At 40.6% G+C, this 72089-nt stretch overlaps 2 protein-coding genes and 2 long non-coding RNA genes across 4 annotated transcripts; 2 read left to right on the forward strand and 2 right to left on the reverse strand.

Moving 5' to 3' along the window:
• The first annotated feature begins 9454 nt into the window (after positions 1-9454).
• On the forward strand, positions 9455-13277 carry LOC141361603 (zinc finger CCHC domain-containing protein 18-like). The gene is made up of 2 exons (XM_073863138.1): positions 9455-9760; positions 10114-13277. The coding sequence occupies exon 2, from the start codon at positions 11092-11094 to the stop codon at positions 12778-12780; it is 1689 nt and encodes a 562-aa protein (XP_073719239.1). The 5' UTR covers positions 9455-9760; positions 10114-11091; the 3' UTR covers positions 12781-13277.
• Positions 13278-23543: 10266 nt separating this feature from the next.
• Positions 23544-26676, forward strand: LOC129419746 (uncharacterized). Its single transcript, XR_012367714.1, has 5 exons — positions 23544-24113; positions 24705-24763; positions 24865-24952; positions 25049-25128; positions 25306-26676. It is a non-coding gene; the product is annotated as an uncharacterized lncRNA (long non-coding RNA).
• A 29498-nt stretch (positions 26677-56174) lies between these two features.
• LOC129437364 (uncharacterized) lies at positions 56175-58041 on the reverse strand. The gene is made up of 2 exons (XR_008642248.2): positions 57637-58041; positions 56175-56356 (listed from the first exon to the last, which is right to left on the reverse strand). It is a non-coding gene; the product is annotated as an uncharacterized lncRNA (long non-coding RNA).
• Positions 58042-66261: 8220 nt separating this feature from the next.
• Positions 66262-67936, reverse strand: LOC141361581 (uncharacterized). The gene is made up of 2 exons (XM_073863100.1): positions 67084-67936; positions 66262-66514 (listed from the first exon to the last, which is right to left on the reverse strand). Exons 1-2 carry the CDS (start codon positions 67700-67702, stop codon positions 66303-66305), a joined length of 831 nt encoding a protein of 276 aa, XP_073719201.1. The 5' UTR covers positions 67703-67936; the 3' UTR covers positions 66262-66302.
• Between the last annotated feature and the right edge of the window lie 4153 nt (positions 67937-72089).

Consider the following 72089-nt stretch of genomic DNA (forward strand, 5'->3'; position numbering starts at 1 on the left):
TTTGTGAACTATGTAGTATTGAATTGAAGGTTACACGTTACAAAAGTTCAGGATTATTTGTCTGGGGCTAAAACGATGGCTTGTTGACGCAGCTGAGCCACAGTCCCGCCCCAACAATATCCCAAGCATCCATTTAGGTTGTAGCGGTATTTGAAAGAGGAGAAAGACGTCAGCCGACAGCGGACACACCCACAGCATTTGAGAGCAGAGAATCCTGCCTGTTTTTTCAAGATTTTATATTTTTTTTAATTTACTTTTTTTACTTTTTATTTACTTATTTACTAATGGTGTCTTTTTGTCATTCAAATTTGACTGGGTGGTTAATATTACATTTTCCTGTGATGTCCCAAACTGAGAACACATTTAATATCAGACTTTACACCCCAATATTAATAAACTATTAAAACTTGAAGGGTCATTTAAAACAGACCAAACGTGGCCCAAATGCCACCCTGCATCTGAATTTGCCTTTATCCATATCACATAGTAGGTGAAGATTAGTATGCATAATGTATTGTATGTCTGAAACCTAAGTATGCAAAAAACAGACATACTTAGACACTTTTATCCCATGAGGCCACGGGAGCTGAGGAGCTGCCAAAAAACCTACAGGTCACGTGACAATAAAAACATGACAGATGTACCAATACACTGTCACCAAAAAATACTAAAAAAATTGTCTGAATTGGGTGTCACTGGGACAATACCCTTTAAAAAGGTCCAGTATGTACCATTTTAGGTACAGATATGTATACATTTGGTTCCAGTATGTACCTTTGAGGAACAAATATGAACTTTTTAGATGTACTTTTTCAAATGGTACACCCAGTGACAGCTAGGGACCATTTGATGACCATTTTTTAACAATATACTTACTGCTTTCATGGTTGATAAGTATGTACTTCATGCAGGGCTAGTATTTTGAGACCCCAGGCTCACCAAGGACCCCAAATCTGTTTCTAAAAAAACTTCCCACTGGGTTGACAGTAGGGTGACCAGATGTCCCGAAAAAATATGGGACAGACCCGAAATCTGAGCTGCTGTCCCGAATCCTGCTCTAATTGTCCCAAAAATTATATTGAAGCAAAATCTTGAGTAGTTATGGTCTGACAAAACATGAGCGAGGAGTCATCCTGCAGCCAGCCCCGTCCGGCTGCTCATTGGCTGCAGCATCTTGATTGTTTTTATATATATAATGTATATTTATGTAAATATGCTGACGCCGAGCCTCCACAACATCGGTAGGGCTATAGCTCAAGTGTGAATTTAAAGTTGTATTTTTTCTATTAATTTATGTAATTCATCTATACACAAAGACAATAGGACATTTTATCCCCTTTTTGTTTTATAGAGTAGAGTGCAGCAGCCGCCCATGAGGACAGTTGAAAGTGCAGGCAGTGACAGTCAGTCGCGTGAAGATGCCAGATTGGTCGAGGGAGAGGCACTGTGTTAAAAAAAATACTTCTATACATATTATATACATATGCATATGCACTTATATTAATATGATTGATTCAGTTTGAAATTCATTATCTTTTATTATTAAATAAAATAAATTAATTAAACTTTTATTGGATGATGACCTAACGTCTGCCCCCCGTTCTGAATTTCAGCCAATCTCATCTGGTCACCCTAGTTGGCAGTTGTACACGTTCAATATCTCTTCATAATTTTTAACAATTGAAAATGAAATATAAACACTTTTCCTATAGCCCTTCAGATTCTCCAGACGGTATAACATTCAAAGGTGTTAATTTTCTCAAAAGTGCTCTCTGAAATGTCACCATGCCTCTTCTCTGCGAGAGTCTTTGTCTCTTAATTTCTCACTCTTGTTGCTGGAAAGCTTTTCACCGTTATAAGACACCCTTCAACTCCACTCACAAACCAGCACTGATTGCCATCAAGCAAAAACGTTTATCCTGCGGCGGGATAAAAGTTTAGGCTAACTTTTCTGCTGTCTGTGTGACTACCACCACATAAAGCGTTTATTAGGCCTACCTCAGGGGGTCTGGCTTTACTGACAATTTTATTGTCCTGACAACTGATATATCAAAACAAGTTCAGTGTGGATTGATGGGCTTTAGTGAGAGCTCAGCCTTTTAACCTCCATACAATAAAGGAAGGCGTCTCGATTCAAAGCACCACCACGGAGTCGGCGTGAAGTGATTTGTTCAGTCGTCCGTCACTGTCACTCCTCTCTGTCGCAGCGGCATCGCTGTAAATATTTTGATCACAACAGGCTCTGCCCTTGGGCTCCATTATTCTTCCTTTCTCTTTTTATTTTTTGTGCTTCTCTATTCACTTCATAATTTAGTAACTTTATTATGCATAATTTAATTCAGAATAGTTTGAAAGACACCTTTTGGAAAATATGTTTTTGTGATGTGATCCTAGCTTTCCTAGCTGTCACTGGGGTGGTAACCTTTCAAAAAGTAACCTAAAGAGTTTCAGTTAGTAACACATAGGTTCATACAGGTACCAAAGAGTGCATATTAGTACCTTTAAAGTTACATACTGTTACCAAATGAAGAGTTCAGATGCAAGAAAAGTGTGTGAGAATGTAAACATTGTGAAACTGGGGCGAAAGTACGATTTTTCAGAAAAACGTATTTTTTTAAAGATAATGTTATAGACAGAGATATATTTTTGCTGTTGTCACTAACTCACAAGTGTGATCACAATACAAGGTCAAATTTAGTAAAAATGTAAAACGACTTCAGTATAATTTCACTTTTATAATTTCAACATAAGTATGAAATTGTTACTTTCCACCCCACTTGCAGGGACGAAAGTAACACAAAAAAAAAACAAGATAGATTTTTGTGTTACACGTTTTTATTAAATATACATGAGTATGACCACATGAAACCAGAAACACAATGTGCTATATGAAAAAAATGACAGCTTTAGGAATTTACTTTTCATGGTTGAAAACACCTTTCTGGATCTATACGCGGAAAACGGTAAGTAAAGAATGCGATATTTGTCAGGTCTGTCAAGCGTTCGTGTGGTTAAGATGCTGTCATAGTTTGGGATGTAAATGTTATCAGGGCTCGGAGAAAATCGATTTGTTATTTTCGTCCCACGTTACTTTTGCCCCGGTTCTCCCCTACTGTGACTGCCACAAACGGGCTGTATTCAGGAAGTACTCACAGGACTTAAGGTTGTTCGTTTTGCATGTCACAACATTTAGCGGATTCTGACAACAAATCGATGTAGCGTTTAGCGGATTCTGAATGGTGCAAAGCCGGGGTTAAGCGGTCGCTGTCCGATGAAAACCACTTTTTTTTGTCCATTTTGCCGATTTTAAGATTTTTCAACGGATTGAATGTCCAGGTTCTTTTCCGTATACAGTATGCTTCACATACCTAAATGGCCAATGAAAAGTTGTGAAATCATGTCATCTGATTTTCACGTATATCCATTTGGTGTCAAAGCTGTCAATCACGCCGCGTATCTCCTGCCTTGTGGAAGCATCTCGCCGGTCTCCTAAAGTTTCATCGAAGCTCAGCACTGGATATAGCCAAATAAACATAGCCTGTGAGACAATGACTTTCCTTCATCGAGATAAACGTTCTCCCTGACGCCAGACGTACGTCTAGGAGTGAAAAAATTATGGTAGGACTGTGCAGGCCCGGATTGGCCATAGGGAGAACCGGGAGGATTCCCGGTGGGCCCGTCTGTTTTTTTTGGCCACGAGGGCCGGTGTTGTCATGCCACGATGACGCGTATTTGCGGGTGAGATGTCCCCGCAGCTTTATGCACAAGTTGGTTGTGTCCCGAGTCCCGACCACTTATTGGAAGAATTCTTGCATTAGGGTTCATTGACATAAAGCGCATGGGAAACGCAGGACGTGCCGCTGTCTTCTGGTTTTCAAAGTGCTTACTTGAACACGAGTTTTGTTTCAGACGCGTCTATATTGAGTGCGCTTGCCGGCCGCGCGTCTATATTTAAAATAAACTGGAGGGCGTCTTTTGAGTGCGCTTGCCGGCCGCGCGTCTATTATATTTTAAATAAACTTGTGCGCGTCTTTTGAGTGCGCTTGCCGGCCGCGCGTCTATATTTTCAATAAACTTGAGCGCGTCTTTTGCATGCGCTTGCCGGCCGCGCGTCTATTATATTTTAAATAAACTTGAGCGCGTCTTAATACAAACGGGCTTGCCTCTAAAAGGAAAAGAATTTACAAAACGTATTTTTTTATCCAAGCCATAGATGAAGTCAATAGTTTATTGCAAGAGAAACAAAAATCTATTTGATGCAAAACTCATTAGTTTATTTTTATAAAAAGTAGTTTCAAAAGTGTATCCATGATGTTTTCTTTTTTTTAACACAATGTAGGCCTACGTTATTTAGCAATAGACATGATCTAAGTACTAAAAAAAAACAGATTTTTTCCATTTGTTTCCAATGCATACTTAATAAAGCTTGTGTATTGTATATCAGGGGTTTCCAAACGTTATCAACAGGTAATCTCAAGACTCACCATTTTTTAGAAATAGAAATATAGAGGAAAACACAAACACATTTGTTTCTTTTAGTTTTTGAATAAGTTTACTTTAGTAATATATGGTCTTATGGTAGGGCTGCATGATTATGGCAAAAAGTATAATTGTTTACTGCATTTGCACGGAATATGAAATTATATATTTGAAAAATACAGTGAATTGCAAGGCTGCAGAGAACAGTGCACTACTGCAGACTTATACTACTGAGGGTTTAAAGATATTATTTTAATAGTCAGTCGTGAACTAAAGTGGGCCGGTCTAAGGCATGAAACTCCAGGGCTGAAAATGAGTCCCACTCCGGCCCTGGGACTGTGCAAACAAAGTATCTGTCTAGCATAGGTGTTATTTACACCGGGGCTCTGGGGACATCCCACCACTTTTTGAAAGCATTTGAATAAAATGTTCTGAAAAATCAAGCGATGCTTAAGACTGGTTTTGTGGTCCAGGGTCACATATGTTGCGTTATATGCTTATGGTGTGTTTTCTTGTACATATGTAATGAAATTCATTGTAATCATTGACTAAACGTGCTGCTGTTTTCTACGGTATGGTGCTTTGGCATTGTTCGGTTGAGCTGGTGTTGCAGGGACTGTTACATGTGTGCAGTCGACATTGTTGAGGGTTTTATGCTGAGTATTTTCTTGTTGTTGACGGTATGCCAATTTTTAATCCGTTATTCAATATTTTTCCCGTCCTGCAGTAATGTTTTTTATCTGATCTTTTGTCCCCACCAATTTTTAACACAAACTGACGCCCCAGCTGTCTAGCATTACCATGTCAGTGCATTGATTCAGTGTGCCTTCATAGTTTGCAAGAGACATTTAATAAATGTATAATTAATATTAAATAAACTAAGCGTATTTAAAGGCAGGATAGGCAGGAATTATCTAAAAAACTTTTTTACAAATTTGTTTAAACTGTCTTTATATACCAATACACAAGTAAAATGCAAGCACTCTGAAAAAGAGAGTATAAAACTCGAGTGTTTGTAGTTTTAAACACAGCTCATTATTTCCATTCGGGACGAAACAAACGATTGGCTTGTGCGACTATCACTCTCTCTCGCGACCATGGCTACCACCCCTGTTGCTATGGGATCTGCCCACACATGCGCACACCTGATTGATTTGAACGTGCACGAGGCACTCTAGAAGGAGCAAAAGTACGGCAGAGAAAGAGCATTCAGAACTCACAGTACCTGCATATGCAGTCAGCGAAGGCAAACGAAGCAAAAAAGGAATAAACGAAGCAATCAAACGAGAGTAAATATCGCGTGGCTTTTCCTCGAGTCAATGATGCGGTAGCGGTATTGTCTCCGGAGTGTAGTCCTCATCAGAGTCAACAACGTTTTAATCACGGAAACTCTTCCATGCAAAACACTGGCTTAATAGTGAGTACTAAAAGCCATCCTATTTGTTTATATTCATAGTGATAAAGTTAGTTGTATTATTACATGTGATTGTGACATGATGTTACTATATGCACCACGCTCCTTTCTCTCAGCTCGTCTGAGGTAAATGCTGCTCCCAGCGCGTTCATGTGTTTTGGGGGCGTGGCTTTAGAAGAAACCCTGAAGGGAGGGGGTGGAGTGAATGGAAAAATGAGCTGTGTTTAAAACAGTGGTGAGGGGTCTACAGACACTCGATTTTTGTACTCTCTTTTTCAGAGTTCTTACAATTTACTTATGTATTGGTATATAAAGACAATTTAAACAAATTTGTAAAACGTTTTTTTAGATAATCCTGCCTATCCTGCCTTTAAATAAGATGTAGGCTATTTAATAAACTGAAAGTATTCATCTGTCAATATAAAAACGTGACTTTGGCCATTCTAATTAATGATCGAAAGAACGCGTATCGACCACCGTTACTGTAAAATATGCACGTATGTCCATTTAAACTCAATTTTGGTCAAATGTGGATCATATCATTACACTGGCAAGAATATGGTTACATGTAAAGATGGCGTACCAAGTATGACAACGCTACATTTAACTCCTTTTGATATACGGTGTGTTTTTTTCACTTCCTGAAAAGTAACCGTTTTGAGTTTCATCGGGCAGCGACGATACAGTAAATGCTAAGAACATTCGGTCAATGTCATTATATCATTTTTGACATTTGAGTGACTTTTGCATCTTAGAATCTTAGATATCTGTACTAAAATGATACATATTAGAACCTCTTTATAAGATACCGCCCAAGTGACAGCTTGTGACCATTTTTGACAATTTTTCTGACAGTATATGATAAAAATCCTTGAAATGTATGGATGGATAAAAATATATAAGTCCTATTACCATAATTTTGAAAAAGTCAACAACTGATGCTGGATATTTGTAGTACTATTAGCATTAAAGCATACACATAATAATGTCTAACTGAATATTAAAGTCAACCCTGTTACCCTTCTGAAAACATAGTTATAATCAAACATATAGTAGTGTTTTCCCAGACAGGGATTAGCTTAAGCCAGGGCTAGACCTTAGTTTAATTAGGAAATATAACTAGTTTGAACAAACATGTCTTACTAAAAACTTACTGGTGTGTGCATTTTGAGGCAAAACAAAGAGTACTGATGTATTTTAAGATATACAAATTGTTTTTAGTTTGGGCAGCTCTTACATTTAGTTTAGTCCAGGACTAGTCTAATCCCTGTCCGGGAAACCGCCCCAAATTGTTGCTGTTGGACAGAACCCACGTCTCACTATTGGTCACCCTATCTGTTTTTGGGTTTTTCAAATATTTAACCAATGAAAAGTATTAAAAGCACTTGTGACAAAATGTGTAACTACAATGGATCCTCCAACTGTCAGTAAAACCTCAGAACTCCTACACATCTACGGTGAATGAAGTAAATCACACATTTAGACCATCTCTGTTTTTTGTAATACAAGGATGAATACAGATTATATATATGCTACATGGGTTGAAAAACTCAGCATTTTTTTACAGTGTGACAACTTTTGTACCTTATATTCTATCATGTCAGAAGATTGACAGAAGATCACCACAGCTGTACTGTACATCATAAAAGAGCAAATCAGGTAGAGTGCCACATCAAATTTAACTATACATCATTTAGTATCTATCTAGTCTCAAGAATACACTGCTTGTGGATTCAATATCCTTGAATTTAACTTATTTTACATACACTGACAAGCTGTTGTTCTTCATTTGTATATTCAGCAGGCATTTCTCTTTAAACACGACAGCTGTCTCAGATTCTTGAATGACTTGTAGATCTTGCCAAAACAAACTTGTCTCTGGTTTCTGCACCTGCTCATCTTTCCCTTTATATCTTTCTCTAAAACTAATAAATTCCAACCGTGGACTTTACAGGCTATGGTTCAGTCATTCGAGACAGAGCAGCGCTGTTTTACAGCACACATTCTCCTTCAGTCCGGCGCGTTTGAGACAAACCAGACAAGCTTTACACCTCCCTAAAGGTCAGTGCTATTGGAGAGTGGATCAATGACTGTGAACCTCCAGCGTAGGCCGCGGTCGCGTCTTGTAGTGATTAGAATGCAGAGCTCTTTGGCGACCCGGACGGTCGAGTCCTGGCTGGAACAGGAATAACTACATGTATTGACTAATAAGTCGATGTGTCTATTCAGGCAGTAGGGTCCGCCGGCTGCCGGTAATTACGGGAGAGGGAACGCCAACTCCGGCAATATGGAGAAAAGCAATTCTTGGCTCTTTTAAAAGCACACTGTGAGGCTTGAGGGGCATCTGGCGAGGTTGATGAGATTGTTCGCCAATGTGTGAGATGAAGTTCAATTAGTGAACATTAAAGTGCACCCATTTCATTGCTAAAAAAGTTATTTTGTGTATTTGGTATAACACAATGTGTTTGCTTGGTTAATGGTTAAAAAAACACATTATTTTCCACATACATTTTTGTAACCCCAGATATCTTGCCTTCCTCAAATGCATTGATTTTGTACAAAACTCATCGATCTAAAAAGCGCTGTGTCCTTGATTGGTCAGCTAATCTGTACGTTGTGATTGGACTGAATACCTCTGACGTCAGCCGGAAATGTGACGCTCCTTACCATGTTTGAAAGATTCGGTCACAATGCAATGCTAACAGGAGTTTACTTACAGGCTGTGAGTCCAAGCGGGAGGAATTATAATTAAGTCGGTTTTTACTACATCACCAATCCCAGGAAGTAAACTGTTGCTTACAGTCTGTGTGTTTGTTGTACTCCAAAAAAAAAAGAAATTTACATTGAAGATAATAACTTGCGTCATCGTTTACTTTAGGGTATGTACCTTCTGCATATCATTAACATGTACTAATACACACCAATGGAAATCAGAAAAACTGTGCTTTTTAAAATAAGACTAATTGAAAGCTAACTCAAGTAAAAGTTAAAGCAACCCATGGGAATAATGCGAAGGTTTTTATCATAATGTCAGTCCCTCCAGAAAAACGCGATTGTGCGATCGCACCATTTATTGCATAATCAGCCAAAGTCAGCATATTTATGTGGGGCCGCATTTTTCCAAATACGACGCACTTTCGCCGCATTAATTACAGATTTCCGCGCACAAAATATGCGGGGCTTGCATGATTTTATAATCCACGCATTTTCGTAGCAAAAAGTCACATATAGACCGTTTCATCGGACGCACGTGATACACGTCTGGATCCGAACTTTACTTCCGGTTTCGTTTTTTTTTAAGGTCTGACTAGTTGCTAAACTGATCTCTTGAACAAATGCCTCTTCGAAAATAACAAATGTATTGGTTTCCTATGTAATCTATGTGTTGTTTTTTGCTTGTTATATAAATTAACTACGTTTAAAGAACTTTGTTGTTATTTATTCTTAGCGGAGTTTACCGGAAGTTACGTGCAGCCGCTTGTTTATGTTGGTACTGCTGAAACCAAAGTTAAAAAATTTTGCATTTGTAACCCTGTATAATTTAATTAATTAATTATTAAAAGAAAATAGTTTGAGTTTATTAAAATAATAAACTAACCAGATGTGTATAAAAGTGAAAGGAAAAAATTATAAAATCGAAGATCAGTGTATGTCAGTGTGATGATTGACATGTCAGTAACCGTCCAATTATGTGAGTGTTCTGTTGAAGTCCCACCCCACCACGCTAGTTGCTGGATGGGGAACGCCATTTTAGTTCTCTCTGTGTGACTGATGAAACGAGCAGCAGTGTAACTTTGAGTTAAAGTTAAAATCGTCAGAGAGGATTAGACCATAAAGGTTTTATGGAATATTTTCTTTGGATTTTTGGTGAGTACACATTTTGATATGTGTAAACTGTCATAAATGTGTTTAAATGTGTACTTATGTTTAAAACTGAGAGAGAATGAAACCGTGTTTCTTTATCTAAATGAAATGCTGATGAGATCTGATGTTTAATATGTTAAAATATGTATATGTGAGTTCTAAATGTTTATATTGTGTTGCTAATGATATTGAAGGAATTGTTTTGTTTGTTTATGTAGCACAATGCTATTTAAACTGTTGAGTTTTATAAAAATGTAGCAGTAAATGCTGAACAGAATAATATGTGATTGCTGTTGAACTAAAAACAGTTAATTTAATGTGTGTTGTGAACTAAATACTGCCTGTTGCATATGCAGGTCAGGTTTTTTGTGCTACGCTGGAACTGTGTTCGATTCAGCGTGACGATTAATGATGGCGAGCCTCCAGTGAACTGAACGTTGATTGTGAGAGTTGATTTCAAACCAACACCTGTGGATTTGGTAGGAAAGTTCTAATTTCCTGCTAGTTTCTTCAACGGAAGTGAGCTTTATTTGAGTAATTGCAAGTTATTCCCTTCCAACGGATTTTGTTTTGTTTTGGAGTTTTTCCGTGATTCAACGAACTTTCGATTCACCGAAGTGAATCTTTTGAACCGATTCGTTTGATCCGAATATTTTGAACCGATTCTTTTGATCCGAATCTTTTGAACCGAATCCTTGATCCGAATCTTTTGAACGGATTTTTCCATCTGAACTGTTTGAACATACACTTTTCAGAACTGAACTTTTCAGAAACAATCTTTTTGTAACTGATTCAATTAACTGTTCTTTTGAATTGTTATTTTTCTTGTTAATTGTGATTTTGAGTGAACTGTTCAAGTTACAACTGTGAACTTGTGAATGTTACTTGAATGTGAATGTTACTTGACGGAGTGTCCTAGGAAATTCATATAGCCTAGAGGGTGCACCCACAACAAAATAACTCTTTATTTACTTTACTTCAATTGAACTAAAAATCTTTAAATACTGTGTTTTGTATCTGAACCACATTGACTAAACATTTTATTTAATTTCTCTTTCAACAATTACCAATTTCTCTAATCATTCATTTAAATACAAATACTTACTTTTATTTGACCAGTGTTGTCTTCATTACATCTCCATAGTCGAACCTATTGGCCTATGATAATATTAGTAACAAGTGCAATACTATTTGACACATGTGCTACATAAAAAGTGGCGAGCCAGCCGGGAGATGTAATTATTGATACTTTACAGTTCAAAAAGAAAAAGTAGTCAACAAAAGAGACATTTAAATCAGTTTAATTGTGTAGCAAGTAAATCAACATCAAGAACATGGAAATAGTACAGAAGGAAAACATCAAAGTTTTAAATGCTCTTCTAATCAATGGACCAATTACTACCCTTGAAAGTGAAGAAGTCCTTGATCTTTTAAAATGTCATGGTTCCATCGCAAGGGTGCTTCCCATTAATGATCCTGAGTCCAAGTATCATGATCACACCATTGTAGAGTACAAACTTGGATCAGCTATCGAATCAATAAACCCCTTGCTACCCCTTAGCCACACAGTCAAAGAAAACCCAAGTTTAACTTACCAGATAAGAGCCCTGAGTAGTGTCTACTCTTTTGAGGAGAGTTCTGATGCTACATCCTCTTACTTATTCACCTTGAAAACCATTGCTAAGCAAAGTGGAAAATCCTTTAGTGCTTTGTTACGAGAAGAACTCTCTCAGATCTCAAGCTCCTTAGTAGCAGATGAGGTGGATGAGGAGGATGAGCCCGTGCTTGATGAGCTCAATTCTGTCCGAGAAGAGAATGTTCCCAAAATCAATGTCCAGAGACCTAGTTCCATACTGAATGTGCCAACACTTGATCAAAATGACTTACCAAGTTCTGAAAAACGGCTGTCAGGTGCTATGAGTCATGTTCAACTCAACCCTGCTGAGGTGCAGAAAGTTATTGTGGAGCATATAGTTAAGAGTGAAGTTGCTGCTGCAATCCCATCCACTGCTGTAGTTAAGCTCCGCCCTTTCTCAGGGAGAATTCCCCAACCCAATAATGAGTCTGATTATGACACTTGGCGTTGTAATGTTGAATTACTTTTCGATGATCCTTCTGTGTCTGACTTACAAAGAGTGAGGAGAATTATGGAGAGTCTTTTGCCCCCTGCCACTGATATTGTTAAGTCTTTGGGGTCTCGTGCATCTCCAAGAGCTTACCTCAACATGCTTGATTCAGCTTATGGTGCAATCGACGATGGTGATGAATTGTTCTCAAAATTCATGAACACTTTCCAGAATGAAGGCGAGAAAGCATCCAGTTACCTCCAAAGACTTCAAGTTGCTCTTAGCAAGGCAGTCAGGGGAGGTGGAATTAAATCATCTGAAGCCAACCACCATCTTCTACGGCAGTTTTGCAGAGGCTGCTGGGATGACATTCTTATTTCTGAACTTCGCCTCGAAACTAGTAGAGATGACCCTATTGAGTTCCAAGACTTATTACGTTCTCTTAGAACCAGAGAAGACAAAAGTGCACAGAAATTGCTGCGCATGAGAAGCCATATTGGTGTTTCTAAGCCAAAACCGCAGCCATCGCCTAGATCTGCTCATGCTTACAGTCAAGATACTGTCATGTCAAGCAATTCCCCTCATGAGTCAAAGTTGTTGTCTGAGACTGCTGAATTGAAAAAGCAGATTGCTGAGCTAAGGGAACAGTTAACTTCACTGACTCTCCCAAAGCCTAGAAAGACTGTCAAACCCAAGCATAAGACATCACTATCTCCTACCACTTCAGAAATTGCTGCTAAACAACCGCTCAAGTTAGCTGGTCATCCTGTCACGAAATTCAGACCACGTCCTGGCTACTGTTTCAGATGCGGTGAAGATGGCCACATTTCTGTGACTTGTGAAAATACTCCAAACCCCAAGCTAGTTGAAGAGAAAAGAAACAAACTAAGGTTGAAGCAACAAGAGTGGGACAGAGAGAACGGTCATGTTGGTGAAAATTCTTCTTTAAACGCTTAACAGTTCCAGTTGTGGGACAAACTGGAGCTGGTGAACAAAAAGGTGGTCCCTTAAGAAAATTCTCAGGCACACACCACAAATCCCATATTCAACGTCTTGTTGGATCCAAGTGTACCGCACAAGTCAAGATTTCAGGTACCAAATGTCATTGCTTGCTTGACACAGGGTCGCAGGTGACCACAGTTCCTTGGTCCTTTTACCAAGCTTGCTTGACTAATCATCCAATTAAGTCTTTGAATCTTCTGCTTGAAGTCAGTGGTGCCAATGGTCAACCAGTTCCATATAAAGGATATGTAGAAATTCCAATCACTTTCCCAGAGGACATGGTCGGATCTGAGGTTGAAATTTCCACACTTGCTCTAGTTGTTCCTGATTTCAACCCTGAAAAACAGTCTCAAGTCCTGATCGGTACAAACACTCTTGATTCTCTGTATGCTGAATGTTCTGACTTGAATCTTCTTGAACACCATTGTCCACGATATGGATACAGTGCTGTGCTTAAAACTCTAAAGTTACGGCATAAACAGTATGCCAATGGATGTCTTGGACTTGTGAGACTACAAAGCAAGCAACCCGTAGTCATTCCAGAACAGCAGACAGTTGCTCTCTGTGGAAGAACAAATGTGTATTGCTTACCTGCTAAAGAATGTGTTCTTCTGGAGCCCCCAACAACTTTCTCACTTCCTGGGGGTGTCCTTCTCCCTAGTGGTGTAATTCAAGTACCATCGTTTCCATCCCAAAAGTTGACCATCCAGCTACGGAATGAGTTGAATCGGGATGTAGTACTGCAGCCAAATGCCGTGGTGGCCGAAGTGTATGCCATTGAGAGTATCATCCCTCAAGAATGTGTGGTGGGATCCGTACCCACGTGTCAGAATCGTTCTAATGCAGCGATTACCTTTAACTTTGGGGATTCCCCATTGTCCCAAGAGTGGAGGGATAAGATCAGTAAGAAGCTCAGTGAGATGTCAGATGTTTTTGCACAACATGACCTTGATTTTGGTCGAACATCTAAAGTCAAGCATCACATCAAGCTTTCTGACGAAACCCCCTTTAAGCAAAGGGCACGTCCTATTCACCCTCATGATCTGGCTGCAGTCAGACGGCACTTGCAAGGCTTAAAAGAGTCAGGAGTTATCAGAGAATCTGAGTCTCCTTTCGCATCCCCAATCGTAGTCGTACGTAAGAAGAATGGTGATGTAAGACTATGTGTGGATTACAGGAAACTGAATTTACAAACTGTGAAAGATTCCTATGCTTTGCCGAATCTCGAAGAGTCTTTTTCAGCCTTAACAGGTTCCCGGTGGTTCTCTGTCCTGGACTTGAAGTCTGGCTATTACCAGATAGAAATGGAGGAGTCTGACAAGTACAAAACCGCTTTCTCTTGTCCCTTAGGATTTTGGGAATTTAATCGCATGCCTCAAGGAATAACCAATGCACCAAGTACATTCCAACGATTAATGGAAAAGTGTATGGAGAATCTACATCTTTCCGAGGTCTTGGTGTTTCTTGATGATTTGATTGTGTTTTCCCAAACTCTTGAGGAGCATGAGGAGCGTCTCCTAAAAGTGTTAACAAGACTGAGAGAATATGGGTTGAAATTGTCCCCAGAAAAATGCAAATTTTTCCAAACTTCAGTCCGGTACCTAGGCCACATAATATCAGAGACAGGAGTCCAGACAGATCCTGAAAAGATCAGTGCTCTAAAAACCTGGCCAAAACCAAAGAACTTAAAAGAGTTGAGATCATTCCTGGGATTCTCGGGATACTATCGACGGTTCATCTGTGATTACTCCAAGATAGTAAAACCCTTAAATGACTTAACTGCTGGTTATGCCCCACTGAATCGTAAGACCATAAACAGTGAGTTAAAAGAAAATTATCTTAACCCGAAAGAGTCATTTGGGAGCCGATGGACAGCTGCTTGTGATGAAGCATTCAACAAAATTATCTCCAAACTTACCAGTGCACCAGTACTTGGCTTTGCCGACCCGACCTTACCTTACATCCTCCACACAGACGCGAGTACCACGGGTCTTGGCGCCGCATTGTATCAGGAGCAAGGTGGAGAGAAAAAGGTCATAGCTTTCGCCAGTAGAGGTCTTTCAAGAAGTGAGTCTCGATACCCCGCCCATAAGTTGGAGTTTCTTGCTCTAAAGTGGGCAGTGACAGAAAAATTCTCTGACTACTTGTACGGCAACCACTTCACTGTCATAACTGACAGTAATCCTCTTACTTATATTCTAACTACTGCGAAGCTTGATGCCATAAGTTATCGTTGGTTGTCAACGTTAGCCTCATTCTCTTTTGATCTGACCTATAGATCGGGAAAACAAAACCAAGATGCTGATGGGCTATCAAGACGTCCCCATGGCGAATTGATCAATGACGGTGTATCACAAAAGGAACAGGAACGAATCAAGCAATTCACTGAAAAACATCTAGGTGGTCGAGTCGTGGATTGTGCAGTTGTTCAAGCTGTGCTCGATAAGCACATTGTTCAACAAGAGAATGGAGACTATGTTGCTCTAGTGGAGTCCTTGGCAATGGAGCAGGATGCCATCCCTGGTTGTTTTGCTCAAGACCTGACCGAAGATGAGACTGGAGTACCCAATTTCATTGGTATAGACCTGCAACAAGAACAAAGAGCAGATGTTGTCTTAAGCCAAGTCATCAATCACTTAGAGGAAGGTCAAATGCCATGCAGGGCAGTGAGGTATGAGTGTCCAGACATACCCTTGTTGCTGAGGGAGTGGAACCGCTTAGAATTGAAAGATGGAGTTCTGTACAGGCGACGGCAGTGTGACGATCACACAACTTACCAGTTGGTGCTACCTGTGAAGTTCCGTGCTATGGTGCTAGAGAGTCTGCACGATCAGATGAGTCACATGGGAGTAGACCGTACCCTCGACCTTGTCCGTTCCCGTTTTTATTGGCCAAAGATGAGTGCTGATGTCGAGAGCAAGGTTAAGACCTGTGAACGGTGTGTTAAACGGAAAGCTGTGCCAGAAAAATCTGCACCCTTGGTCAACATCCAGGTTACACGGCCCCTTGAGTTGCTCTGTATAGACTTTCTGTCCATCGAACCAGACCGAAGTAATGTCCAGAATGTACTTGTCATGACGGATCATTACACTAAGTATGCAGTTGCCATACCCACTAACAACCAGAAGGCAAGGACTGTAGCAAAGTGCCTTTGGGACGGATTCATTGTCCATTATGGTTTCCCGGAGAGGATCCTAAGCGATCAAGGCGCTGACTTTGAATCTAAACTCATCAAAGAGCTTTGCGAGATGGCAAAAATTCACAAAGTGCGCACAACTCCTTATCATCCTCGCGGTAATCCCGTAGAGCGCTTCAATAGGACGCTTCTAAACATGCTGGGAACCTTGAAGGAGCAGGATAAGTCACATTGGCACGACTTTGTGAAACCGTTAGTGCATGCCTATAATTGCACAAAAAATGAGGTAACTGGATTTACGCCATACGAACTCATGTTTGGAAGACGACCCAGACTGCCAGTGGATTTAGCCTTTGGGCTACCTGTAGAAAAACCTGTCCACGAGTCACATTCCAAATATGTCCAAAGTCTCAAAGCCCGACTTGAGGAGAGTTACCGAATTGCCACTCAAAATGCTTCAAAGTCTGCAATGAGGAATAAGGAAAGATTCGACAGACGAGTGAAGGAATCAACCCTTGAAGTAGGAGATAAGGTCTTGGTGAGGAACGTACGAATCAGGGGAAAGCATAAACTAGCGGACAAGTGGGAGCCTACTATCCATATAATAGCGGAACGAGTAGGAGACCTGCCAGTTTATAAAGTTCACCCACAGGATAAAGATGCTCCTGTAAGAGTGTTGCACAGGGATCTACTATTACCTTGTGGTTTCCTAAGTACTTCTGAGGAAAGTGTTCCTGATCTGGAAAACATCTCAAAGCCTAAGACACGAAGCCAAAGAAAGAAAGAACTGTTGGATGAGGAACAATTGAATGAAGGACAATCTGATTCAGAGGATGAAATCTGCATATTCAGTAGAATCCCTGCTGGAGAAACCAAGATTACCTATGCCTATGACATTGCAAAGTCAAAAATAAAAAATAAAAGAGAGAAGTACTTACCTCAGGAACCAGACTTACCTCAGGAACCAGACCTACCTCATGAAACTGAATTACCTCAGACTGTGAGCAATCCAGCTATCATTCTTCCATTGAATGAAAGTCTAGGAGAGGTGATGGAAATGAATGAACCTACAGATCCTGAAGTAGAGGAGACTATACCCTCAGGAAATGAAGTTGAAGGACTTATCAACTACTTACCACCATACGATCCAGATAGTGATGAGAATATGGATTTGTCAGAGGAAGCCCAGGATCTGGAAGAAAGAACAGAACAAGTTAATGCAAATGCAAGATCCAGTACAGATCATAGCCTAAGACGTTCAAACAGGGTCCCAAAACCTGCAAGAAAATTCCATTACCCACAGTTGGGTAACCCCCTAACCTCAGTAGTCCAAAACTTGTTCCAGTCTTTGAGTGAGGCAGTGGTTAATTCAATGAGTCTTGCAGAATTACCAAAAGTTGATGACTTAATGCTGCCTAAGAGTTAATGAAAGGTCAAGTAAAGAAAAAAAAAACGCAAAGAGACTTGCTTACCTTTAAGAGGGGAGGATGTAACCCTGTATAATTTAATTAATTAATTATTAAAAGAAAATAGTTTGAGTTTATTAAAATAATAAACTAACCAGATGTGTATAAAAGTGAGAGGAAAAAATTATAAAATCAAAGATCAGTGTATGTCAGTGTGATGATTGACATGTCAGTAACCGTCCAATTATGTGAGTGTTCTGTTGAAGTCCCGCCCCACCACGCTAGTTGCTGGATGGGGAACGCCATTTTAGTTCTCTCTGTGTGACTGATGAAACGAGCAGCAGTGTAACTTTGAGTTAAAGTTAAAATCGTCAGAGAGGATTAGACCATAAAGGTTTTATGGAATATTTTCTTTGGATTTTTGGTGAGTACACATTTTGATATGTGTAAACTGTCATAAATGTGTTTAAATGTGTACTTATGTTTAAAACTGAGAGAGAATGAAACCGTGTTTCTTTATCTAAATGAAATGCTGATGAGATCTGATGTTTAATATGTTAAAATATGTATATGTGAGTTCTAAATGTTTATATTGTGTTGCTAATGATATTGAAGGAATTGTTTTGTTTGTTTATGTAGCACAATGCTATTTAAACTGTTGAGTTTTATAAAAATGTAGCAGTAAATGCTGAACAGAATAATATGTGATTGCTGTTGAACTAAAAACAGTTAATTTAATGTGTGTTGTGAACTAAATACTGCCTGTTGCATATGCAGGTCAGGTTTTTTGTGCTACGCTGGAACTGTGTTCGATTCAGCGTGACGATTAATGATGGCGAGCCTCCAGTGAACTGAACGTTGATTGTGAGAGTTGATTTCAAACCAACACCTGTGGATTTGGTAGGAAAGTTCTAATTTCCTGCTAGTTTCTTCAACGGAAGTGAGCTTTATTTGAGTAATTGCAAGTTATTCCCTTCCAACGGATTTTGTTTTGTTTTGGAGTTTTTCCGTGATTCAACGAACTTTCGATTCACCGAAGTGAATCTTTTGAACCGATTCGTTTGATCCGAATCTTTTGAACCGATTCTTTTGATCCGAATCTTTTGAACCGATTCCTTGATCCGAATCTTTTGAACGGATTTTTCCATCTGAACTGTTTGAACATACACTTTTCAGAACTGAACTTTTCAGAAACAATCTTTTTGTAACTGATTCAATTAACTGTTCTTTTGAATTGTTATTTTTCTTGTTAATTGTGATTTTGAGTGAACTGTTCAAGTTACAACTGTGAACTTGTGAATGTTACTTGAATGTGAATGTTACTTGACGGAGTGTCCTAGGAAATTCATATAGCCTAGAGGGTGCACCCACAACAAAATAACTCTTTATTTACTTTACTTCAATTGAACTAAAAATCTTTAAATACTGTGTTTTGTATCTGAACCACATTGACTAAACATTTTATTTAATTTCTCTTTCAACAATTACCAATTTCTCTAATCATTCATTTAAATACAAATACTTACTTTTATTTAACCAGTGTTGTCTTCATTACATCTCCATAGTCGAACCAAGTGGCCTATGATAATATTAGTAACAAGTGCAATACTATTTGACACATGTGCTACACATTTACTTCACACAAGCGCAGCCGTGTCCTCTGTTGCCATGGGAACGTTATGAAGTGACGTGATTATGTGACGTGAACATCATTGCAGCTTTTGCAGGTTTCCACAGTTTTTGCAAGTTCCGCAATTTTTGCAAATTCCTGCAATTGCATCGCATAAATTGCATAAATATCCCGCATATTCCATCACATTTTTTAAGAAAACGTGCCGCAAAATCGAGGATTTTTGCCCGGAACAATCACAAAAAAACTCTGCATTTTTCTAGAAGGACTGTTATGTTAACTATATAAAATACAGTATGGTTAATGTAAGTATAGTATATACTGTGCTATGCTAAATTTTATCTTACTTTATCATTACATATTACTTATTTATTTTGCAGTATGTAATCACAATATCAATGAACAATCATTTGGGATTTTTTCCCCCCTAAATGTGGTCATGTCACACGAAACATTGATTATTCTCCTCTAGAAATATTTCAAGTTAAGTACTCCAAAATCTTCTTAAGACTAATTATTTTCTTTTCTTTGTTATTATGCATTTTTGGTTGTTGCACTCTTTTGCTGACATGTGACTTTATTGTTGTACTACAGTTTGTTGCCATGGTGATGAGTGTGTCAGTCTGATCTTACAATAGCACTGAGTGGATAGGCGGGTGGAGTGGGGTTCAGTTAGCATGGTAGCCTTGCAGTAATTACTCTTAATTATATGACCGGCAATGTTGCTGCCTCCAGACAAAGATAATCAGTCCCTTTCTCTTTCAGCTCCATACACAAATCATACATAATACTGATATTATCTAATCTCCTGTACAGTGAAGATTATCTCTATGTAAAACTCTCTGCTTCTTTAGCTCAAAGCTCTCGCATGATAAAGCTTTTGACCTCTTTGAAAGTCTTCAGTGAATGATAGGATAATGAGAAAATACAGCGTAGGACGGTGAGAGAGGCTGTGTGATTCGCTTTGGCCTGCCTGTATTACTGCTGAACCCATGGAGTCCCATTTACACCGTGATCACTATAACTAATTCAATAAAAATTTTACTTTAATGAAGACTTAAAGGTGATCAATTTCTGAACTCTAAAACACTTAATGTACACGGGGGTGTTCAAGTGGGTGGCCAAAATGTAATTGGCTGCCCTAGGTGCCACTCCAAAATGCTATGATTGGGTATCTGCCATATCAGGGTCTTCAGGGAAACCAAAAAGCAATATGCAGGTTTATACTGGAGATGTGTCATTAATGGCGCTTTTCCATTGCATAGTACCCCACAGGTCGGGTCAGCTTACTTTTGGGGGCTTTTCCCACTGGATACAGTATGTAGTACCTGATACTTTTTTTAGTACCTTGTTGGTTGGGGTTCCAAGCGACCTGAGCTGATACTAAACTGTGACGTGAAAACACTAAAGATCATTGATTGGTCTGAGAGAATTGTGACGAGCGTTATGCTAAACGCAAGATTAGCTTTACCTTCGTGCTTGCGCTGTCTCGAGCAAACCTGTTGTCATCTGTGCTTTGATGCAAGCAAACTCCCCTTTAGGTTGAGAATCAGCAACACTATAGCAGTGTTTTCCAGACTTGCCAACATCCGCATTCACTGTATTTTTGCAATTAAATGAGGCTCAGCGGAGCGCATCGACTGAAGTCACGGGTGTTTATAAAAAAATTGTCATGTGAGATGGAGTAAGTGATAAATGCGATGTGCAAACATTTATTTGTGGTGGTCAATTTTGTGGCGGACTGAGAAATAAATGAATGTATGGGAAGGTATAGCATTTCAACGATGCTCTCATTTGTGTGATGTCACAGCAGTAGGCAGCGCAAATATAAGACACGCCTATAATCCCTCCTACTCTGAAGTGTTACTAAACTCAATGGAAAAGCTAACCAATGGAAAAGCTAACCAAGCCAAAGGGAAGTGAGCTGACCAGACCTGACCCTTGGGGTACTATGCAATGGAAAAGCGCCATAAGTGTATCCAGGGATCCATACAGTGGTTCTCAAACTTTTTCAGCGTGCGACCCCCTTTGTGTGTGGTGCATTCCTTTGCGCCCCCCCAAAAAAAATTATGACAAAAAACAGTTCTAAAACTTCACATTTTAATTAAACAAAACATTAAATTATACGAAGAAGTGCTACCTTGTTTTTGTTATTTTAGGTTTAATTTCACAGAATTCATGATAAATAAATGTTTTTTATAAAAAGTCATAAAACTGGGGCCCCCCTGGCACCATCTTGCGGCCCCCCTGGGGGCCTCGGACCCCAGTTTGAGAACCACTGCCATACAGTACCTCTCACATTCACAACGCAGAAGCACATTCCTTACAAAAATTCACCATGGTTTTATTACAAATATGAAAAAAAAATAGAAATGAACCAAATGTTTTGCTACCATAAGGAGCTATTTCGGGCTAGGCCCGTACAGAAAATACCGAGGGCTGAACGGCCGGGCTGGGAACGTGTAGTGGCCGACTGCCGCCGAGTACAGATGGCCAAGATCCAAGGCAGTCGTGAAGAATTCGGGCGAGTAGCATGCCGGTTTGCACTATCCGTGCCAGCAAGGAGCGAAGCCATAGTGTGGGCCAGAGTCCCCCAGTGGCGTCAGGGAGCTGGGTGTTGGTCGAACCCCATGGAGATTGCACCCAGGTAGGCGTAGCCCGAGGATTGGCGGTGGTCCAACGAGGCCGAGTACCGGTAAAGGCACTGCATGAAAAGAGCTGTATACGGACAAATACGGGATGGGAAATCCCTGCTAAACTTTAGGTTTGCCAGATTTTTGAGGCAGAGTGCCTGGAAAGGTAATACACCAAAGTAAACTTGTGAAACATCCAGAAACTTTACGTTTGTGGATGTATATAGGAACTGGTGGAAGTTTCCAGGAATCCTTACAGCTGGTTGTGAGGAGAGGTGGGTGTGAGGTGTGAAGGGCTTTTTATATGTTAATGACCCACAGGTAGAGGTGTCTTCTTTGTTCTCAGAGCTGAGTGTGGTGGGGTGGGGGGGGTTAACCATGTCTCTTTAAGACAGCACATACAGTATTGTGGTACATAAAAACTGTTTTCTAAATACGTTTATTATTAATATAATTTAATTAGTCTATTTAAGAAACTTAGCATCATTCAAAATAACTAAAATTCAATGGACACAATTACAATTTTAATGTGTGAAAATTATGTCTCTGACTCAAGAGAAATGCAACAAATGTTATTTCAGAATATTTATTTCCAACACTTTGAAAACATGTCTCCAACTGCCCTATGTCAGAATATTGTGCACGTTTCTCTCAATGCTGCATACATCGTTTAAAAGAAGCCGTTCAAACGACATCATGTAACACATTTTAGCTAGCTAGAATGTTGATAAATTAGTCAGTGAAATGTAAAGCTGCTTGATTTTGCTGATGTCTCATGATTTGAAGTTCACTGTTTCTATTGTTATTATAATTCTACCCTAACATTTCATTAAATCTTTTAAAATAGAAACAAAAATATTAATAGACAGGTCCATAATCTAAAAGACAGTCTTTCACATGTGAATGCAAAACATGTTGGGTGATACTGACTGACAAACTCGGGTAAACATATCTGCAGATACCTGTCAGCTACTGTACTTCTAATCCAGAGGTGCCCAAAGTTGGCCCACAATAGATCTTTAATTTGGCCCATCATGCCACATGAGATAAGGAAAAAGAACAAAAGTCATTGACGCAGATGTTCATATTTTTAATTAAACATTTTCTAAAATGTATCATTTTTTTGTTGTATTTTTACATTACAAAAATGTAAATTAATATTAAATGCAAGGGATTAAAGTGAATTTTTTTATGTTTCATGCATACTTGAAGGTGTATAAAATGCATCACAAAACTTAATGAACTCGGGTACTACAGGCTAAAAATGAAGAGGTTTTGGCAGTGGCACACAGAGAAAAGGATATTTTAAATTGATTGGCAAAATGATTTTTTTTACAAAAAGCCTTGGAAAATAAAACTGCATTAGTTATGCATAAACAGAGTAATGTTTGCTTATTTATTTTTAAAATATTAGAAAATTATAAATTAGGGGTTATCAGAGCAACTTTAATTTTAATATAACACAACAACATTTACTTTTGGGCCACGGCCCTCAGTCAGGTTTGGCCCTTGTAAGGAAAATGTTCGGGCACCAATCAATGTGTAGTCTATCTGAGGAGGTAACTGTTTAGCATATGATAATGCATGCTTGACCAAAGTCAGTCCACATATTATAATGTTTGTCTTCAATCAATCAATCAATTTAAATAAAAGAGATGGGGACTTTATAATATAATAAGGGTCCATATATCACAGTGATAAAAGACATACATGTATTTTTACTTTAACATGAACTAATGCTGAGTTAAGGCATATACTATCATAAACTAAGAGTCATCATTAAGATGACATGTTTTTCATTGTTAGTTAATGCATTCATTTACAATGAATTAATTTGAGTTCATGTTGTAATTAAGTAAGTTCAGTAAGTTACATGTCTTAACTCAGCATTAGTTTTGTATTTACTTATATTTAAGTAAGAATTCATTTAGGTATATTTTCAATGTTTCCAATGATGAGCAGTTAATCCACTAAACCCAAAGATAATTCCTGAGGCATGTTTAAAGAGTTTTGTATTTCATCAAAGATTTTATATTTAAGAAAATCTGAAATCATTCAAAATAACTGTTAACATGTTTGTCAACTAAACATGTTTTGTCAACGTTATAAACTTTATAGAAATATTTTTTATTAATGACCAAGTATAAAGAACCATGCATAGTGTGAAAACGCGGATTATATAAAAGTATATAATAAAGTGCGAGCAGAGGATCAATCAAACTTGGGCTGGAATGATTGTAGTGCATCCAATGCACCTTGGAATTCGTAGTTTACATCTACAGCAGCATATGCTACAGCAGTGACAACGCCAAAGAAAAGGACTACATTTCCCAGAATGCACCTGCACCCACTCATCTGCCCCCACTCTTCAGGTGCGACTGCTTGACCTATGGGCTTGACGGGAAAATTCAAAATCGCGAACCGTTACAGCCTGGACTTCTAGTTCGGTGTCTTTCTTTGTTTGCTTGCACATCAACAGTAAGGTAAGTTTGATTTAATTAGTTTGTCTGCATCGCGCTGATCGGATGCCTATTTGTTCATATTATGTTATTTACTATGATTCGTTTTTGTCTTTATACTAGAACTGTTTGAATTTAAAGCACAAACAGTAAAACATTAAGGGTATACATGGTACACAGCGGTAAACATGAGGTTAAAAATACGCGAAGTAACATTCAAACCGGGCTGTTAAAAGAATCAATTCGATGTTTAAGTTTTTAAAACAAAACTTTAAAGAAGCCAAGATTAGAAGTTCTTTGCTTAAAACAAACAAAGCAACAGTAACTTGTGTGTTGGAAATGTTAGCAGCTAGCAAGTGTCTCTCTGCTATTTTAAATGATACACAGACGATCTTTTGTTGTTTAAAAGCTCATTGCTTTAGTGCTGGTAGATGCGGCTTATTTTTCAAGACGGTTTTAATAGCTTTATATTGATTTGTAACAAAGCCAGCTTCACTTTGAGAGAACCTAGATGCTAATTGTAAAGAAGCTTGGATTCATAATATATTTTAACGTAATATGTTTGCTGTTCTTCATCTTTTTAAATATGAAGTCTATCCATGTTTGTGTTTACAGAGGTCATGTACACTGTGGTCAACTTGTGGACGCTGAAGAGGTTTCTGGGTAAAGATGATGTAAGTTTTTATTCATTCAATTTTAAAAACCAAACAGGTTAAATAGTAAGCAGATGTGTTATGATGTATGTGATTTTGATTTTTAATTCTGTGTTTGACAGAGAAAAATGAAGTAACAGTGGAAGCTAAAACATCAAACTGATCCAGACACTGAAGAAATTGATGTCACTGCAATCTGGCCAAATTGATGTAAGTTTAATAATGAAATTATTAAATCAAAGAGGTTAAATAGTAAATAGATGTGTTATGATGTATGTGATTCTATTTTTATTCTGTGTTTGATAGACAACTATATTGAAGTAGCCTACTGTAATGAAGCTGCAGAACGTCACAGAGACTCTGAGGACATCAACACAGAATATCAAGTATGAAGATGGACATTATGAAGTTCTTTGATCATATATTGTTGTATCTTTGTATAGTTTAATGTAAACTTTCTAAAATGTACAACTTTATCATTTTGATTTGTCGTGTGTGTGTGTATCTGTATATGTGTATTAGTATTATGCCAAATACTTATATGTACTTTTATATTTCCAAAGGGCTCCCAAGAGATGTCTGTCCAGATGAGGGTGCATCAACGTTACCTTTGCTGACAAGTATATGCTTTACAATGTAAAACCTAACAGTTAACTTAACTCAAACCATTTAAGGAAATTGGTTGCCTTAAATCATTAAGTTTTGAAAGAACATGCATTTGAGTACTGTGAACTTAAGTCTTGTGCAATTATGCACTTATATTTAGGTAGTGTGAACTTAAGTATAAGTGCTTAACTGCATGTGACTCAATTTGTTTAAGTTCACAGTACTCAAATCTATGTGTTTTGAAACTTGAATGGTTTAATGCAACCGGTTTTCTTAAATGTGAGAAATTACAGTGTTACAGTGAGAAATGTTTGAATAATTCCAAGACAGAGCTCTGTGATTGATTCTACACTGCAAAAATCACTTTCTAACACTTTTCATCTTGTTTTCAGTAGAAAAACTAAAAATTCTTAAATCAAGATGTATTTTCTTGATGAGCAAAATTACCTTGGAAAATATGTCTAGTTTTTAGACAAAAATATACAATTTAAGATAATTTGTGCCTAAACAAGAAAAAATATCTAACAATGGGGTGAGAAAATTGTGTTTTAATTAAGTTTTTAAGAAAAAAAGAAAACTTAAGATTTTTTTCTCACACTATTGGCAGATATTTTTGCTTGTTTTAAGCACAAATTCACTTAATACACAGACACACACACATTTTTTATTTGGTCTAAAACTAGACTTATTTTCTTGGGTCATTTTGTTCCTCAGGAAAAGGCATTTTAATTTAAATAATATTTCTACAGAAAACAAGACAAAAATACTATGTAAGAAAGTCATTTTTTGCAGTGTAGGACTAATTTCTTTAGATTATTTAGATATTTACTACATTACAGTGGCAGCTGGTGACTTCTTTTTTTTTGTGAGCACTCGATGCGAAGTTTGTCACAACATGTATATAGCCTGTCATTTGTGTGGTTCCCAGTTTCAAAATATGTGTTCTGCGTGTCGAGTGCGTGTATGTGCATCACGTGTTTTGACTAAACACGTGATGCACGTGGTTTACATGACACAACAAACACATATTTTAAAAACACAAGCAACACACATGACACTCTGAACACTTATTTTGAATTTGCAACCCTCGGATGAGCAGTCACGAGCCGCCACTGCTACATTACATTGTACTGCTTTGAATGTAGTTTTCATTGTTGCTTTTATTTTGTTTTATTTTACTCTAATATTGCTTTATCTGTCTGTATATTTATGAGTTTAAATGGTATTGTTTATGTATGCAACTTTTAATATTTGTGTATTATATTATTTTGTGATTGTGACAATTGTGGATTGTTCAGTTTTTTATTAAATAAACATTTCAAACTCAATTCAAGTTTTTTTTTTTTAAGGGTTTTGGGGATGTATAGTAGTATATAGTGGGGGGGGAGTGTAGTCTATCTGCATAGCAGGCAAATAACCAATCAAGTCACTAAGCTATGAGGGCTTGGGTTGGGCTTAAAACAAAGTGTAACCAATCAAATTATCTCAACTGGAAAGTTTCAAAGTTGTGTCCCAATAGTTGTCAGAGTTTTGGGAGGGGTTTTTAAAAGCAACCAATCAGTGTTGAGATTAAACACCAATGGGGACACTAGAATTGTGCAAAGGTGTGAAATTCCAGTACCTCTGTAGGTGTGAAAGTGGCCCCTGCCAAAATCTTCAATGGGATTACTTGCCATGGCAACAAATGGCTGCATATTCCACGGTGATATCCCCTCAGCAAGATACATCCGAATTGGTATCATTACGGGAGTTTCCTAACTTGGTGGAATTAGTAGTTTACCCTCAGTGGAACTAGTAGATACTTCCGAAAATCAGTAGTGTTTACAGGAGTTTCCTAGTACGGATACACCTCTTTTCATGCAGTGAGGTCTGCAACGAGAACCCCTATCCAGTGCTTTTGCACAAACACCAACGGCTGGTGACGGTGACCACGGTTGAGGGCCATCAGGTACGGGATGGAGAAGATGTGAGTTTCCGCCAGGTATGCCCCGCAGTGGTCGAAGTGGCTTTAACACAGGCCGAGGGAGCATCTAGGACGAAGGAGAAGAGGATGCCGAGCCACTTGACGGGCGACTCCTTACAAGGGGAGGATCTAGAACGAGGACAGGCGGAAAAGCTGCAGGAACTCTTTAGGAGATGGCAACATGTATTTTCCACCCACGACGAGGATTATGGGTGCACTACGGTGGTAAGACACAGTATCCCCACGGGAGAAGCCGGACCAAGTCGGGAGCGGTATCGTCCGATACCCCCCACCGTATACACAGAAGTGAGATCTCTGCTACAAGGTATGTTGGAGCAGGGGATCGTACGGGAGAGTAGCAGCCCATGGGCGGCCCCTATAGTGCTGGTCCAAAAGAAGACAGGGGCATGGAGGTTCTGCGTAGACTATCGGAAGCTGAACCAATTGACTAAAAAGGACGCGTTCCCTCTGCCTCGGATCGAAGACTCACTGGCAAGCTTGACCAAGTCCGCTTGGTACTCCACGCTAGATCTGGCTAGCGGGTATTGGCAAGTCCAGGTTGAAGAACGGGACCGGGAGAAGACGGCCTTCACCACGCCCTTTGGTCTATTTGAGTGGCACCGGATGCCCTTCGGGCTTTGCAACGCTCCCGCAACCTTCCAGAGGCTGATGCAACGGTGTCTCGGAGGTCAGTTAATGGAGTCTGTACTAGTATACCTTGACGATGTAATTGTGTATTCCCCAGACTTTGAAACCCACCTCCAGCACCTGGAGAAGGTGTTCCAAGAAATGGAGAGGTATGGCTTGAAACTACAGCCCGAGAAGTGCCACCTACTGCGCCGTGAAGTGAAGTTCCTGGGCCATGTGGTGAGTGCATCTGGAGTGGCCGTAGACCCCGATAAGGTGGCGGCAGTGCGAGACTGGGAGGCCCCCAAGACCGTAAGGCAAGTGAGATCATTTCTGGGCTTTGTGGGATACTATCGGCGATTCATAAAGGGGTTCTCGAAGATCGCCAAACCCCTGAACCAACTGCTGGTCGGAACAGGACGACCACGGGGGCGGGGATCCCCAACAGTAGAGTGGAACGCAGATTGTGAGGCGGCCTTCAGGGCACTAAAGCAAGAGCTGTTACAAGCCCCGATTTTAGCATATGCTGATTTTTCACAACCTTTTCTGCTGTACACAGATGCAAGTAACCTGGGCCTGGGGGCCGTACTCGCCCAGAAGCAGGAGGGAGTGGAGCGAGTGATCGCCTATGCTAGCCGGAGCCTTCACCCCGCCGAAAGGAACGATGCAAACTACAGTTCCTTCAAACTCGAGCTGCTGGCCTTAAAGTGGGCATTGAGTGAAAAGTTTAAGGACTATCTCTGGGGAGCCAAGGTAACGGTGGTTACGGACAACAATCCCTTGGTACACCTACAGATGGCCCGGCTAGGAGCAGTAGAGCAACGGTGGGTGGCACAGTTAGCTAACTATGATTACCAGCTGCAGTATCGCCCTGGGCGGGAACACACCAACGCCGATGTGTTATCCCGGCTGCCGGTGAGGGGAGGCCCGAGGGGCCTGACACAACGAGGGGAAGGATTGGAAGAGGAGAAATTGACGGTCGGGGTAGTGGAAGCCCCGGGAAGTCAGCAGGAGGCAGTACCTGTAAGTTGGGGATGGGACCCCCACCGGTGGAGGACCCGGCAGCAGGAGGACAGTGAGCTGCGGAGTCTGGGTGAGTGGCTAGGACGAGGCCGACGACCAACTCCCGCGGAGCAACAAGGGCAAACAGAGGTGAGCCGGAAGATGTTGGGGCAGTGGGAAAGATTAAAACTCTGCGAAGGTGTGTTATGCAGGACCATTCGAGATCCAGGGAAGGGAGAGGAGACCAGTCAGATCGTGGTACCCCCAAGCCAGGTACGGGCGCTGATGATGGCATATCACGATCAGATGGGGCACCAAGGACAGGAGCGGACGCTGTCCCTACTACGTAGACACTTTTACTGGCCTGGAATGGAGACGTCTGTGAGTTCATTTATTCAAGCTTGTCCCAGATGTATTCTGTTTAAGTCTCGACAGGAGGCCCGAGCACCGATGGTCCCCATTCATGCTAAAGCCCCCCTCCATATCCAACTTCAAATCACGGATCATCCGGGAACTATGTCAGCTGTATGGCTGCACGAAGACCCACACGACTTCCTACCACCCCCAAGGGAACGGGGGGTGTGAGCGGTTCAATCAAACCTTGCTGGGCTTGTTGGGGACCCTGGACCGGACACATCAAGACAACTGGGTGAGTGCCCTGCCGAACCTATTGCAAGCTTACAATAATAGTGTACATAGCACTACGGGGTACGCTCCCACTTACCTGATGTTTGGTAGACACATCCGCCTGCCCACAGATCTGTTGTTCGGGACGGCTGGAGGTGAAGGGGAAGAGAACGTGACCGAATGGGTAGGGCGACACCACCACCGCCTCTGCTCGGCCTACAAAAGGATCCAGGAAGCAGGAGTTAAGAACAAGAGGCTGTATGACAGGACGGCGCGGGAAGCCCCCTTGCTTCCGGGAGAGAGGGTCCTAGTGCGAGACAACCGAAGGCCAGGAAAGGGTAAGCTGAGCGACCGGTGGGAGGCCAGGCCCTACGTAGTCCAGAGCCAACAGAGGCCGGGGCAGCCGGTATATACCATCCGGCCGGAAGGGAAGTCCGGGCCTGATCGTGTAGTCCATCGGAACATGATCCGCCCCTGTCCAAACTACCCCCCACTACCCATGGAAGCGACCCCGAAGGAGCCGGTACCCGTTACTCCTTGGATCGAAGGGTGGGTTGTAGTCCCAGGAGGTCCGGTAGATGTACCGGCTCGGGAGGTCCCAGAGGAACCTGAGCACTTACCTGCTGTAGTAGAACCGGCGGACGAACCGATCCAGGAGGCTCCAAGGGAGCCGGAAGACTTACCCGTTGAGGTAAACCCAGTGTCCCCTCCACGACGGCCCCAGCGGGAGAACCGGAGACGACCACCAAACCGGTACGGAGAATGGGTTACAGGAAGCGGTTCTAGGGACTAGAACCATTCCGGCGGGGGAGGATGTCACCAAGTGGCGATCTGTGAGGGCGGAACCAAAAGTGGGCAAGATCGGTTCCGCCCGGCAATGGTTCCGCCCGGACGACTGATGCAAAACACCGGAATTCCCGGGGTTTCCCCAAACACTAAATCAAGCCCGATATCATTCAGGTGAGAGCGATCAACACAGCGATCGCTGATAGGCCGATAAGGAGAGAAGGTTGAGTATATAAAGACCTTTGAAGACGTCAGATGTTGTTGTTGGTGGCACTTTGTGAATACGTTGCTTGCGCTTGTTGCTACGGTGGAGATCGGCTGGGTTGACTCACATTGATCCCTTAGGGAAGACGAGAGGTTGGAGACGTTGGAGTAAGGAAGTTATCGTGTGATTTGGATGTGGAGAAGAGCACATGACGCTATTGGATGTATGATTGGGGAATCGTTTTGACAACAAAGCGTGAGTAACAGTCAAAACCAATGCTCTGCGCTATCTAGAAGAAGAGTTACCGGTGTCTTTGTGAGGGTGTTGAAGGTTACCGGCCCTGCGGAGACTGAACGCGTAGGTGAGCCGATGAGGTAACCAGGAGACATAAAGGGGAGTTGTTGAACATATTCACCTGTGGATTCTTTTCTCTCTTTCTGGCGTGTACAACGCCCAACCTGCCTCTCGAGCAGCCGAGACCTAGGCGGCCAAGTCTTAACTTCACGTGGAGTGCGTGTGCAGAGTGCTGTGGTGAGTTGTGGCTTTTATCGTGTGTTTCACTAAGCTTGCTGTGTGTGTGCTGTATTTACAGTAACCGAAGCCGCCCGGGCCCCGTGCAGATTGTGCGAAGAAATAGCACGTTGAGGCCTGAGCCAGAGGAGAGAAACCAACCACTACCTGTGCAGTGTGTAACTTACCTGTGTTTGTAGCAACGCCTCCAAGAGGACCAAACAGTGTCAGTAGTGAGAACCCGTTACCTCTGTCTCCACGTCTGCCTTAGAGTGAACCAAAGGCCCAAGTGTTGTGAGTAACCTACCTGTGCAGTGTGTAACTTACCTGTGTTTGCAGCAGCGCCTTGAAGAGGACCAAACAGTGTCAGTAGTGAGAACCCGTTACCTCTGTCTCCACGTCTGCCTTAGAGTGAACCAAAGGCCCAAGTGTTGGGAGTAACCTACCTGTGCATTGTGTAACTTACCTGTGTTTGTAGCAACGCCTCGAAGAGGACCAAACAGTGTCAGTAGTGAGAAGCCTTTACCTCTGTCTCCACGAATGCTCTGGAGTGAACCAAAGGCCCAAGTGTTGGGAGTAACCTACCTGTGCATTGTGTAACTTACCTGTGTTTGTAGCAACGCCTCGAAGAGGACCAAACAGTGTCAGTAGTGAGAAGCCTTTACCTCTGTCTCCACGAGTGTTTTGGAGTGAACCAAAGACCCAAATGTTGTGAGTAACCTACCTGTGCATTGTGTAACTTACCTGTGTTTGTAGCAACGCCTCGAAGAGGACCAAACAGTGTCAGTAGTGAGAACCCTTTACCTCTGTCTCCACGAGTGTTTTGGAGTGAACCAAAGACCCAAATGTTGTGAGTAACCTACCTGTGCAGTGTGTAACTTACCTGTGTTTGCAGCAACGCCTCGAAGAGGACCAAACAGTGTCAGTAGTGAGAACCCTGTACCTCTGTCTCCACGTCTGCCTTGGAGTGAACCAAAGGCCCAAGTGTTGTGAGCAACCTACCTGTGTAGTGTGTAACTTACCTGTGTTTGCAGCCACGCCTCGAAGAGGACCCAACAGTGTCAGTAGTGAGAACCTTTTACCTCTGTCTCCACGAGTGCTTTGGAGTGAACCAAAGACCCAAGTGTTGTGAGTAACCCACCTGTGCAGTGTGTAACTTACCTGTGTTCGCAGCAGCGCCCCGAAGAGGACCAAACAGTGTTAGGAGTGAAAACTCCTAACCTCTGCCCCCACGTATGCACTGGAGTGAACCAAAAGCTCAGAGTGTTGTGAGTAACTTACCTGTGTTTGCAGCCACGCCTCGTGGTGGATCCTCCGCGTTCAGTGAAGTCGAGACGGAGTGACCTGAGGGCGAGAGAGAGACAGAAACAACGGTCAGATAAGTTGTGACTCGGTGCTGGACCAACATTAATTGTGTTCTCCCTGTTTTGCCTCCAGGAGGAAGCGGAGGGCGCCACGAGTGCAAGAACAACACAGAAGGAGACTCCTGGCCCCCGTCCCCTGGTCCAACTCGCCCTGGAGGCGAAAAGAAGATTGTTTTTAAGCTGCCTTTCCCCTTTTTCCCTTTCCTTTTAAATATTTAATAAAGATACCTTTTAATTGTAGTATACTCGTCTGTCTGGTCATTGGGGTGGTCTTGGGAACCTCCTCGAGGTGGAAAGTAGAGAGGGGCGTGGCCTGTTAGCTATCTCGGGTCCGCCCCGGCCGTGACACAATATTCTTGGTTGATTTGTTCATGTCATTTTGTTTCATAATGTGCTATTATAAAAAGTACTGTACTATATAGATAACACACTAAGCAAATGTTCTGCTAATATATAATGTAATGGAAATGTAATACGGTAGATTAGACAAACCGTAGATCATTTCACAATAACCACTGAAAAGGTCAAAGTGAATTTACTATGGTTTTACAGTATAAGACAAAAAATGCTTCATTGAATGCCTCATCTGTTTCATTATAATCACTGCTGTACTTGACCTGGCAATGTGCCTTTGATTCTGCAGATCATGAGCTGAGTTTATTACGGTCGACCCTTTCTGAAGTAGAGAACGTTTTGACCCGCTCTCTCTTAAAAAGATAATTAATATTCACAAGACCAGATGAAGATCAAACCTTTCCTCTCGATCCCTGCAAAAAGCAAGCCAACATAAATTAAAACACTGAATCTCAAACTTTTCGGCGTGCACCCCCACACCTTGTAAGGGTGAATCCCTTTGTGGCCCCTCTGAAGAAAATTCATGACATAAAACAATCTCAAACTTAGAATTTGAATTAAACAAAATATATTTAATTACACATTACAATGAAGTGCTGTTGGTTAGTAGCTATATTTATCTTTAAGCTAAACTAATGTATTTTACCCGCCTATGAACACTTATAAATATTAATTTGTGCTTTAGGAGAGGGTACCGCCCCAGTGACTTCATTTCTGAGAGTATACAACAGTGTAAATCCTTGGCATAGTATAAAGGAGCTGGAATAGACTTGATGTATGACGTTTATCCTGTCTTGTGTGTATAGGGTTTATCAGACTTGTTGCTTGCAATGCCTTATCTGCAACCAATAGGGGCAATACTAATAATAATCTTATAAAGAGATACAATAATAGAAAGCTCATATTCAAATTTCTGCTTTTTTATATATACACATGGTGAAGACAGTCTCCTCTTCCCAGTTCCAGCCCTGGCTAGTTCATTTGGCCTTTCTGTTGGGATGTTACATGATCTGTGTCAGCGTGGGATTCCGGGTACTCCGGTTTTCTCCCACAGGCCAAAAACGTGCAATTTAAGTGAATTTGTGATACCATATGGCCCCTCCCCCAACCTGTGTATGGAGATGTCACAATTAATATAGATGCTAAAATGGCGTGAAAAATACAGACAGTAAGAAAATCCTACAAAACAGGAAACACGGCTTGATCTTAGATCTGAGATACCAGCCCAGTCTCACGAAATTATGTACCTATAGTCACGTTGTTTTTTAAATTCTTTTTCGTGATACTGTCACAAATTTCCGTGTTTTTTCGTGATCGTGTCACAAATTTCTGTTTATGTGTCATTAGCCTCTTTCACGCAGTAATTCTGGTAAATTACCATGAATTTACCAGAATGAATTTACCAGTAAATACAAAAGTGTGCTGTTCACACACGCAGTGGCGTTCCGTTATTTTACCAGTAAGACATCATTCACACATCAGTATCAAAATACAGGTAAATTTGTTGAGAAAGCGGAAGTACCTGTAGCACGCGACGAGCTCAGTGTTGTATTTGTAAACAATCCACGTCGTTCATATCCACGGTCCGTATTTTGCTGTTTTCACGTCTGTGGTAAACAGTCGCGAAGTTGCTCATGAGTCATGACCAAACAACATTGAATGAGACGACGTCAAACCGAAAATGCGTTTTTAACAACACTACTGTTTGCACATTAGGCTTCACAGAGGGCGTGCTAAGGACGTCTGCAATTCGGCGGTAAGCTGTTTTAAACAACTTTGGTGAAGAAATGTGGAGGTAAACTTCAGGTGTGCTCAACTTTCAAGCAGCATGTGTGTGGAAACGTTCGTAAACAGTGCGGGGGTAAATGCGTCATCTGTATTAAAAAGCTATGATTGGCCTGAAGCTGTCAGCACGGTCTGACGTCGTCCGTTCTAAATGCCGGTAATCCTATAATTTTCTATCACACATAGCGCTTACCGGTAAATTACTGGTAATCTTACAACCTGTCTTACTGGTAAATTGGGAGCACTGATTTACCGGAAAGGTTCTGTTCACCCATGATCTGTTAACTGCAATTTACCAGTAAATTACCAGTAAAGACTGTATGTGTGAAAGGGACTATTGTCACATATTGGTTACTCAACTGCTTTTCTTATTTTCCTACCATTGTCGCTTTGGTGCAGGGTTAGATTTACATAAAATGACATCCTTGCCCAAACCCAACTCTATGCCAGGCGACAATGGTTTAAAATGTAGAAAATATTTAAAAAAAATCAGAAAAATAGTATAAACCAATACTTAAAGTGACATCCGAACGCAAACATCAAATCTAACCCTAAACCGAGCAACAATGGTTTGAAAATAGGAAAAAGCAACCAATAAGTGACAATGACACATAAACAGAAATTTGTGATACGATCACGAAAAAGAATAAAAAAATTACGTCACTATAGGTATATAATTTTGTGAGACTGGGTAGCAGATACACCATGTACCCTGACTTTAACTCATTTCCATTTGAATAACAGTATAACAGTGTATTACAGACTGCAAATTACTAAAAAAAGAAAAAATCTGTTTATTGCTTCAGTGAAACAGCTTTCTTCAAGGATTGATAACCTGCATTAAAATTCATTATTGGGGCGTGACAATACAAAGTGGAAAAATAGAAGCAAAACTATTCTAGTATATGATAGAAAAGCTTTGCAAATGATATATAGGCCTGTTTTTATGAGACAGCTCTCTGGTATATTTGATTCTGGTCATGACATGATATAATATGTCTATATAATGTCTATTAAACTGTATAATGAATTCCTGGGCACCTAATATCCAATGTTGTATAAGTTTTATGTCTCTCATCACTTATGTTTCTTAATATAATAAAATAATTGCAACTATAATTTTGCCTATTTATTTATTTAACTGTTTAAATAATGATTGTCAAGTATAGTTTCTCAAACTCAAAATATTTCGAAAACTCAAACCACATTTTTTTCCACATACCGTACATTTTTGTAGCTCTAGATTTCCCTTTCTTTCTGAAACGCATGGATTTAATAAGCTCTGTGTCTCTGATTGGCCAGCTAATCTGTACATTGTGATTGGCCTGAATACCTCTGACTTCAGCTGGAAATGGGACGCTCCTTACCATGTTTGAAAGATTCGCTCGATCTTGACCACATTACCAATCCCAGGAAGTAAACTGTTGCCTATCTGTGTGTTTGTTGTAGTCCAAGAAATAAGATATAGGGAGTTTGTACCTTTTGCATATTGTTAACATGTACTAATACACACTTACACATCAAAGGAAATGTAAAGATGTGAATCGGACGATAGGTGCTCTTTAAAGGCACATCAGTTGCAACTTGCAGGTCATGAGACTCAAACCGACAACTATTTGAGTTACAAGCCCAACTCTCCAACTATAATGCCAAAATAAAGCATTATTTGACATGTAGAAATATAATCATATTCAATATATTTCTATTTTAGCAGTCAGATGATTATTATTAACATGATGTTTATGACTTTATAAATATTGATATAAAGACATGCTATCTCATTTTCTTTTGTTAATCACTCCATCATCTGTGTATTAAAGCCTGTACATGCAGTACGTTTATTTGTTTGAATTTATTTAGGTTATTGAGTTTTGTAAAATGTGTTTGCATGCAGTCTCACATTGTCCTCCATAATTAAATTTTAGCTCATCTCGTCATCTTATACCACCTTTACCCAGTCAATATCAGTGTTTGCTTTATCTAACACATTAAAGTGTAATTATCCTCACTGAAAATTCATTATTGCATCTCTCAGCTGCAACAAGCTGAGATTCTTGGTAATGTCAGCGTAACAACTTCATGTGTGTGAGAGTTTTATATGCATCAGGTTTCTTTTTCATTCTCTATCAGCATTAACTCGCGCAAAGCTTACTCAATCAGATGTGATAAAGATATTCATGAAACAGTTTGTGCGCCTGTCACAGTGTGGAAGAGACCTCATAAGAGCTGTGAAATGAGTTTGAAAATCGATAATATATAACAAGAATCCTTATTTAAAGACCCCATGCAATCTAAATTAAACTCAGTAAAGGCATTTATTTATTTTTTTGCTATGTTTAGTTGATAAATCACTGCATTTTGGGCTTGAGGTTGTGGGGTTGATACCCAGGAAACATACAGGTAGCATATACAGTTTTATAAACTGAGATTGTAAAAAACAACAGAAAGATCCCACACAGTATAAAAATTGTAGTAATCACCAACAACGTTTCGGTGCCATGACCTTCATCAGGTAGGATGTGTCCGTCTGAAAGATAATAGACATATGCATCTCGGATGGCTTGAGGGTGAGTGAATCATGGGTAATTTTCCCCATGACTATCCCTTCAAGACAAGTCTCGAGACCAAAACTGGTCTTTACTACTACAAAACGACAAGCAACTGCCTACAGTAGCAAATCATGTTTTGCAGTGACAAAAAAGCCTGTTGCATATTGAAATAGAAGTGATAAGCCCATTGATATTTTTGCTTAAACATATACAGTATTAATAAGAAATTGGCCAACAAAACCAAAACAGTACTCATGCCAACTGGAAGAGAGAATTGCAGTGTTTGAATCTTGGTTAAATCATCTTAAGATATTTAAAGCTGTAGAAAAGACTTTATCAGCAGGTAAACATGTCCATGTAAATTCGTGTTTGAAGTTATTTCTGTCAAATTAGAACGGCAGATGCGTTACATTAAACAATCAAACAAAATCCCAGTGCTCCACTGTTTATCTTTATAATGCATTGAATTTCCCTTCATGCCTGGATCACGTCAGTCCCTTTGAGATAACTGCAAATTAAAAAGGTTTGGTTTCATTATCTTTATTGAACTATGTTCCCAATGCAGCTCGACGTTTCCCACAGCCATACAGAAACCAAAGGAGGGGCATCCAGAGATTGCACAAGACCATATTTTAACACTAAAATAGTTAAAGCAGCTTTAAACCGTTTAATGTGCAGATACAACTATAAAGCATTAGGAAATGGTATCTCTGTGACCCTTTCAAAACATCATTGTATAAATTCATGGAGCCCAATTGATCCACCAATGACTTGGGGCAGGGCATGACTGAACCATACCTGTCAACCCTCCCGATTTTTCCAGGATACTCCTTTATTTAGCATTCTATCCAACCATCACCCCGCTACACGGAATGTGAACCAGAGCCCACCGCAGACGGAGAGACTGAGCCTGCGGCAACTTTGGTGCCAGTGGCCACCATGACTGAGCCTGTGATAGCTATCCTTCATCCCCCCTGGTCCTACCCAGCTCTCCTTTGTCTCTGCTAGTTCGCCCAGCTCTCATTCGTCCCCAATTGGTCCCGCCCACCTCTCCTTCATTAACCAGAGCAACTCCTATCCCCACACGGGTCTCACCCAATCTCCCACTCCTCCTTCTCTGTCATCATCAACCAGTTTTTCAGCCCTGGGTCTGCTGGCACAGATAGAAACCTCAGCTTACCCTCAGCACACCTGTTTTATTGAGTCGGATGAGCTTCGGCATCTCCATCTGCCAGCTACCTCGGGGATGGTGTATCCAAAGTCTCAAGCTCTCACCTCCAGGACCCGGACTCCCCCTCGCCCCTTCGACCCATCCGCTTCACCTTGGCTCCTTCCGTGTCTTCACTGTGGCCCAACATCCCACTTGTCCCTCTGGCTCTGCCTTGGTCAGTCGTCGTCCCGATTCCACCTCAGGACAACACTCCTCCAGCTACACCTTGTCGCTCAGTCCCACCGACTCTGTTGTGCTCCCCCCTTCATCTCTTCCTTTGTCCTTAAGCCCTGGGTATACTAGGGATGTCCGCGTATGCGCCCCATTATCGTCATCAGGAGGGTCCGCGGCCGTCTGCACGTATAGTCCATGCACAACAGCGCATGCGCGTGAAAATATTAAGACAGGACACTCCACAACAAACAATTATACAAAGGAAATAGACAGCATCCTAAATGTTTTAATGTACTGCAAATGTCACCAAATCAGTGCTGCCCTGACGGCTTGGTAGAGTAATAATTTGAATAATAGAATCATTTGTATTGCGTACATGTCGAACGCAGCCATTCGCCATGGCCGCGATGAGTATACTTTGAAAGCTGCGCGCGAGCCAGACGCAGAAGAAAGTATACTGCGGACTTAAGTCACTCTGACTCCACCGCGGTCCTCGGGATCCCCACCTCTGCCTCAGTCCCCCTTGGCCTTCAGAACCTCGGCTTCCCTCTGGCTCCCTGTTTGCTTGGCTCCCCCTTGGTCTCCACCTCCAGCATCTCCATCACCCTCAGTTGTCCCCAGGGTGGCATTGGCCAAGACTCCGCCATGGCTTCTCCCTCTGTCGACTTCATCCTGGGGTTTCATCCTTGCTGGTCTCTGTATCATCTTCTGGCCCCTTCTGCTCTGGGCTCCTTCCTGGCTCCTCCCATCATTCTCACCATATACTGTCTTTTCTGAAGTTTGTCCCCCTCCCGCCACTTCAGTGTAGTTTTCACTTTGGGGGAGTACTTTCATAGTCATGCCTTAGTTTGTTGTAGTTTTCTCATGTTTCATTTCTTAGTCAATTATGTTTCATCGTCATCACCAGTTCCCTCATTAGTTTAATTATCGTTATCACATGTGTCTCGTTTTGTAATAATCATTCTTGTGTATTTATACCCTGCTTTAGTTCTAGTTCTTGTCAGTTATCTTTAATGCTATATGTTTTTGCTTGCCCGTCATCGTGTTTATATGTTTATTAAGTATATATAAGTTCTATGTTAACTGTTACATGTCATCCTCATCGTCTCTCTCGCTACACGTGACAGTTACAGTACATTATTACATTTATAGTGGATCACATTTATGAATTTGGCAGGTGATTTCATCCATTGACTATCCAATAACTTACATGTAGACGGCAGTATGTCTGTTTCCTGGGGATTGAACTCATGACCTTTATCATTTGATCATTAACAGACTGAATTGCACATCAACATTGTGGTAGGCTTTGTATGGACTGTTTTCTTAATTAAATTGTAAGTTAGATTTTACATACATGTATGTAATATTCAGGTGTTTGATCTTTATTTGTGACTCATGAAACTGTTATTTTGGGCATGTGTTGTTTGGAGGTGAACACAGATCAATCCATCTCACCCTCATTTTAAGACCAATATTAACAGGCCATTCTTGTTAGAAAACATTAAATCTTGGGGACACACGTTTTGCAGTATGCATCGATACACAAATCCAGATCTGTTTGCGGTCATCTGTTATACAAAGCCTCTCCAGTTCAAATCATATTCGTCTTCTCCCCATGCCTTCTGCAGTGTGTTATGCTTGTCATCAGCAATTAGACAGCCTGACTGACAGCCTGTTGTTTATTTGCGCCCTCACTGTCCATAATTTAGACAAGGGAGAAAGCATAATGACCTGCATGATGTGTTCAGATAACTCATCTGAAGGCCCTGTACACATAATGGAAGTTCATCATAACTGCTCAGATTAAGACTTGAAGAATTGTGATTTATGCTGGCTCCCATTTTGTTCATGTGTTAGTGTTTGAATTGGCAACACTCTAAAAATGTCTGTGTTATTTTTGACTTATAATGGGTAAATATTGGACAGAACACATGCTGGGTAAAATTGACCTAATGTTGGGTTGTTGTTATGCAACTATGGGGTATAATAACCCAGCAGTTGGGTTAAAACAACCCAGCATTGGGTCAATTTTTACTCAGCGGTGTGTTCTGTTCAATATTTACCCATTATGGGTCAAAAACAACGCCCACATGATGTTGTATAGGAAGAATTTACTGAATTTAAAGATATTAAACATTAAACAAAAAATATTTCCATACTTAAAGGAACCGTATGTAGGATGGTGGCCAGAAATGGTACTCCAATTACTTTCAAATTACTGTAGAGCGGTGTATCCCATTCCCCTCCCCCCTGACTCGAGGTTGCCAGATACTATAGCCTGCAGGATCCAATAGGAACGTACTGGTTGCTACTAGAAGCTTCCAATGGCAAGTGATGAGTCCTACACATTACGTTTTTTTTCTTTTAAACCTTTTAAGCCAACCTGGCCACGCTGGTGGGACCGACGAGTCTTTGTTTACAAACTATTAAGTTTACAATGTATCATATTGATGAAGAAGGGTATTAAACTTGTCATGCCATATATCATTACAAAGATGTCATTTCGAAGTGCTGTTTCATAAAATAAATGCTCTAGCAAAATGACTAATAAATTTAATGCAACGAGGTCATATTTGAAATGTTCATTCATAAGATGACATCATACCTTTATTATGAAACAGCACGTCCATAGTCCAACTCCAGGCTTGCGCTGCTCCATGCCAAACGTTCACAATATAACATCCACTTGCAGTTTTTGTCCACAAACATTATTACATATGAGAAATATTGATATTCCATCGTATTTTGTATATAATACTCAATCCATATTGTTTTTTAATAATTGTGCACACAGAGAGATTCTACTATGGAGAAGGCATAACGTTAAGCGATCAGGGCAGATTCAAATTCTTCTCCGTTTTCAGCCGTCTCCATCTTTAAAGGCATCTCCTGTACAAATCCTTGTTTTATTTCAGACTGTCGTCACAACGTATTTTGGATTCATAACATTAGACATTTTTTTATCCGACACGTTCGAAGTTGCAGCTGTGGTAACTAGAGCAGAGTTGGCAACCTGTATGCCGAAACACTACTGACTTCGTGATTGGTAGATAGATGGAGGGAGGGTGGTGCATCAGACCAAAACACTACATGACAACATAAACATCAGTTGAGGGCTGCAAATCCACTTTTTATATGAAAATATCCTGGCCGGACCACTGTTGTCAGTGATATAAGTATTTGAAATGAACATGATTTCTTAATGTCTAGTGACATATCAGGGACATCTTATGATTAATTGATATAAATTTCATACTGTTCCTTTAAAACTTGTAGAATAAGCAACACAATCTCATGGCAGGATTTTATGAAGTGGCTAATTCATATTAATTTGCACACCCAAGTGTTTACATTTTTGTCTGATTTGCTTTTACCCCTGTGACGTTGGGGTTAGGGCTGGGGTTAAATTATTGTTTTTAGGATAATTTTATGCTTTTGTATACGATTCACTTCATATGAATTTATCAACTCTTGTTTACTTTTTAAGGTGAAAAAACTTTTAAAAAATTACTTTAATTAGTGACTAAACTTAATTGTTCTCTTAATGTGAAAAAAGTTGAAAAAAAAAATCTATTTTTTAGGCATAACCAATTGAAATATTTTTTTTTAAGTTCATCAAACTTTCACTTTTTACACTTTTATTATATATTTAAGGAACAGTATGTAAGAAATGTATATCAATTAATCATAAACTGGCTCTGATATGTCACTAGACATTAAGAATTTTTTTCTGAGTTGCAGCCCTCAACTGATGTTTATGTTGTCGTGTTGTGTATTGGCCACCAGTTTTGTGATTGCAGTACCAGTTTTGGCCACAATCCTACATACTGTTCCTTTAATATGTAATATTTTTTAAATATAAAAGATACAAGAAATACTTATATTAATCAAATTATTTTTGTAGGTGGCTTTTCAAACATTGATTATTAATCTGATGTTTCAGAAAATGATGCCATGTGTATGGCAACATGATTTTGAGTAATTCTGAAAACTAAATGCATTATTCAAAACTACAGCTAGATGGATTTCTTTGAACTTCATTTCATAAATTTAAACTACAAATCTGTACCTTTTGGCCAGAAATGTTAATTTCAGTAATAAATTGTAATTCTTAAAGGACCAGCTTTTCCTGTTTTTGAAGCAATTGTGTTTATAGTGTGCAATATAACATGTGTTCATGTTTTGTGTGTAAAAAAACGCAGTATTTTTCACACAATTGACTTTCACAATTGATCTGTATAGCGCTGCTTCACTGTCCTAAAACGGTCTGATGTGTTCCTTGTTCTATGAAGTCCCTCTTTCAGAAATACGTACCGAGTTCTGATTGTGTAGTTTGTTTAATGTGTTGTGATTCGACAGCAGCTTAGCTTAGCAGACCCGTTTGAGGTGGTGACTGACATATTCCTGTGGGTGGAGTTTAGTCAAAAACTCTTATATTGATCTCATTCAATCAGGAAGTAGAGGGCTGTAGTCCAAACCGGCCGTTCGCTGTAGGATTTGAAAGGGGAATTCTGTAAAAGAAAATTCATCGCTTGGAATTGAACTTTGAGCTTTATTATTTTGCATGTATTTATGCTCTAACAGCAACATTACACACTAACTAAAGTTTGAAAAATTGGATTAGGAAAAACAGGACCTTTAATCCATTCATAATGCAATCCTAATGAAAGACAACTCTGCTGTCCTTATCATTCACAGTGTGTAGTACTTGGATAATGTGTAAAGGGACTATCTAACATCTCTTTTCCCTGTCGCCCCATTATTAGTCTCTATTCACACCAAAATGATTAATGTGAACATTTGCATTCACTGTAGGCTTGAGCCCAGCCTAAGAGAAGCTCTTAATTTATTAGCTTCCATTATGACCACCTTGCTGGGCATGTAGCGACTCCACAGCTGAATGACCTCTTCACCCAGGATATAAATCTGCTTAGCTGAAACTGATAATTTACTATTAAAATAATCAGCGTAGTTGGCAGCTGCATACCAAGCGTAAAATTGTTAATAAGATTCCTTGTCAATCAGATATAAATCCTACTTTCACTTTTCTTTATTGGAAAATTGCACATAAGAAATGAGTTGCCAAACTTAAGAATGTTTTCTATACGATTTGGTTAAAATGCTGAGATATAAACGGGTTGCACGGGTCCTTGAAAGTTTGTGAATCTGGGGGAAAAATGCAAGGCCCTGGGAAGTTTGTGAAAATATACATACATAGATACAGGTCATTGAAAGTGCTTGAATCTATTATATGCAAGAAGTTTTCTGGGGAAAAAAATCCATATTTTTCCCTGTGTAGTGTAGGATTATATCATAAAAATTCTAGCATTTTAAGCACACGTGCTAACTGTTCACTTTAAATGCTCATATCTTCTGTCTGCAAATGTTGATTCATACCAAAATACTTTTTTGCATAGTTGTGTTTGACACATGAAAACGTCTCTGGTTACGTATGTAACTCCCTGAGAAGGGAACGAGACGCTGCGTCTCCCTTGCCATACTTCCTGCATCCCTGTAACGCCGTCTTTGGCACTATGTCAGATAGTGATATACATCCTGGCTCCCGTCTCACCCTGTCTTTGTCATTAAGCCTCACCATTGGTTGAATTTGATATACACATTCAGAGGCACTTACCCCTGGAGGCGTCCCCAAAGTGTCAGCGCAGTGACGCAGCGCGAGTTCCCTCAAAAGGGAACTGTAACAATGTATCTTAAAAGGTAACACGATGCTCTCACTTGAAATGCGTCCCCACATTTAGTCTTTGAATTAGATGGTATTTGACCTGGAAAGTCCTTGAAAGGTCCTTGAATTTTAAGTTAGGGTGTGGGAACCCTGTATAAAGCCTCGTGCCTTTTTAAAACCTCACAAGAAAGTGACTGACGCTTGTCTCTCTTAGACAAACAACTTCCTCTTCTTAGATAAATTGATAAACAAGCTACAGTTGTTTAATTCATCCTACCGTATATAAAATATTTTAATGGCATATTTTAAAAGGCACGACGTGGTCTAGTTCCATGCGACTGAATTTAGATTGGCACCTGAAGAAGCTTTGGCCTTGGAGGACTGAGAAGTGACACATTGACAGCATGGGATGGGGATCAATATCTTTATCCATGATAACATATGGAGGGAAACTTTTACGTGTGGTGATTAGTGCTGCTTCAGTTAGTGGCTGAAGCACAGAGGGATTGAAGTCTCACTTGCAAGGCAATCCGTTATGGTTTGGTACCTTGGATTACATAAATGTCTGATAAACTAGTGGTTTAGAGCTGTCAATACATTTCCTGTTGACATCACACCAATAGAACTTAATTAGTTTTTATTAAGTTTCGGTGAACCATGTTAACCATGTATTTTGTAGTGAGTTGTGCAACCCAATTATCCCTTTGGCAGTAAGGCTTTATGGAGTTAGCCAAAAAATAAATGACTTAATGGTCAATGAAAATCTTTTAAAGAGCCCCTATTTCATCGCTAGAAAACAATGTTATTTTGCCTATTTGGTATAATACAATGTGCTTGCATGGTTTATGGTTAAAGGAATATAAAATTTTCTTTTTAGAAAAATCCAGATAATTTACTCACCATCATGTCATCCAAAATGTTGATGTCTTTCTTTATTCAGTCCAGAAGAAATTATGTTTTTTGAGGAAAACATTGCAGGATATTTCTCATTTTAATGGACACCAACAATTAATACTTAACTCAACACTTAAAAGTTTTTTTCAACAGAGCTTCAAAGGACTTTAAACAATCCCAAACGAGGCATTAGGGTCTTATCTAGTGAAACGATTGTCATTTTTGACAAGAAAAATAAAAAATATGTACTTTTAAACCAGATTATTCTTCACCGGGTTTAACTTTTCTATTACTTACAGGTCCGGAAATAAAAATGTCTAGGCAGACGCTTTATCCTGCTACTATGACCCTACACCTTCTGACCGCACCCATTGTACCACCATCTCACATCATAGCCCCCATCTCATGGGATATCATGCAAGAAATCCAGCAAGAGTATCAGCAGGATCCCATACCACCAGAATGTCCCCCTGAGAAAACCTACGTTCCTCTGTCTCTCCGTCCCCGCATCCTGCAATAGGTCCACAGTTCCCTCAGTTCCGGTCATCCAGGTATTTCACGCACTACTGCACTCATGAGAACGTCCTTTTGGTGGCCCACTATGAATAACAATGTCTTGAATTTTGTCAAGTCCTGTCGTGTCTGTGCACAATCGAAAACTAGATCTACCCTCTGGTCTGCTGAAACCTCTGCCCATTCCACAACGCCCCTAGTCACACTTGAGCATAGATTTTGTTACTGATCTCCCCAATTCTAACAATTACACTGCAATTCTGGTAATCATTGACCGATTCTCTAAAGCCTGTTGTCTAGTTCCCGTCAGAGGATTACCTACGGCCATGGAAACTGCAGACGGCATGTTTCACCAAGTGTTCAGGAACTTTGGTATCCCAGAGGACATCGTATCACACCGTGGAACCCAGTTCACCTATCAGGTTTGGAAGGCCTTCTGTAATCAACTTGATATCAATGTCAGTTTAACTTCTGGTTATCATCCCCAGTCTAACGGTCAAGTCGAAAGCTTAAACCAAGAAATTGGAAGATACCTCAGATCCCGAGACCCGAGAACAACATTACTGGTCTGAGTTCCTGCCCTGGGCCGAGTACGCACAAAACTCACTGAGGTACTCGGCTATCAACCCCCCATGTTCCCCTGGTCAGGTGAACCGTCTGCTGTCCCCGCTGTGGACGACTGGATGAGAAGGAGTGGAGAAGTCTGGGAAAGCACCCATGTGAGACTTCAAAGAACCATCTGAAACCAAGAACTCCACGCCAACCGTCACAGACGTCCTCACCCCCTGTATCAACCTGGCCAAAGGGTCTGGCTCTCCACGAGGGACCTCAAGCTCCAGCTCCCGTCCAATAAACTAAGCCTGAGGTACGTACAGTAGGGCCTTTCCGAATAGTCAGACAAATAAAATTATGTTACTTACCAATTGGAACTCCCTGTTAATTATAGAATTTCTCCTTCTTTCCATGTTTCCTTGCTGAAACCTTATCATGCGGTGTACGACACCAATGGGGAGCCTCAAGAACTACCTCCTCCTCTCGACGTTACCCATTTGCCTAACGTCTTAGATTTGTATGCTAGATTGGTTTGTTTTAATAAACATCCGCAAAATGGATCCAGCTGTTTCTGCGTCCTCCTTACAACACCAAAGGAAATAAAAAAACGTGAATCGGACAATAGGTGCTCTTTAATCTAAAAATGTGCCAACATGGTGTCCAGTCTGTGGAAAAGTGACCCTAAACCTTTGAATGCTAGAATATATATAACGCAATATCGTTCTCTTAGTAGTGTGATATGGCTTTATATCAGCATGGCCAGAAGCACAAGGCCGCAGGCAGAGACTGCTTACTGCTTTGATTGTAGGATGTATGGTGAAAAAAGGGGGGCTTCGTTTGTGGCTAGTACAAACCATTTTAAAGTCAAAACTTATTTTGTTCTTCTGTTTTTTTTTACTCTGCAGCACCACAGTATTTACTGCTTTTGTTAATATTTAAATTTAAGTTTATCTTTTCAGTTAATCTTATATACCCCTGCACCACTTTTATTATATTCATTAGAAGCTACTTTATTTATGCCTTACTAAACTTCATGCTTTTCATGCACCTAAATATATGATATGACCTGTAGTGCTATACCAGCTGATATATGTACAGTAGTCTTAATTTGGATGCTCAATCTGCATTTGAAAGGGTTAAATCTAACTAAATCAAGTAATTGTCACAGAATCACCTGATTACCAATCACCACTAACTGTCACCAAATTCAGCACCACATGATAAAATGACCCCCCCAAACACCCACACATACTGTCTGGTATCATCTTTATCTACCTGATCTCCTGCCTGTTTCTAGTCGATCCTGATCTCCTCTTCCATCGTTGCTTTCGGCCTCTGGAAGGAATCATTCAATGGAAAAAATAAAAGTGTTATCGTCTATTACAGTGACTATCAGAAGTGTGTGTTTGTGTTTGTGTGTGTGTGTGTGTGTGTGTGTGTGTGTGTGTGTGTGTGTGTGGCAACGTACCCATCTTCCTCGTTTGATGTCTTCACCCATATTACCTGGATTTTAGTCGTTTTCATTATTCACCTGTTTAAGCTTTCTTAATCATACCTGTTGTTTGCATTACCATCTCTCTCTTGTCTGTATCCCTTGACAGTAAAATCACTCTAAGTTAAGTAATTTTTGCATGCCAACATCAACTTTAATCATATAAAATGTATTTTTCCAAAAAGCTATTGTGGCCAGTGAAAATGCGGAATTAAGTGTCAAGTATCTGCAGACTGCTTAAACTTAACTAACGTTATAAATTGTAAAACATAACAATAGCTGAACATGATTTTTGATTTGATCATTTAATTTACTGACCCCCTCGTTTTCAGAAACTCATCGGATCTAAATGAATCACAAGAATGACCTATTGTGGATCAAAAACTGCGCATTTTGCCGAAAGGTGACAAGTTTGCACCCCTGCTGAATGATCACAACACACTGAAGCAGCCACGTCACAGACAAATAAGTGAACAGTGTCCCAATGTCAAGTGAGAAAGGGTCCTTACCAGTGCCCAAACCTCCATACAGTAGAGCTGCACGATTCTGTATAAAATGAGAATCACGATTCTTTTGCTTAAAATAAAAATCACGATTCTCTCACAATTCTCAAAAACTTTTTTATTTTAAAGTGGTGGATCGAATGCGAGCACAAGCACATCTGGCTTGCGCAATACCTGATGCGGCGTCAAGACGTCCTCGCGGCCGCTGTTAGTAATTGCGTGTTGCAGAGAGAACTGCCGAGACTACCCGAGAACTCCGTCTTTCCTCCTTGAAAATATGACTACCTAAATCATAGAAATGCTGATTTAAGATCGTTTGGGGGGTCGAATCGAGATCACGATATTTTAATGATTAATCGTGCAGCTCTAGCATACAGTACACGATCCACTAATTCACAAACTCGGGAGCAATAGGGAACGAATTGAGACTCACGGAGCAGCAGCTCAGGTGGCTACAGTGATTGGGTGCGGCGCTCTAATTTAACCGTTTAGAACGTTGCGTGGCATTAGTTCCGCTTTTGGCGCTCGCGTGAAAGGGGCCCTGTCAGCGCGTTCACAAAAAAACACTTATTGTCTCTGCTTAAATGTAACTATAAACAAAATGTTAACTAAAAACACCTTTTATTATTTGATACTGTAGCGAATATTTTTCCATATGGACATTATAGTTTGACACTCATCATCAGAATACTTATTAATTATAACATTGGCATGTGTATTCTGAAAAGCCCTTAATGCTACTTTGGTATTTAAAAATCAAGGTCTACTGCCAAATATTTTCCTTAAGAGATGTAGAACATCAGGGAAACATATAAAACTAATAAAAGTAAATAAAAGTAGCTCTCAGAAAAACTATAACAAACAACTCTTTTCCAATTTGTTTTAAAACAAGTTATATCAAACATACCAAAATACATCAATAATTCTCTAAATATGCAAACTTTAGACATAATGTGCATTATTTAAAAATTCTGACAAGAGTCACACAACAGCTTGCATGAATTAATGTGTTTATTTCTTCAACACGTAGGAAAGATTTTGATTATTAATGCATACTGACATTTCTAACAAAACACACTGGACTAATATTGAATCTGGGGATTTGGACTTGAGTGTTTGTTATAAATCCATTGCATGGCTAGTCAAGATTAAATAAGAATTTAAAACATTGATGTGTTCTTAATCTTTTTACTTCACCTTCATTCATGGCTCTTTTAATTTCTTCTGCTTTGTACGGATGGCTTTAAACCATATCCATATACCAAGATGCACGTCGATAGGCGCATCAACTGCATGCCAAGCTGCACAGACAGACCGACAACTTGAATTAAAGTGTCATGAGATCATACTGTTTGTTACAGTGCCACATGTCGTCAAAAGCAAGGGGGCCCCTAGTGGTTCGGGGCCCTACGCAGCTGACGTAGCCTACGTATAGGGAGGATCCGCTCTGCATTACACACTAACTGAAGTTAAAAATGAGAAGTCATAATCAAGGACCCCTTTAACATGTACATGTGCATACAATTATTTAGTCTATACTCTAATAGGGTACACCCTGTTAAATCTCCCCAATGCACACCCGTATGGCAAAAAAATATTTAATACGTTTTACTTTCTACAAAATGTATTTAGCATATATTTAAAATATATTTTTGACCAAAGACATTTATTTGTTTATCCTAATTCCACCTTTATTTTTAATTCTTCTATCACATGTAAATAAACTTCTATTATTATTCTCTTTTTCACTCTCTAGGATAAAATACATGAGTGATATCACGTTAACTTATTTTTAGCTGAAGGGTTTGATTGATTTGTCTGGTAATGGTAGATAGATCTACGGGCCACAGAGTGTTGGGCTATAATCGTATCTCTCATGTTACTTTTTCAGAGCCCATTTAGAACATTCATGGAAATGGATGGCCAATGGGGTCTAGATCCCTCAGTGTCAGCCTATGTAGTTTCTCCCTGCATGGGATCAAAGCTTTACCCATAACCCCTCTCTCTCAGTGAAATTCAATGCTGTCTTTGGTTATCTTAATTCAGTCAGAGGTTACATTAGAGCCGTGGCTGCTAATGACTTTGTGCATCTTTCAAAATGGCAGCCGGACCGATTTGTTGATGGGTTGCAAAATGAGTCGTACACAATCCTAAAAGACCTCCCCTCTCAACCCCCAATACTGCAACACTGAATGCTAGATAGCATGACATACAAATGACTGAGGCCCGTTGCATTTACAGCTTAGCAGACAACGGCATACATGCGCTGACTCATTTAGATTGCTATGGGCATTTTACAGACCAGGGAGAGTTTCTGTTAAAATCAATGTTTTCTACTTGGTTCTTTGCAGATAAACAGAAGGGTTGTAAATCTTGACCTAAGTGCGATTCGAATGGAGGGTGACTACAACATATTATTTCGGTATCATTATTGCCTTTTGATAAGAGTTTGTGTTGGAATTATACTGTCATTTTCACAGCACATGAAAGCTAATAGCTTTACGTGCTGCATGCAAGCAACACACCACACATTCGTCAATAATGACTTTACATGTGCTCTACATTTGACCGTGTGTTATTTGAAAATAGGGTCATCACCCTTTGCTGACAAATGCGTCAGCCTACAACTTGATGGGGCCTAGAGCACGTCCCTGAGGAATGCCCCTCAGAAATAAGAGGCAAGCGTCAGTCTAGCTGTCTGTCACATCCTAGGACACGAACATTAATTATGGGCTACAAGTGAAGGACCTTATCCATTGTATAAAATTACATTCCATTTAGCACTAATTGAGCTGCCCTGTATTACAAATGATTGATTGAATAATCCAATTTTGATCTGTGCACTTTGTGGAAACAAGGAATAATCCATCATTATTTGATCCCTATCACTCTCCTTGTTCGAGGAATTTCTGTTCCTCCTTTGTTCCTGTTGGTAATTCTGTGCGCTCTAGCAAGTTGAAAATGCAAGTAATTAAATGACACCGAAACAGCCCATTCATCATATAACAGACTGACTGTCACACAGTCAATAGGGAGTCTTTTCAAGTGCACCGATTCACTCAGTTTAGGCAGGTAGGTGACACATCCAACACATACCTGCACCATGCAGATCCCAGATCTGGGCTAAGCCCTTAGAGTCTTTTCAAAGGCAGTACTGTATATGGCCTAGATATTTACAAAATCTGATTTCCCCCCAAAAAAGTGGATAAAGAAACACAAGACTTATGGCCTCTTGAAATGACCTACCATTTTTAGTTAAACTTTTAATATGATGAATTTGACATACAGAATTATTGTTCATCACAGTGATCGACTAGCAATAGGTGGAACCAAGACTTTTTTCCATTGTGCTGTCTTTTGAACGCTACGGGGCGGTTTCCCGGACAGGGCTTAAAGGGGACATTTCACAAGACTTATTTTAGATGTAAAATAAATCTTTGGTTTCCCCAAAGTACGTATGTGAAGTTTTAGCTCAAAATACCCCACATGTCATTTATTATAACATGTTAAAATTGCCACTTTGTTGGTGTGAGCAAAAATGTTCCCTTTTTTTGGGTGTGTCCTTTTAAATGCAAATTAGCTGATCTCTGCACTAAATGGCAGTGCAGATGGTTGAATAGTGCAGATTAAGGAGCCAGTTACTGGCTTGATATTTTTCACATTTTCTAGGTTGATAGAAGGACTGAGGGACCCAATTATAGCACTAAAACATGGGAAGAAGTCAGATTTTCATGATATGTCCCCTTTATGCTGGGTTCACACCAGACGCATTTGAGGCATCAAATTCGTGTCTACCGAACGTAGTTGGACACTTGAACATTTTGAGTGTACGTACTTCATTCGTGCGTGAAAGCCACATGTGAAATTCTAGTCATCAAGACCTTCACACAGAAATCTGCGTCATGGAAGGGGCATCTGTGGCTCGCTTCCTGTTATCATGTCACTACTAGAGCAAGCTCCTTCCGCGCGTTTTTCCACCAAAATTCAGTCGGCAACGCTCAATTCGCGCGAATGATGCATATGATACATATTCGTGCCGCAAGACCTCCAGACGCATGTCAAGGCGTCTTTACATTGACTTCACATTGAAATCACTTGCTCTTGACGCCTCTACCATGGCTGGTGTGAACGCAGCAAGAAACTAGTCCCACACTAAAATGCATGTTTAAGGTTTTAAACTGACATATTTTAATGCATCATATATCAGTGTCATTCATTTGTCTCAAGATGCACAACCAGTATTGTTTTTTGTAAAAACTCTTAAATGTCCTAAATATAACAAAAGGCCTAGTCCAGGATTTATCTAAACCCTGTCTGGAAAACTGTCCATAAGGTTTTAAGATTTGTTGCAAATTTCAAGCAGATTTTGAAGATTTATTTAATTTGTCATGCCCCTTTTTTCTAAGCAGCGGCATATATTCATTTTTAATCCCTGCTTCTGGCTGACTCATCCCACTTCTGCTGATATCTGACTGCATTTCACCTGTTAGAATCTGAACATGGTGTAATAACACTGGTGTTATGCAGTGGTTTTTAATGTTTTGTACCCCTAAAATTTAACACGTACAAAATTGTTCCTTAAGGTACACAATTGGTCCTTATGGTATAATATTGTACCCCAAAAATGTGTTGTATGCCCATATTTACTTCCAAAAACTTTAGTCTCCAGATGCCTTCTTGACATTTGCAGATTACTGATGTTTCATGTACAAATATGCACACACATATACACTGAAGACACTATTACATACAATATTCATTATACACTATATCAGGGGTCTCCAACCTTTTTATGAGCAAGGGCTACCACAATGGATAAAACAATCTGGAGGGCTACTTTTTGATATAGTCTACTTAAACTTTTTTGTTTTACTTGTTTATTTTATTTTATTTGACTTGTTTATATGTTTTAGTATTGTTTAAAATTTTAACATACGTAAACCAAGCCAAGCTAATATAAAAAAATATGTAATGAATAAATATTACAGTTGAGACTATTAATAGAATGTGCTTTGGCGGGCACCTCACAGACTCTGTGCGGGCTACCTGGTGCCCGCGGGCACCACGTTGGTGACCCCTGCACTATACAGTACAATAATACAATACAATATACACAATATGTTTATACAACACAATACGTAGAGGATGACAAATGGATGTAAACGTGTGTGTGCTTACATGTATAAATTATATGTGCAAAAAATGTAAACATTGTGCAATTATGCAGAAAGTGGCAAGTGCTGAGCTAATACAGTTAATGTCTTGACCATGATGAATAACATTTTACCTAATGAAATATTGCACAGTACCTACACTAAGAGGCAGTATGTGGATGTGATTGAGACCACTGGGTCCATGTGGTAGGTGGGGTGTTCAATAAAGTAACTGTGATTTTTTTGTTGAGTCTTGTTGTCTGGGCATACAGTGTTTTGTATGAACAGATGGCAGGAAGGTTAAGATGTTTTCTGCAGTACAGCTGAAGTACCTCACTGGACATCAGCTATTTAAGACATTACAGTATGTAAATCTAATAAATATGTCACAGACAGAAGAAGACATAACGGGTTAGATCGTTCACAAAGTTTATAAAAGTTTATGTGCAAGGGTACAGATGGCAGATGCAACAAGAAGGTCAGTAGACGAGAGAATTAGAGATTAATGTCACAATAAAAGGGAAGGAGTGATTGTCTTATCCGTCCTGACGTATTTCCAAGTGAAATGGCTTCTGAATTGAGACAAAAAGAGGGGGGCGGGACTTAAATTTGCCCATTGAGAATTGGTTGGATGTTGGGTCATGTCGCTATTCGCTAATTTTTTTCCTGGGACCTGTCATCCAGCTATTTCTCATGACCTGAGAGAGATCGCTTTGAGGAAAGGAAGAGATTTGCATTTTTGATTAAAGATTATGAAGGCACAGAAAAAATGAAGCTTACAGGTAAGTCATTTATAAAAAAACAAAAATTCCACAATATTGCAAAAACGTTTTTATAAAACGGCCCGTTCTGGTCCTTCATTCTGATTGGTTGAAACGCTGTCTAAGCCATGATAAAATACCCCGGTAACCCCACGGTTCAGACCACATTACATAAGTATCACTGCGCCACTGTTGCTGTGTACTGATTTATGAAAATAAACACCACAGTCTTTAATCATATTTTAAATTTTTCTACAATTGCACAATAAACGCCGATATACAGATAAATGTCAATAAATATTGTTGAGTCATCTCGTCAATAAAGAGAAAACGCTTCTTTTTATTGTTCTTTAACCTCAAATTCATATTTCCACTATTATCCACTAGATGGCGATCTTACCCAACTTAAACACTGATGCATTCAGTCAACACTAAAAACACTGTGTAAGTTTTGATGAGGCTCTGAATCTGATCTCTTACAAAACTTCTTCACAAGCCGCTTTTAGCTTAAAATTTGAGAGGTGATAAGAGAACAAATGAAGGTAGGATGACACTTTTTTTAAAGCGGTGCGTCTGTTCTTTCATTTGATATAATTTATGTTTATTTAAAGAAGATAATTTTTCTGGAAGGCATTAAACTAAAACTGGGTGGCAACATAAAAAAACACTGACGGGGAAAGAGTTAAGCATGCTTTCAAGCTTATTTGATCATCACTTCAACCGTTGCATGATATAAATGTTAATGTATATTTTAGATTAATGTTGATTTATGAAAATACATACTACAGTCTTTAATCATATTTTCATTGTGTCTTTGCTGCGTCTGTGTTGGTTGGGAACTGCGCTCCGTTTCAGTCACACTTGATTCTGAGGAACTACTTTGTTTGGGCAGAATAGTTATATTTGTAATAATATAATTACAACATTTTTTTGTGTTTATTTAATGAAATCTTGCTATGCATATGAAGTAACCGTTTTATAAAATCAATGAGCCCCACGAAGCAGTGGTGTTACAGTGCATTTTATAACAGCTAAGAGGGTGCTTTGCGTAGTGCCTAACAACGCCCCTTAGCCGTTATAAAATGCACTGGTAACCCACTGCTTCTTGGGGCTTATTGCTTTATTAACCTCCTAAGACCCAAGCTTTAGTTTGTCCTTTTTTTCAGATTTCTTCCAGCTATTTTGGGGTTAAGACGAACCAATAAATAAAATAACCAAATATTTTTCTTTTAACATGAAGCAGTGTACTTGTCCATGTTTGTGTAAAACAGGTTACAGTTACACAGAATTAAGTCTTAAGGTGCAAAAAAAAAAAAAAATTATGTCCATATCCAGGTCTTAGGAGGTTAATTTTAATTTCATTGTGACTTTAAACTTAACCAGTACAGTCAATTTGTTTTTGTTGGAGAGAATGAGTAGCAGTTCAGGAAGCAAGGCAGCTGATAATGTGCCGTGAGGAAGAAGATTCAGGTAAAGCAAGGCACGCACTGTGTGTTAGCCAAGGTCATGGTTTAAAAGCGCACACTCACATTGTATGAGTAAATCGAATGCGATGTAAAGCCCAAGCTCACGAACTGTGTGCTCACACTATACTGCAACTTGACTGCTCACACTGCATGTCTGAAATAAACATGCGAGACACACGAACCCAGGCGTGTGTTGCTGTGCCTGTTTAAAAAAAAAAACATGCCGTAGGCACTCTGGATTTTAGAGTGGGGAGTTTATTATATATGTGTGTAATATTTACACCTGTGTAGGCAGTTTGTATGCGTTTACCAGATGAAATTATCCTTAAATAATCCCTGACTGCATTACAGCAGAGTAGGTGGTGATATTTACAATAGATGTACGACGCCAAAAAAAGGTGTGTTCAATTAGAATTCGGGTGACGATGAACGAGTGGGTGGAGCTGGAGGGTCTGGTGTGGCAGATGGAGTTGCCTCTGTGATACAAAAATATCTACAATATTAGATAATACACAGTGCCGGCCTGAGCCTCTTGGGGGCCCTAAGCAGAATGTGTTTGGGGGCCCCCCTCCCACCACGCGGACACAAATGTCACGCTCTAATGTTACATTATAAATGAATACAGTGAGGTTAAATAATGAAAAAAACTATACTTAAATAAAATACTTTATTCTTCAATGTGTCATGTCATATTAACAGGCTATGGAATGTTAACATTGGCCAACAAGAAAAACCTCATCTGCTGCATCATCAGCTGTGGAGGCACTGACACTTGATGAAACATCAGGGGTGGGTAGAGTTGGTTGTGCTCCAAAGTACTTCAACAGTGTTCCTGAAAAAAATAGCATTGGATAAGTGCATAGTTGATCGAGCAGAATGAGTTTATTTGCTAATTTTTCATTACTTACACAACAAGCAATAAATAAATAAATATGAGGATAGCACTGTTACATCACTACCCACCATATAAATAAGATTGAAGTCTATTTTCATCACAGAAATCTCCCTACACAACATGGTATTGGTATATGTTCTCATAAAGTCCAATACCATCTCTTACCAAAGATCTTAGACAGAGAGCGCATGTGCTTTGCCTATGAAGCTGGAACGTTACCGATGTTGGAACGTTCACTTCAACACATACAGCAATGCTAGCTAGGGGTGTGATGGATCACAAAACTCACGGTTCGGATCACATTATGTTTTTTGAGGCACAGATCTGATCATTTTTCGGATCAGCAGAATAAGGGGTTGGAAAAACTAATAAAAAATGAGGAAATTACTTACAAACATTTATAAAAAAAAAAAAGTTGCACATTAAGTAAGGGCTAAAATTAGCATTAGGTACAGAAATCAAATCAAATGAATCATAACACTTTATTGTATGAATTAAATATAATTATTCTTCTTTAGAGCTACAGAAGTGATTTTCTCTTTGTCTTGGAAGGTTTGATTAACATTAATGACACAGACTTAAGTAGGTTAATTAAGGTTACTGTCTCTTTAAGAGAAGCACGGACATGGTTTCTGCCTAAACTATACATAAACCGTCCAAAGACATAAACAAATGTTTTTATTGGAAAAGAGTACTGTGGAGATCATTTTGTTTGTATGTGCCCTGTCAAGAACAGAAAGATTTTATGTTCGTCTCTCCATGTGTGCCCTACTAAGTGCACTTATATGCGGCGCGCTCACACAGACGGAAATACAGACGGCGGAGCATAAAACCGTTATGTTGTTTTCAGTGCTCTATTCCTCAAATATATGTTAATGGACTACAGTATGACACAAAATAGCGTAACTCTCTCTAAAGTTTAAACATCAAGTTTTAGTGTTCTGATCTCTGAAGGGAGCTGGGCTGGACAATTTAAACCGCATGGGCATTGGGCATGCAGAATACTGCTCACTTTAGCGCCTTTTTGCGGGATAAATTGTTTAAAATCACTTGAAATGTTAACTTTTGCAAGCCTTTGAAACACGTGCAAATGATAAACTTTCACTATTTAAGCGCATGCGAGCCGAACCGTGGGTCGATCACGGTCACGGATTAACGTCGATCTGTCACACCACTAACACAAATTAAACATACTGTATATAATCATGCAAACATACCTTTATCTTGCTCTTTTTTTCTCATCCTCGGTCCTTTTCTTTGTTCTCTTTTCGGCCCCAGAGGGATATATCCTTTTTTTGTGACATGTCAAATGGCTCATCATTGTTTACAGTGAGTGACGACGTCGTGCACTTGCGCGCTGACGCGCAGGTGGCGCAGGTGTCTATGTTGCGCCTGACTAAAACGCTAGCACTGCAGACACATAGTTGTCTGCAAATCAAAATTTTCTTGTCTTTAATTATTCATTTATAAATTCGTATTCATTCATTCATCCATTTATATTACCTGTTTAAGTTATTTAATTGTATAAAAAAAATATTTAAAAAAACGATTGGGGTGGGGGCCCCCTGGTGGCCAGCGGGGCCCTAAGCAGCCGCTTGGTTCGCTTATGCCTCGGGCCGGCCCTGATAATACAGCAGGCAAATGTTTATATAGTAGGGTATTAAAGACTGTGAGTTGTTATAGGCAGGACAGCATAGGTGTTTTATATGTCCCGTCCCTTTACAATCATTTCTTCAGTGTAATTCTGATAAAACTGCTGTTATTAAATTCTCATTATGAGCACACACAGAAATATTTTATTTGTTGCTATTTATTTAAAATTCAGCCCAGGCAGGTTTAGTTTAATGTTTATAAGCGCTATGTGTTATATAGGACTATTCTGTACCCTTGAGGCAGGCAATTTCATAACACACAGAAAAACACTACGGGTCTTGTTTGGTATTTCGGTGCAGTGTTAAGTGATATACGGCTATTTCTATCCACTAGGAGTCATTATGGAAACACTGTGGCTTGCTGGTTGATATGTCTCTTAATGTTAATGGTACAGTGGTATCAGTAATATGAACACTATGGAACCCACCATCAGCAGATAGACCAGCATGGCTTTATTGCCCATGTCAACAGTAATTTAAAAGTAGCTATCTTGTCCTTTTTATTACCTAGCTCCTATTGGTTCCCTCCCAGTTGAGTTAAGGGCACATACTTTCTTTAATATTGTTTATATTGTTTTAAATCACTCTTTAGGATTGCAATAAAAGATACAAGCACATGTGTGTACCCATTTCCATTCATTGACTGTGTGCATCATAAAGATGTTATGAATTTGGAAAGGCTGCTCATGAACAACACATCCTTGTGATGTTTTAGCTCCATGGAGGCTCTGAAACGTTGCTGTGAACATTTCTGTTTTTGAATATGTACAGTTAAAAGGTTTGGGAAACACTTTACAGTAAGGTTGAATTTGTTAAGATTAGTGCATTCACTAATCTTTGTTAATGTTAGTTAATGCCAATACAATTGTTTATGTGTGTTCATTTCTGTTGTATTTTTTCCCAAATGACTCATCTATGGGCTTCATTATTTTAAAAAAAATGTACAGGTATGTGCCCTCATAATCTTAAATCAAAAACGCAAATCTCCTCCCCTCCTCAAAATTATCTCTTTTTACTTCCGGTCATATGGTATGGAAGGTGGGCGGGGTCTCGAAAGAGATCGCAGCAATTAGCAAATGTCAACATGACCCAACTTTAAACAATCCAATTAATTCTCGATGGATGAATTTAAGTCCATCCCTACCTTTTTTCATTTCTGAAGCCGTTTCACTTGGATATACATCATCATGGGGAAAATAAGTCAATCGCTACTTTTGTTTCATGGCGACCTTAACATAAACCAAGTTAAATAAATGCTCTAAAGGTATTGTCCATTGTTATTGTACTTCAGTTTAGCTAATGTGTTGGTAACAATTACAACCTTATTCACTTTTGATAATTTAACGACGGAAAAATGGTTTGTGCGCCAAGCACACAGTGTAATAGGGTTATTTATATTCTTGTAATGGGTAATGGGTTTGACTTGAATGTAATGTGCAATAAACCAATAAAGCCCGATTTATAGTCGTGCATAAGCTCTACGCCGTAGGTTACTACGTGGACCGCAAGTGCTGTGATTGGTCCACCAGAACCCCTCCTGTCAGGTAAAAAAAACTGCGTCATAGGTTTTCCGTTTGCGACGGTGAAAACAAAGATGAGGTAAGTTGAGGAGTGATTTAACTCAAATTGCAACAAATGTCACTGTTTATTTACTTCCATCATTGCTGGTCTTTTCAAATCATACACAACAAGTTGCTGTTTCTTATTCGTTTGTGGGTTAACTTGCCAACCTTCTTCTTCTTTGATGGTCACGCTGCTACTGTGGTTACAAGTGTGGTTAATGCCTACCAGCAGTCTGCGCGTGTGTTTGCACGTCGACGCGGACGACAACGAGAAAGTATAAATGAAAAGCGACACTGAACCTACGCTGTATGACCTACGCACAACTATAATGAGCCCTTAAGAGTCTCACCTCTAATCTCTCATTGCTGTAAATGTATGGATAGCCTACATAATCAGTATAATCGCAAGGAATAATTTACAAATATGCAAGAAAAGGTTTGTACTCTAAAATTACTTTATTTGTAACAAATTGGAGAATTTACAAAAGTGTGGAGAGCCGAAACGTTTCATCACTCGGACAGCGCCGTGAGTGTTTTGCATTACCTAAAAATGGTTCTCATCTCAGTATATCCACAGGTACAGAGTCATCATATACAATAAATCTGTGGGGTAGCATTAAAAAACATTCTAATGCAAACATTCAAAAATAGATGCAATATTTGCATTTGTTTAAAGCAATACATTTAATTACTTAAAAGGTTACAGGTAAAGCTGCTCTTTACACCTCTTTACATGTCTCATTATCGGTCCTCATTTATGTCCAAGAGACTCAATAATAATCTTTTACATTCAATCCTTTAATCTTTCATATTTAAAAGTGTTTTTGTGTTGCTGCGCATCCATGTGTGTGATAAGCAAAGCGTGTTGTCCTCCAGTTTATAGGCACATATTACTAATGCACTCATTAAATAACAAAAAACATATTGCGCCATTAACTTTAGACTTTAGACTAGGTTTTTGTTGGTCAATGACGTAGTCTATTTTAGTTGCCTCAAAAAAGCTACGCGCCAACAATGCGCCCAAACCCACCTCGTTTTCAGACCAAAACACCCATGGGCGCAAAAGGGGGCGCAAATGCATTTGCTATTTAAACAACGTGGCGTTAAACGTGAAAATGATAATTGCGCAGGGTGGAAACTAGCAAAAGACACTTGCATCGCGCATTGCGCCGGGTGTATGATAGGACCCTAAGTGTTACCAAAATATATATATTTTACACACATCTATCTTTTTGCTTCATAAGACATTTATTAACCCAACGGAGTGTGGATTTTTCTGTAATGTACAAAAGTGTAAAAACATTTTGAGTACTATAGATTTGCATTTTATTGACCAAAAGCAATAAGATGTTTTTCTAAATATCTTTCTTTGAGATTAGCAGAAGAAATAAATAAATAATCTCATTCATTCCAGTGAAACTTTGGCTTTTGCCTGTGAAACGAGCGACAGGTAGTGGGCGTGTCCAGCGACATGGCTGCATCCGAAGCTCTAAAGCTCCAAGACATGAAGGCATCAAGGCACGTCCGAAACCAATGTTTGGTTTACTTCCTGTCTCCTGAGATACCTTTACCATATTTTCCCACAATTCTATGCAGTCGTAGCCTTGTGGTTAGAGAGTCTGGCTTGTAAACCAAAAGTTTCCGGTTTGACTTTCACAGCTGGCAGGGTGTGACTATGGTGGCCTTGAGCAAAGCACCTTAACCCCCATTGCTCCCTGGGTGCTGTGGGGATAGCTACCCACTGCTCTGGGTGTGTATGTGTTCACTACTTATTGGGATGGGTTAAATGCAGAGGTCACATTTTGGGTATGCATTGCAGCTCACTAAGCTTCTGGACGCAGCTAAAGAAGAGACATTTTTTACTTCATACAAATAATGAGTGACTATCAGGAGCAACTATCCAATGGGAGTAAAGTCAGTGGAGTCATGCCATCCATGTTTACGGTTGTTACTATGACAACTAGTATTACTAGTGCCTTCTTATGTCATAACAGAAAGAGATGAACAGCACCGAGTGATAAAGTTGCCGGTGTAAACAGGGCTTTAATATTGAAAAGCCAGTTTAGTGATCAACTACCATTGTGATTTTTGAAGTCAGGGTTTAGTGAATAATACCTGGTCAATGGAAATAAAGCTTTTAGGGTTTATATCACGATTCAGATATCACTGGTGACCCACTATTTGCACTCTCAGCTGAAGCATACATTATTTAATGTCCAGGTCTATTACTGCTTAAATCCACACTCAGACTCCATAGGACTTATCTGAGACAACACAAGATGAAAATGAGGTGTGTCACTGGTTATAAGTCTGAGCAAGAAAACCTCACGTTGATGATTTCCTGGTAAAGGGAAATGCTGTCGACTGTAGTGTATTTTATGACCACTTCCATCTTCCATTATTGGATAAAGAGAACTCATTCCACAAATAACACTGCACAAAACTCTGTACTGCATCACTATGCTCATATTAAAAAAAATAACACGAGACAAATTCAATATAAACACTGACAGTAGTTACGACTATGATTATTTTGTGCTTCAGCAACTATAATGACCTATTTCATTTTTTATTTCATAATTTTATCACCTTTTACAATACCCCCGCATCATTTCTGTGCTTCATATCCTAGTACAGCACTGTTGTAAGTGTACAGAAAATTTATGACTGAGTTTAAAATAAAGGAATAAAATCATAAGAGAGAAATGAGAAGATCAGAGATTACTGCAGCACTGACTCCACTGTTTGTCTGTCTGCATGGATGCATTGTCTTTTCTGAAACTAAATCCAAACCTCCAGGACCTTTAGAGCATTGTTAGCAGTTATCTTACATTTTTTCCACTACAGCTGAATTTCTAATGAGTTTCTCTGACTGTAAACCATAGGCTAATTAAAACCTGACCTGCCCAAAAAGCCTTATCAGCACAAATCCTTTCCAGTGGGTGGATTTATACTAGGCAATACAATCTCACACCCAGACAGGAGAGAAATGTTAGATCACTATATATAGGGAAAGTGGCAAAGAACAGAAAAAGGAGATTTTTGATTAGATCCTATCACATGTACTTGAGAAGCATATTGCAGAGTACACACTAAAAATGTCGGGGTTATTTTTGGCCCATAATTGGTAAATATTGGACAGAACACAGCGCTGGGTTAATATTGACCCAATGCTGGGTTGTTATACTCTGTGGTTGCATAACATCAACCCAACATTGGGTCATTTTTACCCAGCACGGGGTCATTTATAAACCAGCGGTGTTTTGTTCAATATTCACCCATTATGGGCCAAAAACTACTAAACCGCCTATAAAACGTGTTTAAGAAAATAGTGTGTTTGCATGATATTTTTAATATTTGATGTTATTTCAAACCCATATTACACTCACCTAAGGATTATTAGGAACACCTGTTCAATTTCTCATTAATGCAATTATCTAATCAACCAATCACATGGCAGTTGCTTCAATGCATTTAGGGGTGTGGTCCTGGTCAAGACAATCTCCTGAACTCCAAACTGAATGCCAGAATGGGAAAGAAAGGTGATTTAAGCAATTTTGAGCGTGGCATGGTTGTTGGTGCCAGACGGGCCAGTCTGAGTATTTCAAAATCTGCTCAGTTACTGAGATTTTCACGCACAACCATTTCTAGAGTTTACAAAGAATGGTGTGAAAAGGGAAAAACATCCTGTATGCGCAGTCCTGTGGGCAAAGATGCCTTGTTGATGCTAGAGGTCAGAGGAGAATGAACCGACTGATTCAAGCTGATAGAAGACCAACTTTGACTGAAATAACCACTCGTTACAACCGAAAGGTAAAAGTGGAACCTTGTTACCACTGTGCAGGCTTCGTGCCCTGAATGTGCATCTCACGAATCTCCATCAACTGCAAGATGCTATCCTATCAATATGGACCAAAATTTCTAAAGAATGCTTTCAGCACCTTGTTGAATCAATGCCACGTAGAATTAAGGCAGTTCTGAAGGTGAAAGGTGGCCAAACACAGTATTAGTATGGTGTTCTTAATAATCCTTTAGGTGAGTGTATATGCTATATGTCTAAGTTTTCTAAAGTTATTTTTGAGAGCTTTGTTTGATAAAATGGACCAACATCAATATACTCATTCATAAGCTTTCTGTCCTTTTCTGTATTATGATTGAAAAATAACATTCTTATGCACAGTGTCACTAATGCAAAATGTCACCTCAGTCTCTTTCTGCTGTCTGTGGGAATTGAACCGACAACCTCCGGGTTACAAGCCTGACTCTTTAATTACTAAGCCACAATGGTTGCACAATAGGAAATTGTAAATCTCAGCTTCTCTGCGAAAGTTTTGTACCTTTATTTATTTGGGCTACTTAAAGCCATAACCATGTCTTGACATAGATATAAACCTAATTTATACAACAGTTCTTTCTGGTTCTCGAATCTGATTGGCTAAGAGCTATGCAATATTTTACTGATAACGGCACTGTAACCGCTTCACCTTTCGTATCATTCCGCCACCTAGTGAATGAAGGTCCTAAACAGGCTCATCTCTGAATGGAAAAACACAGACGCCCTGTTTTTAAACACTCTCCGTGTGTCTTATTAGTTCACTAGCTCATAAATCAGTCTGTGAATCCCCATTCGGAAGTTATTATTCCGTCAAAGATCAGCGCTCTTGGATGTTACGTTAAAGTTAATGGGAGTAATGTCTTTTCACATCGTGTGGACGATTAACACTTGGAAAGAGGAATATAAACACTCATTTTTTTCTGGAGCTATATCTCTTATCAGAACGCGAAAACACCGTGGAACTGCAGGTAAGCACTGCAGCTTTTAAATGTGGAGATTGATCATTTACTTTATCACGACGTGACTATTAAAACATGTTATGGGATATCGCCACTGATATATTTATAAGCAGCATGCAAAAACATCTCTCTGACACTTATAAAAAACGTTTTATATAGTACTGACAAGAACAAAGTCTAATAATAACCGAGTGCTCGTACTGCGTTAAGATGAAATGGGAAACCAATAGTAACATTATATTAGTATAGTTTTATTAACTTTTACCTCGCGCCAAAACAAAAACAACACAAAAGACACTAAATATGAATAAGAAAACAAGTAATAGTTTCATCATGACACCAAATACTGCTGATTTGATCTCATTTTGACCATCAAAAACAAACAAAGGCCAACATGAGAGCCAGGGAATCCCTGTCAGAGATGTAGCCCAGAGAGGGCGGTGGTCAGCGGGGCGAGTGAACGCTGACGTCCGATCATGCTTTGGTTCTCATACGTACCGAATCTCACTAAGCAAACGTTCAAACAGGCGCTATCTTTACTAATCGACTGCAGATTTAAATATAATACATATATATTCTCGACTGAACTAATCTTAAAACTACACTTTGTGACCAAGAAACGTTAATATAAAGAAACGCCAATCCGTCCATTGAGTTAATATGAGATTCAAAGCAGCCGAAAGTTTTACCTGTCATTCTGGCCGCCCTCAAATCCGTGTCGGAAGAAGTAGTTCTCAAACAAAGAGGCTTTTAAAATTACTCCGTTGTTGTTTTCTAGTTTTTGTTTTTCAAACGTGTGCCGTCGTCCGTCGAACTGTTGAATAAAAGCAATATCGCTCTCGGAGTCGTGTGATATAGCTTTGTATCATCACGGCTGTGATTGCCTCCTCTGGCCTAATCACAGCCGTGATGATATAGAGCTATATCACGCTCCTACTCGAGCGATATTGCTTAAGTATAAAATACTGTGTAGAAACCATCCTAAATTTTAAACAATACCGTTTATGTTCTATGTTATTTGCGACTGCAACTATATATACAATAGTAGGCTACTTAACATTTCAATGTTTATATTCTCTGTTTACTAGAACATGGTTACACCATTTCTTACCTACACACTGTCCACACCAGACACGATGCGGCTGCAAGTACATGACAAAATCAATCAAAAACCACAGCCTTCAAGTACTTCAATAGCAACAGAATGGATAAGTCATAAATATTACAACATTAAAAAACATGATTAAAAATACAAAGTGAGTTCCCTAAAACAATCTTGGTCATGAAGCCTTTGTTGTTTGTAGTAAGACTGCAAAATGGGAACACAAAACTATAAAATTAAACTCACTTTAGAGACGTTTAACATAATATAAAGAACACTGATAAAAATGATTTACTGAATCTGCTTAATTAAAAAATGTGGTTGCACGCATTTACCTAAATTACCTAGGTTTATTTATTAAGCCAACATCTGTTCTGTCCAATGCTAGGTTAAAAATAACCCAGCAGAATTTAGAATGTTATTTCACGGCTATTTACCTCATAAGTAAGGTAAGGAACATAAAGATTGATTTGAAATATTTTATTTGCTTATTTTTTACGAATGCAGACCGTCCGTGAGGAAAACACAATTACTTTCGGTTTTAAGATAACACCTTCAAATGTCACAAACACACTATTTGGTTTAATCATTTATAAATATAAAATGCTGCATATGTTATTAAAAGACATATTTATATTTATATTTCTGTAATATTAAACTGTACCAATAAAAATTATTTGCAGAATCTGGGTTACTAGTGTTACGATGAAAAACAGACAGATAGATCCCAGAGCAGATGACAAATGATATTTATTAAATGAAATATAATGTATTCAGTAGCACGTCTGGGCGCAAAGGCCACTCCGAGGCAGACGGCAAAAGGAAACCACACACACACTGGGCTTCAGAGATAGTCCACACACGTCCGGGCAACCGCCACACTTAGGCGAACGGTGGGTGAGAGAGAGAAGATCACAAGCCACAGCAGGAGAGATCCACAGCTCGCTAGGGCACAACGCCAACTCGTCAGGCGAGCGAGATGATCCTGAGGCGGGCAGAGAGAGAGAGAGCGTTAGAGGTGCTGTGAGCCGACAGAAGCTGGACAGCTCCCCAGGCGTGGGACCGCCCAACAGGACAGCGACAGAGCTGCAGAGGAAATCCTTAGATCGCTGAAGGAAAGGCAGTCTATGAGCAGCGGACGAGAAAGCGGAGATCAGCAGATGACAGAAACAGGAATCCAAAATCTACGGGTAGCAGATAGCACAGATTAAACGGGGCAAAAATAAAACTGACAAGGTAAACTGGGAACTAGACAGGACAAGACTTGAATCTAGCAGCGCTAGAAACCGGCGAGCACATACTAAGACGGACTTGCAAAGAACACTAAAACACACAGGGATTAAATACTGAATCGAATGGCCATGAAATGCATAGCAGGTGAGTGGCGCAGGTGCAACAGATAACACTGATTACACCCGTGACTGAAACGCGCACATGAAACTATAAACACAAAACACCAACACAGAGAAACCAAAAATAAAGCAGTCAATGAAACCAAAGTCATAACAGGACCCCCCCCACGACCGCCACCAGGCTGTCCAAGGGAGGGCTCACCTCGTCGCCGACGGAAGTCCACAATCAGGTCAGGGTCCAGGATGTCCCGGGCCGGTACCCAACACCTCTCCTCCGGACCATAACCCTCCCAATCCACTAAATACTGAAACCCCCTGCCCCGCCGACGCACATCTAAAAGGGATTTAACAGTAAAAACTGGGGCACCGTCCAAAAGCTGCGGGGTGGGAGGGGTGGGAGCAGAAGGGACAGGGTTAAGGGGAGAAAAAAACACAGGTTTCAGTTTAGACACATGAAAAACTGGATGAACCCGACCGAGAGCAGGAGGCAATCTGAGCTTAACCGTCACCGGGTTAATAACCTTTTCAATACTGTATGGCCCAAGGAAGCGAGGTGCCAACTTGCGAGATGGCCCTCGGAGAGACAGATCCTTGGAAGAAAGCCATACCTTCTGCCCACAAATAAAGCGGGGCGCGGGTCTACGGTGACGATCAGCCGCGGCTTTGGTCCGTCTGGAGGTCCTGAGTAAAGTACTTCTAGCCCTCCTCCAGGTGCGTCTGCAACGTCGAACAAAGGCTAGCGCAGACGGGACCACCGCATCGAGTTCTTGATCTGGGAAAAGAGGGGGCTGAAAACCCATGGAAGCTTCAAACGGAGACATCTTATGGGATGAAACAGGAAGAGAGTTATGTGCATATTCTACCCAGGGTAACTGTTGGCACCAAGAGCTCGGATATTGAGATGTCAGACAGCGGAGCGCACGACTAAGATCCTGGTTAGCCCGTTCACATTGCCCGTTGGTCTGTGGGTGATAACCTGAGGACAAGCTGGCTGTGGAGCCGATCTGTCTACAGAACTCTTGCCAAAAACGGGAGATAAATTGGGGACCCCTGTCAGAAACCACGTCCAAGGGCAGACCATGTAAGCGAAAGACGTGTTCTATCATAATCTGAGCCGTTTCCTTGGCAGAGGGGAGCTTGGGCAGAGGGACAAAATGCGCTGCTTTAGAGAAGCGATCGACAATGGTCAAAATTACAGTGTTACCTCTAGAACTGGGTAAATTGGTAACAAAATCAATGGCTATATGAGACCAGGGACGGGAAGGGACAGATAAGGGCTTAAGCAGACCTACTGGGGCTTGATGAGAAGCCTTATTGCGGGCACAAACCTGACAGGCTAACACAAACTGTCTGACATCGGAACCCATAGAGGGCCACCAAAATCGCTGACGGACGGCAGCCAACGATCTCCGAACCCCAGGATGACAGACTAATTTGGATTCGTGACCCCACCGGATGACCTCGGAACGGAGCGATTTAGGAACCCAAAGCAGACCCGCTGGGCACCCCTCTGGCACTTCTCCCTCTCGTCCGGCCTCTCTCACCCGCTGTTCGATGCCCCAACGCAGAGCGCCCACCACTCGCCCTTTCGGAAGAATGGTTTCGTCTCTGCCGGAATCGGAAACATCGAACAAGCGAGAGAGAGCATCGGGTTTAGTGTTCTTTGAACCAGGCCGGTACGAGAGGACGAAGTTAAACCGGTCAAAGAAAAGTGCCCAACGAGCCTGGCGAGACGTTAACCTTCTGGCTGAACGGATATATTCTAAATTCTTATGATCCGTCCAGACCAGAAAGGGTTCCGAGGTCCCCTCCAACCAGTGACGCCACTCACCCAAAGCCAATCTGACGGCCAGCAACTCCCGATTCCCTATGTCATAGTTTCGTTCTGCCGGGTTAAGCCGGTGTGAGAAGAAAGCGCAAGGATGCACCTTGCCATCCCTAGACGATCGTTGAGATAGAACGGCACCAACCCCGACATCCGAAGCATCCACCTCAACAATGAATTGGGAGGTAGGATCTGGAATAGAAAGAACAGGAGCAGTGATAAACCGGGACTTTAAATTATCAAAGGCCTCCTGAGCCTCCTTACCCCAGACAAACCCCTCCTTAGTGGAAGTGAGAGCCGTAAGGGGTTGAGCAATCTGACCAAAGTTTCTAATAAATCGCCGGTAAAAATTGGCGAACCCTAAGAAACGAAGTAATGCCTTACGGGAGTCGGGGACAGGCCACTCGGCCACCGTTCTGACCTTGGCTGGATCGGGACGTATCTCACCCTCGGCAATCACAAAACCCAGAAACAAAACTGACCTCTTGTGAAACTCGCACTTCTCCGCCTTCACATATAACTTGTTCTCAAGTAACCGACGTAGGACTTGGCGGACATGCTGAGTGTGTTCCTGCATAGAGGGAGAAAAGATGAGAATATCGTCTATGTACACAAAGACAAATTTGTTAATCATGTCTCTCAGCACATCATTAACCAAAGTCTGGAAGACAGACGGAGCGTTACAAAGCCCGAAAGGGAGAACGCAGTACTCAAAGTGTCCAGTAGGGGTGTTAAATGCTGTCTTCCACTCATCGCCCTCTCTTATGCGCAGCAAATGATAGGCGTTGCGCAAATCCAACTTGGTGAAGACCCGTGCTCCCTGCAAAAGCTCAAAAGCAGAAGACATTAAAGGAAGAGGGTACCTATTCTTGACAGTAATGTCATTTAAACCCCTATAATCAATACAGGGACGAAGGGAGCCGTCCTTCTTTTTAACAAAGAAAAACCCCGCCCCTGCGGGAGAGGTGGAGGGACGGATGAGACCGGCACGAAGGGCATCATTAATATAACGGTCCATAGCCTCTCTCTCAGGACCAGACAAAGAATAAAGTCTACCTTTAGGCGGAGAAGTGCCTGGGAGGAGTTCGATAGAACAATCGTACGGTCGGTGAGGGGGAAGGGAGGTGGCCCGAGCTTTACTGAACACCTGACCGATATCGGCATACTCCGCCGGGACTCCGGTCAAATCAACCGCCGAAACCCGAGGAAGAGAAGAAACAGAACCCGAAACAGCAGAACCTAGACAAGACACATGACAAGACTGAGACCAAGCTAAAATAACATTTTGTTGCCAATCAACGTGGGGATTGTGTTGTGCCAACCATGCATGCCCTAAAATGATGGGAGATAGAGAGGCATGCAGAATGTACAACACAATCTCCTCACGATGATTGCCAGAAATAAAAAGACTTACAGGGGGAGTGCAATGAGTGATCTGTGCCATCTGCTGACCTCTGATGGACCATACATCCAGGGGAGCTTCGAGAGGGACTGCAGGAATGCCACAAGCACGAGTCAAATCCTCACTGATAAAGTTGCCCTCGGCGCCCGAGTCGAGCAGAACCATGGTGGGATGATCGACCTCAGAGAAGGACAGGGTGACCGGTAGTTGGGTGCAGGATGATGTGGAGGTTTTCTGTGACGTGGTGCCCACCAGGACCCCCTGATTCACCGGTGGGCGGCCCCTTTTACCGGACAGAGTTTGGCAAAGTGCCCAGGTTTACCACAATAGAGGCATAGTGAATTCTGAAGGCGACGCTCCCTCTCTCTCTGCGATAGACGCATCCTGCCCAGCTGCATGGGCTCACTCTCCACTGACATCGAATCATTGGGCTGGCTGGACTGGGTGGACTCGCTCAGAAAAGCCCGGTGACGGAGAGAACGGCGCTGGTCACGAAACAGCATCCGGGCCTCAACTCTAAGTGCAAGCTCGATGATACCGTCAAGTGAGTGTGGCAGATCGTGGGTTGCTATCTCATCTTGAATCTTGTCACTCAGACCCTCAATAAACTGCGCCCGGAGAGCTGCCTCGTTCCAGCTGCATGCCGCTGCCAGGGTCTTAAACAGAATAGAGTAATCCGTCACCGAGCCCGTTCCCTGGGCGAGACGAGCCAGCCGAGCCGCGGCGGCATCTCCACGAACGGAGCGATCGAAGAGTTTAATCATCTCTTCCCGAAACTCCTCAAATGACTGGCAGCATGGATCCTGGGCGTCCCAGACTGCGGTGCCCCACTGGCGCGCTCTTCCCACTAGCAGGGTAATAACGTAAGCGACTCGGGTGCGCTCAGTCGCATAGCGGCGAGGCTGGAGAGCGAACACCAGCGAGCACTGGGACAAAAACGCCCGACATGAAGATGGATCGCCGTCGTAGGGTGGAGGGTTGGCAGCATGAGGTTCAGAATCAAGGGAGTGACGGGTCCGGTCGAGACGTGTGGAGAGCTCGCTAATACGAGCGGACAAATCCTCCACCTCCTGAGCAGTAGAAGAAAGTTGCGCAGTGTGTTGGCCCAACCAGGCTCCCTGCTGTGCGAGCGCAGAACGGACAGAGTCAGCATCTGCGGGATCCATGTAGGTGGCAAGTCCGTTCTGTTACGATGAAAAACAGACAGATAGATCCCAGAGCAGATGACAAATGATATTTATTAAATGAAATATAATGTATTCAGTAGCACGTCTGGGCGCAAAGGCCACTCCGAGGCAGACGGCAAAAGGAAACCACACACACACTGGGCTTCAGAGATAGTCCACACACGTCCGGGCAACCGCCACACTTAGGCGAACGGTGGGTGAGAGAGAGAAGATCACAAGCCACAGCAGGAGAGATCCACAGCTCGCTAGGGCACAACGCCAACTCGTCAGGCGAGCGAGATGATCCTGAGGCGGGCAGAGAGAGAGAGAGCGTTAGAGGTGCTGTGAGCCGACAGAAGCTGGACAGCTCCCCAGGCGTGGGACCGCCCAACAGGACAGCGACAGAGCTGCAGAGGAAATCCTTAGATCGCTGAAGGAAAGGCAGTCTATGAGCAGCGGACGAGAAAGCGGAGATCAGCAGATGACAGAAACAGGAATCCAAAATCTACGGGTAGCAGATAGCACAGATTAAACGGGGCAAAAATAAAACTGACAAGGTAAACTGGGAACTAGACAGGACAAGACTTGAATCTAGCAGCGCTAGAAACCGGCGAGCACATACTAAGACGGACTTGCAAAGAACACTAAAACACACAGGGATTAAATACTGAATCGAATGGCCATGAAATGCATAGCAGGTGAGTGGCGCAGGTGCAACAGATAACACTGATTACACCCGTGACTGAAACGCGCACATGAAACTATAAACACAAAACACCAACACAGAGAAACCAAAAATAAAGCAGTCAATGAAA

The sequence above is a fragment of the Misgurnus anguillicaudatus genome, chromosome 24 (assembly GCF_027580225.2).
Source record: "Misgurnus anguillicaudatus chromosome 24, ASM2758022v2, whole genome shotgun sequence".
Taxonomy (NCBI): Eukaryota; Metazoa; Chordata; class Actinopteri; order Cypriniformes; family Cobitidae; genus Misgurnus; species Misgurnus anguillicaudatus.

What these genes read in the sequence shown, in the direction of transcription:
- LOC141361603 (XM_073863138.1), top strand. Translation starts at nt 11,092, where the DNA reads ATGGAAATAGTACAGAAGGAAAACATCAAAGTTTTAAATGCTCTTCTA.
- LOC141361581 (XM_073863100.1), bottom strand. Translation starts at nt 67,702, where the DNA reads ATGTCTCCGTTTGAAGCTTCCATGGGTTTTCAGCCCCCTCTTTTCCCA. An exon ending in GGACTTCCGTCGGCGACGAG is followed by an intron (nt 66,515 to 67,083) that starts GTGAGCCCTCCC and finishes TGCCCGCCTCAG; the next exon opens with GATCATCTCGCTCGCCTGAC.